At 34.8% G+C, this 72,089-nt stretch overlaps 2 protein-coding genes across 2 annotated transcripts; one reads left to right on the top strand and one right to left on the bottom strand.

The window, feature by feature from the left end:
• Nucleotides 1-18,073: 18,073 nt before the first annotated feature.
• LOC145684855 (uncharacterized) lies at nt 18,074-34,313 on the bottom strand. The gene is made up of 7 exons (XM_081757218.1): nt 34,300-34,313; nt 29,146-29,348; nt 26,598-26,966; nt 25,018-25,241; nt 23,642-23,801; nt 20,394-20,580; nt 18,074-18,439 (listed from the first exon to the last, which is right to left on the bottom strand). The coding sequence occupies exons 2-6, from the start codon at nt 29,345-29,347 to the stop codon at nt 20,444-20,446; spliced, it is 1,092 nt and encodes a 363-aa protein (XP_081613344.1). The 5' UTR covers nt 29,348; nt 34,300-34,313; the 3' UTR covers nt 18,074-18,439; nt 20,394-20,443.
• Nucleotides 34,314-49,877: 15,564 nt separating this feature from the next.
• Nucleotides 49,878-51,548, top strand: LOC145685535 (glutamate receptor U1-like). The gene has a single exon (XM_081757934.1). It carries the CDS (start codon nt 49,878-49,880, stop codon nt 51,546-51,548), a length of 1,671 nt encoding a protein of 556 aa, XP_081614060.1.
• Nucleotides 51,549-72,089: the final 20,541 nt, after the last annotated feature.

Below are 72,089 nucleotides of genomic sequence, written 5' to 3'. Positions count from 1 at the left end.
AACCAATGGCTATTACTAGAAGACTTACATGATAACAATTTACTTACAAACCTTGGAGATATTATTTATGCTAGTGAAGAACGAAGACTCCAATCTTTAGAACCAATTACACCACCATTCTCCGGCAATGTACTTCTTTTTTAGGTAAGCTCATGGGAATTATATTGCGAGGGACAAAGAGTTAACAATAAATTTCTAATTAAAAAGGAAGCTTGTAGTTCTTGTAACACTTTTATACGATCTAATTTCTCAGAGTTTTCTTTACCTTAGCACGGTGTTAATTCTTAATTACCTTTCCTTCTATATTATTGTACTAAAAGAGCAAGAGGTGTACAGCAAATTGTGCAAAAATATTTGGAAGATATAACTAAGAAATACAAAAGAATCCGATCATTATACCATATAAGGTTGTATTAGCAGATGTGTCAATTGAAAAGTTACTAAAGCGTTTACCAGAAATGTTAGGCCATTTACAAACAGATTAATATTTTCTTCTATATTTCAATATTACACAAGATTTTGCAGGTATCTTTATTAAGAGAGAAATGGAAAAATGTCTTATTAGTAGAATTAATTTTAGAATGGAAGGTTCTTCTATAGCTACTTTCGAGAAGAACAAACCTATTAACACTATTTGTAATAACGATGATTCCATGTTTTTAGATTGTCTTTGATAGAATACAGGTAATTCTTCCATTAAAATTTACAACAAATTTATTTGCCAAATTACTTCTCCAGGTGTATCTAAAATTTTGGGTAACTATCTAATTGATTTTGTTCATTGTCCAGACAAGCATTCATAGGGTACTTTCCAGAGTAACTTGGCACAAGAAAATGGAATTACAAGATTAGAAGCGACTATGTTTACCTACTCTATTGACGAGTGGATAAATTCTAATAAGTGGAATCCAATACAAAACTGTTTAGATCTAATTTTACAAACCAAAGAATATTTTACAGATGCTCCTGTCTGTAAAGTTCCTATTTCTAAGATGTGGATAAAGCTAACAGATACTTTACAGAACAGCTGTTTAGTAGTTAATAAGACACAACAGCTTTAAAGTTATGCTTATTAGGGTAATTTACATACTGAAAAGTTAACAGGCTTCCAAACAAAGATGTCTAGTACTTTCTGCTTTTAGTTTAAATACATTGCCTATTAATTATATTGCTATACAAGAGTGTGAGGATGATCGAATTTCTATCCGGCAGAAGTGTTATTTAAAGGAGGGGATCACATATTTTACTAAGACAAATTCTCTCTTCTCTACTATTTCCAAAAATATTAATCTTTCCACTCTTGGTCTAGTGGACACGAGTAACGTTCTTCCAAATATGTTTCGCAAAAGGCTTAATATTACCAACTGTTTGTATCCATTTACTGTTCGGGAAGTATCCCCATCTAATAAGGTTTATTTGCAGTATATTAAGAATAGAATTAAATAATTCGAAGAGCTTAAAATACAACACATGTATGTAGAATATCGAGATTTAAATAAGAAGTCTGTAGAAGAAAGAAAGAGTAGATATCTATAATTATTAGCCGTTATTAAAGAGAAGAAACAGCAAGAAGAAGAGCTAAAGAGTTTGTTCTCAATTTATAGAACGAACTCGATATTGAGTCCACTTATTTTATGTTTGCTTTTACTGTTAGAGAGATTAAGTCTTTGAAATATATAGGTGCATTGGTAGCTAAGAAGGACCACACGGAAAATAACTTTGTTTATTGTAAAAAAGGTGGTTATAAGAGTACGTTTTTAAAGTTATACTCCGATATGGATTACCTAAAGAAAGAAGGATTTTATTTTCTAAAGCATAATGGACTTACAATTATTTATTTCCCAAACTATATTAGTTTTGCTATTTTGGTAGCAGTTGAGTTGAGTTGATTTTGAGTTTATCGTCCCGTTCAGCAGCGAGGCCATATGAGACGTCTACCTACTGATTTACGTGGAATCCGAACCACATGAGCTCCTGCCGGGAATGGAACCCGGGTCTTCCACGCCAAAGGTGCGTATGCTAACCGCTTAACCACGAGGGACCTCTATCCTTAATGTTATATAATAGGTGAAAAAACCCTACCGGCAGTGCCATGGTCGTTCTGCTATGTTCATAGTGTTGCTGTTGTGTGTAATGTTTCTGCGCATGCGTGGTCCGGTGGTGTTCATAGGCATAAAAGGCTACTCGTTACGCGTACTCTGCTCAAGTTAGTCTTATATTTTTACATAAAAAGTCCTCGTAAAAAAGAAGGACTACATCCCTGATGTTATATAATGGTTGAAAAATACTAGCGGCAGTGTCATGGTCGTTCACAGTCTTCCTATTGTGTGTAGTGTTTCTGTGCATGCGTGTTCCTGTGTGCTTTTGATAGTCGTAACAGGCTACTCGTTGGGCGTAGTCTGCTCCGGGGGAACCGGAACAAGTACTGGAACTCGACTCAGAACAGGGGTCGGAGCAGGAACCGGAGCAGAAATCGCAACTGGAACAGAAACAGGAACAGTTTGCGCATGTGCAGTAGTTCAAAAAAACACCCCTAAGTGTCACCACTCAACTCATCAATAACTCAGTACATTTGAATTTTTTTTTAAAATGCCTTTAGGCATTTGTGATGTGTATGAGCGACTGACTTAAAGCTGGAAACGGAAATTTTAGGAAATTATTGCTATTTTCACTACCAATTTCTCACTTTGAAGAGTGTATATTCAGAACGGAAGGGGGTGCACGTGCTAAGGTTCATTCCCCAAATCCGGCCTAGCCGTATGTGCCAGGGAAAAGACAAAGGAGTACGATCAAATCTAGTATGTATGACAAATTTATCTGTAAAAGACATTCCACACAGATTTGTGAGTCACGTGAAAAGCAGTAAAATGGATGTTCACATGTTTGAAGTAACGCAAAAAACGATTTTGTAGTTATCATTTACGTGGATTTTGTTCTCAGAGGTTTTCAATAGATCTTAAAAGAAATGTATAATCTAACCTAACATAAATAAAACCTACTTGCATATATATGATGTTATGATGTGTGTGTGTGTGTTGTGTGTGAAGTTTTAGTGTTCTAGATGCATGGGCACCTCTGCCATGTTAAATTTGTAGAAATAAAAGTTGTACAAATATTTTTAAACATTTGAGGACGACAGGGGGAATATATCATGCATTTCAAAAATATTGGGAGCTCAAAACATCCCTCCCAACCAGTACCGCTTGTGTCTAGGTTTGACCTATCTTTTGTTATATTCGACACAAACCAGTCGCAACACTATTGCAAATACAAATGTGATGTAAACTACAAATTGAAACATAAAGAAACGAATGGGTCCATTTTGACCCAGAGGAACTTTTGTGTATGCAAAAATCGAGGGAAGTACAAGGGTTAAATAAGGTTTCGTATTGAAAGCTTGATATTTTACTTGAAATTTGTGTGCTGTCAACTGTAACTATTTCCATCCGCCAACAACATTCTTTGTTGTCTCTAGGACTGGTGTCTTCTGGAGTTTAATTTACTTTCGTCAATCCATACAAACAATGGTCAATGCCATCTCAGGTGCACCGCATCTTTTAACATGATTTTGCTTGCATTGTTCTCTTCAGCTCTTTAGAAATTAGAAAAATGGCTAGATAAAAGGGTTTAAATTGGTAGAAAATTGCAAATACTTTAAAATAACATTAGAAGGTGCTCTATTGATATTATTTTTGTCAATCGAGATCAATATAATCTAAATATATTGTAACGCGCGTAGTCCATAAATTAGTGCTATTTATGTCAAGAAAAGAAAATTAACAGTTTTGCATTACTTACTATCGTCAATCCATACAGTATACGATGGACAATATTATCAGTAGTGAATCACTGGCTCTTTTAACACGTATTTCGCTTAACTGGCTCTCTTCATCACATTAGAAATTAGAAAAATCGCTAGATTAAAGTATAATTTTGGAGAAAGCTATAAATAATATAAAATAACATTGGAGAGTGATCTGTTGAAATTATAATTACCGACCGAGACCAAACAAACTTAAATGTATTGTAATGTACCTGGTTAATAAATAGGTGCCATTGATTTTAAGATAATTTACGTTATTGCATACTTCGTCATTAATTTTTAAGAGCATAATGTTACTAATATTTTCATAAGTCTTACTAGAATAGTAAAAGTTCGTTTATCTTCTGAGAATATGTTGATTGCATATGGAGATAATGTTAAATTTTCTATGCACTGTACGAAACGAGGGTAATATGAAGGTAGTGCACTTTATTTGTTGAACTGGAATTAAGCAAATGTATATTATGTTAAATTGTTTTTTACCGTACCGAACGAATAGATTTTGATAGATGTCTTACATTTGCTCTTAAAACGGCATTCTAAATTATGAAGTGGAATTAAACTAGAAATACTAAGTATTTGAAACGATATATTTCAAATGCTCTGTATAGCTATGAAGTGTATCGAATTCGTACTTTGTCCATTATCGAGTCCATTATTGATATATTGCTCTGTTTAAATTTCAATAAGTTTTGTTTCTTTCCAGAATAGAATTCAAACAGGAAAAATATAGAATTCTTCCAAAACAGGAGGAGTGAACACTAAATGATTAATAAAAATCATTTCACACAAAAGAATGAAAGTAATTTCGAAGTTACGGATGACAATGCTAGGGGCAATTCAAATGATTTCCGCTAAAGTCAATAACGTAAGATATTAATAGAAATTGTTCTTAGTAGATAATCTTTTTTCTTTCTCACAATCCATGGTTATATATTCAATGTTTTTCTCTACATCATAGGATAATATAAACTAGTGAGAATGTTCAAATTTAGTGACATATACATTCTAACATGGCCTGATCTCACGCACACTCATGGTAATAAGCAAAAATATCTGACGTATCAATTATATCCGCAGCGTTAGGAAGGAAAGAGGTAAAGTTGTTATGAAAAAGGGAGGACGATAAACATTGCGTAAATGATCGGTGAGAATCAATATATTGAGTTAGAATCTAACACTTTCCATCAATATCGTTAATATTGAATTATACCACCTCACGATTATGCCCTTGATGTTTATTTTCCCCAGATACTCAGGACTTTAAAAAACTAAAAATACTCTTTTCAGGTAGTGTTTGAGTTCTGACCTATCATAAAATAATCTAATAAAAGTAATGTGCATGGGGCTCAGTGGCTCAGTGGTAGAGTATTCATCTCCGGTACTTGGGGTCCCTGGTTTGATCCCAGCTCGCGCAGTGTGGACTTTGTGGTGGACAAGCACCGTGCTCATGGCTTTTCTCTAGGTTGTCCCATTTCCTCCCACTTTCTTCATTTCACTCAACTCTCATTACCGTCTCCTTTTGCTTAACCGGCATAAGCGTGGGACGTAAAATTTAAAGATTTCATTTATTTTTTTACAAGTAGTGTCTTAGTAGTATTACATTAGTGTGTTCATAATAGTTTTTTCTTATTAGTATACACATTTCATAGACGTGTTTCACATTCTGGTACTCAAATTTATTACGTTGAGTTTTTGATAGTTACAGTCGTCAAAATACACCATTCCTGAATACTATACTGAGGAAAACCGGGCAGTAAGACATAGAAAGTTAGAAAAAAGCACCAAATGCTACAAATGTAACGACGAGACGTCTAACAACATCGAAACTAACATACTGTGTAACGGCGAGTCATAGCAGATCTGTACGCCAGGTGAGGTGTAATATGTGCCATACTTTTCCCTATGCAATTTCTGGCATGCCTATAATGAAGCAAGAAACATCATCCCACATTCACGGATTAATGGCATCAGTACTCTTTTCCGATGAGCCACAATTCAGTTTACACAAAAGCATGCTGATATCGAGAAAATAGGGGATCTGCTTCAGTTCGCACTACCTTATGGAAAGGGTCCAGTATCTTCACGATGTTGTACGTGTTTGCAATATTCATCTTCAAAAGATGCAGATCCAGGCCTACATATCTTGAAGGGCGATACAGTCACTAGATGGCCCAGCGGTCACATGAGCCCTCAAGTGTGGTTGGTTTGAGCGCAGTTGATTTATCGTCCATTTTCGAGATGAAATACATTTGCCAACCAGGAAACGTGGTGAAGGATTATATTATGGGGAATGCGTGAAGAAGGTGGTTTGGACTCTGGACTTGAACCCTGTCGAACATGCATGAAATGCATTGAGAATGTGAAATACAATCAAAAAGCTGCTTTCAAGAACGCATTCAGACCTCCGTACTTATTTTTGGAGACATTGTAACATTTCCCAACTGTCCTAAACAGCACCCTTATTGTCAGTGCAATTAACGGGTAAGATGTGTGCAAACCGTGGTCCAGGGGTCGATCTTCTATTAAGGACTTAAAATCTGAAACGAGAATGAATCATTCGGATTCCTTATTGTACATGGAAATTAATACTTAGGGAATAGATAAAGAACGAATTTACAACTTTGATATTGAGAACATAATCTGTCATGCATAATCATACATAATCTCTCAGAAATGGAGATTAGGTATTGTAACATCCATGCAAGAGAGACGATATCATGAATGGGAACATCTGTAATTAAACGAATAACAAAAGTATACGTCTAGTGAAGTACTTATTGTTATTCCTCAGGTTGAATGATTTTACATGTCGATGTTCTGCCATTTTTAATGGTTATTTCTTTTCAAAGCTAATTAATGGTAGCACACTTGTACATATTGATTCACAGCGCGTTACGCTGAGGAATTAGGAAAAGTAAAGAAAAAATACTCATTAACGAAAAAATCTTTATGATGCAGGTAACAAAATCCAGGAGAAACCATTAACAAAAATGTCAAGATTGATATCTCGCAAATATATGGCTTCAGTAACATATTATCTCCTCAGTACTCACCTTACTGGCGGACAAATCTAATACAAACTTTTTTTATGATAAACTTTAGAATACAGTAATAATATATTCTTGTGTACTGAAATCGCAAATAAGTTAAAGATCTCTTATAACACAAAAACAAAAATTCGACGATGAGTGTAATATGGACGTGAGACACTCGCACCAAGAAATCAATATATTACTTTCTCAAAGCTTGAATTTCGGATTGTTTCAAACACTGAGAATGTTTCAAGATAGTCAACAGTTTCCCTCAAGTACCTATATTAAGCAAAATAACGTCTGTCTACTTTGTAAGTGACCAATAAACTTGTCGTATTGTAGATAATCATTGTAATCTCGATTTGAGTAATAACTATTCAGTTAACACGTGTGGACTATCTCAGACCTGTACCCTGAATTGAATAAAACATCTTATTCATAATAATCTCAAAAATAGGTTTCTCTTGTTAGGTTTCCTGGCAAAGAAATTCCAACTTTAATATCTGTCATCTATAAGTCTTAAACACACTTGCGATCTTTGTAGAATAAAGAGTTCATTATTTAACACAATGAGCTCCTTCGTGGCTAAGCGGTTAGCGTACGCGCCTTTTGCTTTGGAAATCCGGGTTCGTTTTCCTTCAGAACTTATGTGGTTCGTATTTCACGTTAATCAGTAGGTCCCGTCTCATATAGCCTTGCTGTTGAAAGGGACGTTAAAACTCAAAATCAACTCAACTCTTATTTAAACAGGTTGACTGCCAAGATGATTTGAGGGTACTGCTCCCAGGAATCCATAAATTTATTCTTATCTTTGGCTCAATTATGGATAGTCATGTCACATTTTTGTCACGAAATTTTGCTTCTCCTGAAAATGTACCAATGGGAGACGAGCACCATATGTCATGCTCATGGTCTCAAAGTAATTTGTGACAATAAGCATCATATATGATGCCCAAGAACCTAAATAGGTTAGTAATTTGTAATATCGAGTATGAGCATCATGTATGGTGCTCATGGCCCCACAGAAAAATAAGGTGAGCACCAGATATGATGCTCTTGGCAGTCAACCTATTAACACATACAAATGTTTTCCTTTTCAAATTTTCCATTACAAATGTTTTCGTTTTCAACATTCTCACATGAAATGAAGAAATATTTTACATAGAAAAGCACTTAAAATTTCTTACTTGGAGTTATATATTCCATCTCGACCTCCATTAAGATTCACAACATTCTTGTTCCTTATTGAAAATACATTTACAACAGTATCTTCTTATCCTCTAAATTCTTACTTCAACGATGGATGATCTCCGACGATAATGGGAGTCCTTGATCTCCTCCTGAAATGAGGATAATGAACTTAAGAATAATATTTTACTTCACTGAAAGCAACTTTGTTTTATTTATCCTGAAAATCACTATTCAATTCCTCTTATTTATTAGTATTGCTAATATAGTATGTGCTGGTTTCTCATTCTTTTCAAAAATGTTTTGAAAAAGTTAACGTTTATTTTATTGTTTCAGAAACATCATAAATTTCGTTTGCAAGCGCTTAAACACAACTAGTGTGATGCAAAATTTTATAAATCGAAAGCTATGAAACATTTAAAAGTACTTTCAAATCAATTTTGGGACAGACTGTACCCATCTACGCCTCCATTTCCAAATTGTTACTACTTTATACAAGCTTATAGTCTTATATTCTTATTATTTACACGATTATTATTAAAGAAGTTTGGCGAGTTTATTGGCGCTCAACAAAGCACTTATTCAAAAATATTGAGAACCACATACTTAAAATATATTTTTACTTTTAGTAATAATAAAAAACTATTGAATATTAAAGTTTTCTTTTCAAAAGTTTATTAGCATTCATAGTTCAGTCCGTTATCATTTTCTCCTGATTTAATTTCAAAACACTTCATTTTGAATAAGATTCAATAGAAAAACGTTAAAAATTATAAACAATGAATTAAAAATTCTTAATTTCCATAAAATATATTGAGTACATATTTAAATTAAACAAGAAATACATGAATGCATGAAGTGTGTTCGAATCTAGAATGAACATGCATGAAGATACTAAATAAACTAGGGAATTCCTCTGATACTTAGTCACATTACGCTCTTGTGTATATGTTGTAAGGAGTTGATTATTAAACATTCCCTATTTAGCAGAATATATCACCACTGAAAATATAATAGATGATATCATCAACTTAACATTTGCCTCAGTATACAAATGTACACATCATATTTTTCCATCGTCGTATAGAAGTAATTACCTCATTTTCAACTTGACTTTACTACATATATCACATATAGACCTAATGTATTTTATGAAGACAAAGATTCTTTGCTGAAACTGTAACGATATTATTTCTTAAATACTATATGCCTTGGCCATAATTTGCTTTTTTTTTAATATAAGAAATTCCAAAGCTAAAATAAGTGGTATTCACTTTAGTATTCGTGTAGATCCTTACTTAATATTTTTGAACTTTCGGGAAATACGCAGTCTAGACTACAGCTTTTTTTCATTTTTTTTAAAGTAATACAAATTGTTATATTATTAGACTTCCAAACTATGCTTTGCATAAATGTCGGAAGTCTTCCTGAACGTTATTGTCCGTCCGTTCAAACAAACGGAAACACATTTCGAGAAATGTTTTTTTTTTTTACAATTGTTTCAGTTTCTCCTATAATAACTCTATTTTCAAAGCTTAAGTGCTTAAAACACAGCAATTTCCGGTTTCAACATTTATTATCATAGAACTAAATTGATAATAGCGACAAACAGTTTTCTGCAAAATAATCAGTGTCTGAAATGAACATATGACCACAGTTTTCGAATCCTCTACCAAATTCGAAAGTAGTTGAAATTTACTACTACGTCCGGTTTCAATAGTAATTTCCATAGATCTATAAAGGTAAAAGATATCGAAATTCGTTTTTTGTAGTCGGATCAACTTCCCTAGAATAGGCTCAATCTTTTCCGATAAACCTCTACTCAAACCGGAAGTGATTCAAATTCGTAATTTGCGATTTCAACATGTCGCCATACAACGAAAACGGCAAGAGATAGCGAGAAGCAGCATTATTCAAACTGTTCTGCTTCCCAAGATAAATTAATGATCAGCAAGAGTTTACCAAAACAACATTCGGAAACTTGCGGTTTTACTATCGGTTTCAATACCGATTTCCAAAGAGATATCGAAGTAAGGTTTTCGAAATTGATTCAGCTTGCCAAGGATAGATTTCATCCCCTCCATCTTCTGTTCACACAAGAAGTGTTCAAATTATCATTTTGTTTTGAATATTTATTGCCATAGGCGCAAAATGGTAACATAGAACGACTAACAGTTTTTTGCAAACGATTCCGGATCTTACAAATAGGCTTTCTCTCTTCCATTAATCTTATATCCAAACCAACAGTGGTTGAATTTAATGATTTTAGGGTTTTAACCATTGTTATCTTACAGCAAAACACTAAGCGATGGCGAGGAGAAAAGTGTGATAAAATTGAATATTAACTGAGTGCAAAAGTGTACAAGAGTTTAACATATGTTACCTATGCTATGTGTATCAAACATCCGGGGCCATAGCCAAGCTCGTTACGAATAAAGATAAGAAAAATTGAAACTACAGGCATTGGCGTATCTAGCCTGGGGCGGAAAGGCCTAGGCCTCACAGTGTTTAAGTAACAAAAATAATTGATGCTATTATTTATATATTTTTGAAAGTTTATGGTAACTCATGATATACCTACCATAGTCTGGGTTCTAGCAGACCACCTCAGTTTTTACCTTCTAGATCCGCTACTGAATACAAGGAAGCTTGTATTCGTGCAATCCGTTTAGGTTTCACACTAGTAAGACGTGCTATATTAAATTTAAAAAAATCCACGTTTCCATTGCAGTACAATGTTCAAAAACAAGGTAAGGGTATACGAAAGTGACATTATTGTGTGAGATAACCTAGAACAGCTCGAACCTGATTTCCAACAATTCTGTTGTATTGATTTAGTAAAGGTCTAAGGTAACTGACAATGTAGGATTTTATTCAAATTGTCTTACGATTGTGGAGAGCAAACAACCGGTGTGATTAAAAAACACAATTTTGAAATAAAACCACTTATAAATTGCATATATTTCCATTTTTCCGTATATAAACTAGATTCGAACCAACAACCTTAAACGTCTGATTCATCTCTAAATACAGCCAACTAAACAATAAGATTATGTGTATACGTTTAAATGCCAATGCTTAGCATTGAGTCAGCAAGGTTTTCTTCAAGGTCAAAGTCGCACACGAAGTAAAAAGATGACAACACAGATCTTCTATCTTTCTATATGAAACCTAAACCTAGTGTAAACTGCTCGCACTGAAATGTGTAATGCAACATAATCTGTTTAAATCTGCTCGTCTTCTTTTCATACGCAAAACTGTTCGCACCAATGGGCATGGTGGCTCAGTGCTTATTTCTGATGTGTGAGGTCTCGGCTTCAATCCGCAAGCAAGTAAGTTTATGATGTTTTCTCATTTCATCATTTCTCATCATCGTCGTTTCGCTTAGCTTCGAGGGGAATTAAAATTTCCTAACACTAGCATCAAGAATCGAACTCGGACCATTACATTGTCTATAACATAGTAATCAATAAATTAAAATTTCTCAATGGGGCACGGTAGCTCAGCGCGTGTCTCTAATGTGTAAAGTCCCTGCTTCAATCCTCAGTCAAGTATGTTCATGTTTTACCCTATTTCGTCCTATCATTTCTCATCACCATCGTTTTCGCTGGGGACGTTAAATTCAACATTTCCTAAACCAGCACCAAGAATCGAACTCGGGACGATTTCAAGATATCCATGTTCACCCCTGAAGCGGAACAAAATGGATCACAAAGTACATATCAAATTTAAGGGAATAATTTTAAATACGCCTCCATATAACGTAATAAGGCTCCAAAGGGAACGATAATTCCCAAATTTAAAAGTAAACCATTGTACTCTATTATATAGCGAAAATGTCGCATCAAAATAATATGATACGTTTAAAAAAATACTTCCAAAGATGATATTTTTATACTCATCAAAAGGAACGAGGTCCTTCTCGTCACGTGGATCAAGGTGATCATATGTGTCCTAAAAAAATGATCCTATGCATTCCATGGCCCCTGAGTAAATCTAACAAAAATTTCAATAGGTAATGTAATCCCGAACCAAAGCATCTCTAACTCATTCGCTATGGTCCATGTGGGGGTCCCAAAAGTGAAAACAGAGTCACCCCGACGTCAACAATCACATTAGCTCGAACCAAATACCTCTACTTCATTCGCACCAATAAGGGACGCGGTGGCTCAGTGGTGAAGCGTTCACCTCTGCTGTATGGGGTTCCTGGTTTAAACCCCAGCGAAAAGTAATTTTGTGGTGGGCAACGTTATGCTCCAGTTTCCTCCCACACTTCCATTCCTTTCTCATAATCACCGTCTCCTTTAGCCTAATCGTGGGACGTAAAACTAAAGATTTCATTTGCACCAGTGTTAGTCCATCTCATCAAAGGGATAACAATCCGAACCGCATGAGCTTCTTCCGGGAATCGAACTCTGGTCTCCCACGTTAAAGGCACATACGCTAACCGGTTAGCCACAAAGCAACTCCAAAGTTTTCGAGTTTCATATTAATACTAATACTAATTTATACTATTACTGGGGTCTACTAATTCATAATGTAATAGGTCATCAAGAAAGAGATCAAACCTTGTTTTGGTAATTTTATATCCATAAAAGGGACCGAAACAAGCCATCATAAGTTCCAAGCTAAAAATTCCAGTTCAGTGGCGTCAACGAACATATTAGCTCCAACCAACTACCTCTAATTCATTCATACCAGTAGAGATGCGGTGGCTCAGTGGTAGAGCGTTCACCTCTTCTGTGTGTGGTCCCTGGCTCAAACACCACGAAAATAGTTTTGTGGTGGGCAACATTATGCTACATTTTTCCCACACTTTCATTCATTTCTTATCGTCACCGTCTCCTTTAGCCTAAACGCCATAAGCGTGGGATGTAAAACTAAAGATTTCATTTGCACCCGTGTTAATCCATAGGATAACAATCTCCAAATTTTATACCATAAAAGGGAACGAAAAAAAAGCATTCATAAACCTGTACTATTTCATAACCTAATGAATCATCAAGACCATATTTTTAGTAATTTTAAAGAATCATCATGACCTCTGATCCAATACTCCCAATTCAATGACGTCATAGCAGGGCCAAGGTACCTCTGACTCATTTACACCAACGTGCATGGCCCCCGAATAAGCATAAGCAAAATTTCAATAGGTGACGCAATACCGGGCCAAAGCATACCCGATTCATTCACTATGGTTCATGGGGACCCAAAATTGGATTATTAAGAGTTAGGTAGAATATCCCCCGTACTACTATTATTTTGTAAACTGTCAATTCTCTTTCAGAGAGGAAAAAATATTCAGATATAACCTCATTATTTTTCAAAGAAAGTAATCAAACCTGTGTTTGTTGTTCCAATGGCACCTAAATAAAATGCAGAAAGTTCTAGATTAGAATGAAAAAAGTAGAAAATTGAATTTATCTAATTGGATAACATTGTTGAAGATCTTTTCTTTTATCATGGTTTGTTATCTCTATTATCGGCCTTTCTAAATTACTTGCATCCTTTGAACAATGCGCCCTGGATAAGGAATGTCCTCCATAAGTCCTTTGTAACTTTTTGTACGTCATAGTAGTGAATTCATCAAGCTTTCGTAAAAGTTGTTGATACAACTTTACTCAACCCTTACTCATCTATTTTCGCAACACATCTCACAAACACAACTTCACCTTAGGCGCTCTCAATAATTATTTAGCCACTCGAGCAGGTTCAAACTTGTACTGACTAAACTTAGTTCTAGTTTAACAGGATTAACAAGATAAATTTAACTGTCATGTGAAAGTGGAACAGCAGCGTTATCAGTTCATGTACAGCGTTGGCAGTTTCGTTACTAATCTAATAAACCTCGTAGTTCGATGTTAGACAAGAGCTTCTTTTAAATCACATTTGACATTTATTGACATCCATCGAATGTAGGGCGTCAGCGCCCATCTTCACCAGCACGAAACAATGAAAACACACTGTTACTATACTAACCTGATTGGCCGAACGAAAATAGCATAGTGAAAATAGAATAAAACATACTATTTCTTGATTTAAACTTTCGCTAGTTTCTTGGTTGGATTAAAAAGATTTTAATCCGAATCGGCGGAATCCGAATTTACGTTTCCACCTTTTTAAGTAAAGCAATAGAACAAGTCTGAATTTTTAAAAATTATGATAATTGAAAGGATACAATACAACGAGGTTCGGTGTCGCAGTAGTAGAGATTTCACTTATGTTATGAAATTATTATAAACAAAAGCAGTTTATTCATTTCAGGGTACAAGTAGACGATAAACCTGGCTGAATCACAATTACGAAATGTTACTCAATCTCTTTTTAAAACTTTGCATGTAATCAATTTTTTAAAAAGTTCAATTTGCCACACTACTTCCATTTTCAGGGAAAGTTCACGCGTGTTACCTGAAGAGTTATTATTCGAAACGAGATTGCGATGATTATTAACAATATTACATGTTCAGTCGTTATTAACACAATAGATGGACATTATTTTGTTTACTGGAACTGTATCACTGTTTGGAACAAACCATATTGAAAAACTAAGAAATTCATTTCTTTGTGCGAGCGTCTCGTGTCCATTTCGCGCTTATCGTCAATATATATAATAACAGATCTTTCAACTTGTCTCTATTTCGATCTGGATAATAACAATAAGTACCCCTAGTAGCAAAATCGATTGGCCCAACGTTGGGAAAATGGTGGTAATGCGACATACAAACGGTGGCCCAACGTCATGTTTGGCCGCTTTGGCAACCAATTCCCACCCAAACCATTACCCACTTATTCCTCAACCAAAAGAAGGGTGGGCCTTCGTTTGCCCAACCAATTCCCAACCATCTCCCAACGTTGGGCCAACTAAACCCCAACAACCTTGAGAATGTTGGGCCTTCATTCACCCAACCAAATCCCACCAGTTTCCCTACGTTACCCCAACTAAACCTCGACGTTGAATGGTGGTTCACCATCCAAACGCTGACGTTTACCCAACCAAATCTAGCATTATTCCCTGACGCTCCCCGACGTGTCCTTGCGACGGATGGGGTAGGGTGGTGATGCATTCGGTTTGGCACCTTTTATATGGTATTCCTGAGATATTCGGATGTTATTTATTTACACAGTTATTATTCATATATAATGACGCAGATATTATCAAGTGTATTTGCGTTATTACTATATAAATAATAACTCATGCCTAAATAAATAACAGATCTGAGTATCAGGAATACCATGTAAAAAGTAAAATGTGTCGAACCGAATGCATCTCCACCCTACCTCATCCGCAGCGAAGACACTTTAGGGAACGTCAGGGAATTATGCTACATTTGGTTGCGCACACGACAGCAATTGATGATGAACTACCATTCAACGTAGAGGTTTGGCTGGGCTAACTTCGGAAGACTGAAAATATGGATTATTGAATGTGTGAAGCAGTCTGAGATTCGACTCGCTCAGCATTTGTATTGTGTGTTGGTCTCACGACAACTTTCGAACATCTGAACCGACTCAAATGAAACTTTCAATGATTATTTATTCGTTCAAAGTACATACCAAGTTCATTGGAGAGGAAAATTGGGCAAGAGGGAGGGGGTAAAGCCCCCTACATGTGCAAAAATGTAGGAAAACACTAAAGAGGAATACTTACATGTTGGATCAGGATGCGACGTCTTCCGATTGTACATTTATACTAGTACTAAACAATAAACTCCATGGTTCTGGATAATATATAACAATTAAAACGCTCTGGAAAACCATTAACCATTAAATAACCATCAGTTGATAAGATCTGCTGTCAACAGTCTTTTCTCAATGTTTGCGTCTGATAAAGAGGACGTTAGGTCCTTGAAACTGTAACGTATAGTTATTAATATAATTTATTTTGTTCTGTTCAGAACTGCGTTTTAATGGATACTAGTACTAACCAAGCATATTATTGAAAAATAAAAATCAATAGACAAACAGCCAAATAACAAACACGCATTATACCCATTAGAGATTGAGGAACTTTTCCTTGCTATCTTATATACCAATCCACAATACTACTGCAATAACAAAGTAATTGAAAAGAGATCAGTATTAATTAATGAAATAAATTAAACACTGTTCTTAAGTTTCCACTACATAATTTTTATTATAATTGCAAGTTGCAAAATCATTTGTTTTACAACATTACAATCTTCTTAAATGTAAAAAACTACAATAACAGAAACAAAATAGTGGTAACTGTTCATTGTAAACAACAATGAGATATGCATATTAAATCTGGATCCATGTTGAAATACCAGCATTATATACAACACGTCTGAGTGTCTACTTCCTACCCATACATATGTTGTAACATTACAAGAAAAACGTTGAGATGTGTAACCGGCTAGTAAACCTATATATTTCATAATTTCTTAACATACACAACTTAATATTCTGATCAGATAAAACAAGTAAATGCCTTTTTATCTTATAAATCCAAGAAAGCAAATAAATTAAAAAAAAAAACGCTACATCATAGGAAAAGACAAGTAGACCTAACAGTGCGAATGGAAATTCAAAGAGTCATTAAAGGTTCGATTCGATTTTATAAGGCACAAGATGATGATTTGGATAAAACATACCTACTGTTTCCCTTCCCCCCGGCCTGTGTACGTACAGCTTAAAGTTCAATAAACGTTGCTTTCTTTCTAAAATTAAGAGGCCCCGTCATGGCGAAATCAAAATATCGCTGATTTTACAGTAATTATGATATCTTCAAACAGATAAAAGTAATCGAAAAGTGGAACAAGAGCTCGCTACACAATATTATTTTACATGAGATACCGTTATCACGACTCACTTATCTGCTTTCGATTTCTAGCCATTTAAAGAATCGGCACTTATTTTTGCGTTTACAAATGGCTGCAAACGCAAAGCTACTAGGTGATTCGTGATAACGGTATCTAATGCAAAATAATATTGTCTAGGGCGCTCTTGTTCCACATTTCGATTCTTTTATCTATTTGAAGATATCACATAATTACTGTAAAATTAGCAGTATTTTAATTTCGCTGTGACGGGGCCTCTTAAAAGTATACTTCATCACAAAGTCAACACTCGAAAAGTAGGGACTATAGAAAATAAAAATATCTCAATAAAGAAATTAGGGCGACTTCCGATTTTTACACCAAGCCTCCGCAAGTGCAGACATAATTTTGAAGTAGAAAATGTGTGATTGGACCAATAATCGAACCTGAGACCTTAGGCTCATCATGCTTATGTGCTAACTCACTGCGTCACCCAGTCGATCTAACTCCCAACCACACAATTTCAACTATTGAGGACGGTGTTGTAATTCTTTCAGACCACATGGAGTGTACTACAACTTCGTTGAGTTTGGACTACCCCAGTGTCTGCTGGGAAGTCCAATCACAACAGAAAGTTGTGGTATCCTGACTCTGCATATAGTCTGAAAAAAAAAAGAACACCGTACTCAAAAGTGTAAATTGTGTGACTGGAAAATGGATCGACTGGGTGGCGAAGTTGGTTAGCACACAGGCGCGATAAACCTAAGGACCTGGGTTGATCTCGAGTCCTGTCACACATTTTTCACTTTTAAAATTAATAATAATGTCCACTTGAAAAACTGGTGTTTTATCACTGCCTGATCCACAATTCCCATTAAAGGCCAAAAACATTTGGTTGAATTCGAATGTAAAGGTAAACCATTTACATTAATTGTAATAGTTACCAAACATGTTCCCTCATTTTCTACCAACAACTTGGAATTTACAAATGGATAAATACATGGAATCAAACCTGATGACTTTTTCTTCACAATATTATGTTCTATGCCAAAGTATTTAAATAGACCCCCTGCACGTGTATCTACATTGGAGCAAGACGGTGTATGTAATAGAGTTCGTGCGTCTAAAGGAAGTTGAGGGAAATATTGGTTTAAAATTTGTAACAGATTGGTATAGTGGCTGTATTAGTTATGTTATATTCCTTTGCCCACTGCACTAACTTCACTTCCAAAGAATCAGGAACTTCACCATGTGAACTATCACTCCACATTCCAAAATCACTAGAATTATCATATTCACTGGATACCTCTGAAATGTCGAGGTCACTGACACGTAGAACTTGATTATCATTTCTGCACGAAGTTTCATTCGCATTGTTATCTGAATCTAGTTTATTAGTTTTCTTTATTTCTTGTCCTATTACTTCTGCAGAGAGAAATTTGTATTCATTAACAATTTCTTCATACTCCTTTTGAATCTTGCGGCGCTTAGATCTCGCAGAATCTCCAAAGTTTTCTTTTTCCACTGTTTCCTCCATTTTTCAACTATTTAGCTGTCCTTTTAAAATCGAAGAATTGGATGTAGGTTCAGTAGCTGGCCTCTCATCTCAACCAGAACTGCAAATAAAAGTTAAGTAGCTTATTAGCACAAACAATCCCCTCCAATGCAACGTAATATATATTTCATATGTACAAAGTGAAAACAGCCGAACTTAATTTATAAAATATAATTTAAATACATTTGTAGTTCGCGATTTTCTAAAGTAAACAAATAAAGGTCCATTCTACCACTGGTTTAGCATTTGCAAATTCTGTGCTTCGCGAATGTCAATACTGGGTAGAAATTTTCATGTACACCTCAGATGAATACTGGAATAAAACTTTCAAAACAGACGCTACCAGAGCCCTTTGTCCTTCCGACTTGTGCCATATACACTTAACACCTTAAAACCTATCGAAATAAATAATGAAGTGGAAAAAATATTTTTAAAACTTCATTTGGCAGTTCTTTTATTTCAATCTTTTTTAAATAACATTTTTCTCTTGTAATAAGTGTTGCGAACCAGTTTTGGCAAAAAACGTTTTCTTACAAAAAATAAAAAGTCAACCTGTTTCTGTGATTGATTTAAAAAAACAATACGTATGGACAGAAATAAATTAACTTGGCCTTCACGTATTTCCAGCAATGGGGTTATAAAGGACAAGATCTACAACTCCTATACGAAGTATATTTGGGAATCGAAATAGTACTTTGCGTATAGAGTTGTGCGGTTCTATTAGTGTATTTTTTAGACCAGGAAATTCCCGTCATAATCATGCCTGCGTTATTATTTATCAACAATATTAACAAGTATGTAACGTCATTTTAGTGACATTGTATTATAATCAATACGCTAGAAATGACGTTTATAAAAGTAATGAATGGCTGAATTTTAAAATAAGAATTTAACCCAACACAGGGTTCTTACAAATTACTTTTATCATTTTCCCTGATTTCCAGGTGCAAGATCACCTATTTTCCCTGACCCGCGACATTTAATAACATAATGGTGTACTGATGATGAATGCCCGTAAAAACTAAATAAAGACTTGGGGCAGTGATTCTCAACCTGTGTGCTGCCAAAGATCAAGAACTTTCCGTTTGTAACACTATACAGTAGACACAGAGCCATACAAAAGGCTAATAATAGTAGACTAGTGTAAGTTATCCAAGGAATTGCCTTTTGAGCTAGTGAAGAGACTTTATAATACATCTTCAAATAATATTATACACTAACGTTAAATTTCTTTATATAAAACACTACAAGATTAGCCATCCTTCTGCACAACGAGCAGCTGTAACTTAAGAATTCTTAAAAAAAATGGCAATAAATTGATTCTATAAATTTCGAAAAAAAAAATAAGCGCTCCTAAAAGTTTAGTAAACAAACAAACAAAAAAAACGATACTTTAATGGAATTTCTCAATATTTCTTTGAATTCAATAAAATGAAAAATAAAACAATGAGAAACTTTTCAAAATAATGTGTAAATGTATATGCAACTGTGAGAATGCAAATTGTGAATTTTACACCCTCAAACGCAAAAATATTTGAAAGTTTAACATAATGAAAGTTATGACGAGCGAACATTACAGCTGCCCATACCAATTCCTACCGATTTTTTTCAGTTATTGCAATAGATCCTACTTGGTATCACAACAAAACAAATTTATTGTTATACATATTATACAACATATTAAAAGATAAAGAGAATTTTAGGAATGAACCCCCCTCAAAAAAAAAAAAAAAAAAAAAGCAGCAAAAGATAGCGATCTTGGCCGATAATTAGTTTTCGGATCAGGAGCTACAAAATTTTTGAACGGCACCTCATTTTTTTTTTTTTTTTAACGGAATAAGCTCATACAGAGTTAAGTGATAATTTTCGATTCATTTATCTATTGTGAAGACATTACAGTAAAACGGTGAAATTAGCGGCAGGTTAATGTTAAACGCACTAAAATTATGACTTAAAGAATATTAACTTAAATCTATCCATCTTAAATACAATTACTTTACATCGAAATAACTTACCGAAAAAATGCTTCTTTTTCTGTCTTTTTTAAAAATGTATTAGTTGTTTCTTAAGATTCCCCACTCGCAGAGGATGGTCGTCTTCGTTCCCGCCCACCGTCTCTGTCGATGGAGTATTTAAACCAATTCCTTACGTGCATTTCTATTTGATCATCGGTTGCTGATGGTATTACCCGCCGAACGCCATCTGGAATGATTACAAAGTTTCAATGTAATTAACATGTATAACGCAATGTATAGAACACTTATGAATTAAAAAGTACAATCGTTCACTGTTAAATTAATCGGAATATTCTGAAGAGAATTTAATTTTAATATTTTGTAGCCAAGTGAACATTACGGTCGAAGGTCGTCACACCTGAGATCTGACGTCCCTTGCCATTCAGATGCAATATCACTTGCCTCTTTGGGACTGAGAAAACCCGCCGAAAAACTCAGTCAGGATGATTACCGACATTGGTATCCTGACCTTCGACGTAGGAAGTAAAAGTTTTACTGCCATTCTCCTATAAACAGTACTAAATGGTCGCAAACACAAATGACGTGTTAATGTTCCGATCCTTGTTACCAGATCCGATTTCGGTCCATACGCTTGCAATCACTCGGATATTTCCTATACCAACTAGCCTGTATTCATTGTACCATCTCGACGTTTGCTCCATGGTTGTGGAGGATATTAATGATGTAAGATTTTTCCAGTCCCTACAAACATCAATCAACACTACAGTCACTGACATAAACACATTCTCTCTTGCTATTTATGGATGGAAGATTTCATCCATGAATAACGTAAGACATAATGTTTTTGTCTGTTTGGTGGGAATTTCGCGTCCCTTTTCAGCAGCGAGGCTATATAGAGACAGAACCTAAACTTTAAGGTGGGATCTGAACCACTACTCGAGTTGCTATCCGAGGCATTAGGTTCCCAGGTGAATTTGAACCTGCGACCACGCGCACTGAAGGCGAGCGCTGTAACCGTAACGACGGCTACGGGGAAACCCGAGAGAGAGAGTTTTATATCACTGAGTTAGTGTTAGTTGGTTTTTAGAAGGACTGCTAAAAGATCTTACTTCAATAAATTCCTCCTCAATATTTTAATTTTGTAAGGTTCTCTTCAATCAATAAACAAATAAATGTGATTTAATGGTTAGTCTGCAGTTTCATTCGAATCCAAAAAAAGTAAAAAATTCTTCATCTATGCATAACAAAATGATACAGTGTTCTATGTCAGTGAGTGCAGTATTAGTTGTTTACAGAGTTTGGAAAAAATCTTACTTCAATAATGATCTTCCCAACCATGGACTAAATGTCGAGATGGTACCGTGAATCCAAGTTAACTGTTGCTATACGGAACATCCGAGTAATTTAAAATTAATGGACCAAAATTGGATCTGAGAAACCTGTAATTTATTTTCGAGAGAAAATTGGCTATTCCCTGTAACGTATAGCGAATTAAATGAAAATGAGATCTTTCAGTTTTACGTCCCACGGATATGATGGTTAGGCAAAAATGATGATGATGAGAAATGAATAAAATGGTGGAATGAAAAAGTGGGAGAAAACGGGATAATCCCGAGAAAACCCACGAGTTCGGTGTTTGTCCACCACAAAGTTCACACAGCACGAGCTGGGATCGAACCAGTATAGCGAATTAAAATACTGTGTAGTCGAATGATGGGGACTAATGTTGAACTTCGCTCTATGCTTAAAAGTTCCCTTTGAAGCATTTTGGCTGAAAAAAATTGATATAGAAGTGTAATAAATGTGATGGGTTTTCACACTAACGAGCGTTATTCAGAATTCTTTTTCTGACATGCAACGAATAACTTGAATACAGAACATTTATCTTTAGAACAGACTTGAAAAGAAAGAAAGTGAAGAGAGAAGACATAGTCGAAGTAGTAATGCAACTTACTGTCAATAATCTATTGCAGCATGGAGAACAAGGATGATGCCGATAAGGTAATGAGTCTGTTAAACAAATCTACTATACTTATTAAAACATTCACATTTGGTAATCTCACTTCTATTTGGAAGCAACAGTTCACGATATGTAAATTTTGGACATCGTTTAAAACTTATTTCAAATTTTTTGACATTTAAATAAAATTAAATAAATAAATAAATAAAAATAAAAAAATAAAAATAAAATTCAAAATTCACTGTATTGGGGGAAAGAAAAATTCTTATAAAGCTAAATATTAATAGTAATAACAGTAAAATTAACTATTTTTTTTTCAAATTGTTAATTGTAAAAATTCTACATGTATGCAGGCCGAGGCAAAAGTCTGGACATGTCATATTTTCAACATTGCTGGAGAAATCGGGCAATACCTTACGATGGAGTAATAATAACATGAGGACCGAACGCCTTATGACCATCATGTTGAAGGTAGTCACCGTGCGTTTTGTCGACACTTGTAATAAACGGTTATATAATAATTAACTTGGGACCAGTTGGTCCTAATATGGCGTAGAAGACAAATTTTATGTCACCTGGCAGCAAATTTGATTCATTAAGTTTTACTATAAAAGCTAGAAAGCAGCTGTGTAAGGTTACGTTATTTTGCATGTAATCTAGCTAGGCACTCTCATTGCATGACCGCACAGAAACTGTCTTGGTAAGTACTAGTAGCAACAACTGAGTGATAAGCCAAATAAATGAAAGAGCATTCATGTGGTCCTTGTCCAAGATACCGACAGGTCAAATATTAGAAAATCTAAGCAGTGACAAAAGCCAACGAGGAAACTATAACGAAATTTAGGCCGTCATTTCGAAGTGGGGTATCTGGATTTTTCCCAAGTTTACAGCAGAGCGATTTAAAGTTCTACGGGAAATTTGATTTTTAAATCTTTATATCGCCGGAACTATAATGAAGTGAGATACTGCATTTTAACAGTTGATAGAACACGTGGAAGTCATAATAGAAAAACGCACTTTTTTTTTCAAGTTACGCCCCTTTGCGTTTTCACCCCTGAATTTGTAAAGCGTGCAAGTTGTGTTTCGCGCATATTATCGGAGGAAACGAGCATCAATGAATAGTAAGTAAATCCTACAGGTCTGTTATCCACGAATGGAACCTACACAAGATTCAGTCACAACAATAACGCACATATGAACCTCAGATTGCGGGAGGAAGGAGGGGAAGGTGGCATTTTGCTCAATGTACTTGATAGGAGTGGTGACTGTCCAAAATTTGTCCTCAAACAAAGTGCATATTAGACAGGAGTTTCCAATCAAAGCATACCTTTCAGTATTTGCATTATTCTCAGGGTTCTTAGTGCTTCTTTACCCTTTCTACCGGTCCAGTTGAATTTCTTTGCTGCGTCGTTACTGAATACTTTTTCTAACATTCGTCTCACTAACTTCTCAACACTTTTACCACCCAAGGTACTCAAAGCTATTTGCTGTAAGCAAATATAATAAAAGCAGTTATAATTATACATATTACCAATACAATAGTTGTTACTAACGAATAGCAGGACACAATGAACTAAAAATATCATTTTTTTCCTTGCCTAACATAGAAACGAAGAAAACTAGAAGTAATAGATGAAAGGGTTCCTGCTCGTTTGGCAAAATCAAATTTCCTGACTTTTCCAGGTTCTTAAATACCACTACTTAGAGATGTTTAGATAGCATATATTTGCACCAGTGCACAGAGCAGTACAATTTGCACACGAAAGAACGGAAACAGAACATTTTTAATATGAAACATCCCGTAACAACTAGCCGGATAAGGCAAACAGTAAAATATGCTATTATTTCCAAACATGAAAATAATGACGAACAGAATTTTAAAAGCATAATGAAGCATAAAGAACCTTAAAATGTGTAGCAAATATACAATGAAAAACTTATTTCTCTTTAATCATTTCGCCAACACTGAATAAATAATTATTTTCTTATGATACAAAAACAAAGGAAGCAGGGATGCTACTTCAGGGATATTTCCATTGCATTGTGTATAACATTTTGTTTATAATCTAGATACAACACACACGTTACATAACAGCTTAAGATGCGGGAAAATGTTTAAGTCATGACCATTTTCTATAGGCATAGTCTTAAAATTCTCCTGGTGGGAAAATCCTGAAAGTCCCTGTTAGGATGGCGGAGCCGAACTTGTGCCCAAAATACAACGAACGCAAATCCAAGTCTCTATAAAATAAGATATGCCCTATAGGCTTCATTAGGTTATGTATACTGGAACGAAGTTATTCATAATTGCTTCCGCGGTTGTGAATATTCATATTACAACAACTGAGACATTCATAGAAACAGATGCCGAATGTTTCTACCACACACGCCCCAACATGACACGTTAAGGTCGTTGACTGCTCTGTAGCGGCTTAATATATGAACAATTTATGAGGCATGTTATATATAATTCATACTAGAAGAGATGCCAATTGCTGGTATGAAAAAGTTTATTTCTATCATAGTTGCTGCATTATCAATGTTCGAAATTACAAAGGAAATTATGACCCACTTTGTTTATTCAGTTTCAAGTTGCCACGTGTCAATGAACAAATGTAAGATACCTAATGGGAAGTATCACCCCGTATAATATAAAAATACGGAAATTACTGTCTAAAATACTACAGTGAGCTCAAAACCTACCAAACTTGTAGCATTATTTTCATTGTGTGCCCATTCTTCCAGTGATTTAACCAATGATACAGTTTCACAGGGTAGAGTCAGACCGTCGGGTAATACCAGTGGTTGCGAAATTCCCGGTGAACGTAAATTTCCGTGGATGTATTCCAGTATGCGTGACTGGGTTTCTTCTATACGTTCCAGACGTCCCTTAATGTTCGCCAAATGCTTAGCAATAACCGTGAAACCTGCGGGAAAAATGAAGTATAACCTGTATTGCATATATAATAACTTTTAAGAAATAGAAAGAAAAAAAAAAAGAAATATAGAAGGAAAATAACTTTAAACATTTTTTTTTCTTTTTTTGCAACATTACGATTTCGAATGCTCATAATTTTGGCATTTTTTGTTTAAGAATGTTAACCCTTGTGTACTATCAAGAACACTTTTACACAGGAATTACATGGGGTCTTCTAGAATCCCACCTAAATTATGTTCTTTACGCAGAACCATCAAAGAGACAACTTAAATATTTAGTATGCATCTTTAGCATACACTCGAGATAGTCTGCAAGAAAAGATGAATTGTAACCTCACTTGTTTAACAGCTGTAACATGAGAAACAAATCTGGGGTTCCAAAAGACCCCATGGTAGTACACAAGAGTTAAAAATAGTACTATTAATAATTTCTGAACTTTGTTTTCAGAATTTTATTCATTTATTAATAAATATTTGCACCAGTTCAGTTTCATAGAAAGTATAAAACCAACCAACCATTTCTGATTTCAAAGATATAGTAGCTAATGGGTGAAGGAGTTTACTTCTGCCAGCCTCAAATGCATTCATTGCAACATATTTTTGAATGTACAATTCTAGGATATACTCATTTATATGCCTGCTTTCTAAACCCGATATTATGATACTGATCTTACAGTTTGGGTATTCTAATTTCTCCTCTCAGCCGTTCAGTCCAGCTTATCTACTGACCGCAAACATGCTCTGCACCACGCGGGAGTCTGGTGCAGGGTGGAAAATACTAACTTTTTCTTTTAAACAGTGTTATCTTTAATTTAATAATTTCTTTCGCTTTGGATAATACATCTTGAGACCTGAGAAAAACATTGGGAATTAGAGTTAAATGTTAATTAGCTATGAATTTTCATAGCAAATTTCCTAATTGGGATTAAATTTCGAATTGATTCCCAATCTTTAACTGATTGCAATCCCAAACACTTTTTCATACTTTTCATGCTTTGAGGAAAAAGTACATCAACATTCAACAAAATGATACACTGTATTCACGAAAGTTATTGAAATCTGGCAGGAACGTATATATATATATATATATATATATATATATATATATATATATATATATATATATGTGTGTGTGTGTGTGTGTGTGTGTGTGTGTGTGTGTGTGTGTAAAATCGGCCGGTTCAGAACTAGTTTACGGAATGAGATGCATAAATTTCGACTCAAGTTATGTAAAATGCACAGGGTTTTCAACCTTGGGTGCAGATGGGGGGGGGGAGGAACACCCGAAATACGTCCCTGAAGTCTGAACGCCAAAAATTTACATTTTAAAAGAAGGAAGTACATACCGACCGTGTTGATTTTCGATTGTTCTGGGCTTAATGAAGATGTTTCTTCAGCGCTGAAGGTCGCCCCATCCTCGCCTCCAATGGCACTTGAAGACTTTCCTGCATTTCTCCCAATTGCATTTTGGTTACTTTCTGAAGGTGACGAAACTGAATGGGCCTCTGATTCCCTGAACAATTCTCTAGAGTTCATACGTGGATAAATTATTTTCTGGGTTCGTTGACTATCATCTTCTTCACTTGTGTCATCACTTTCCACATATTGTGCATTACGACTAGTTTTCCTCTTTCTTTTAACTTCCTCTGCATCACTTAACAAATCCGAAGTATACTGAGCATCCCTTTCTTTTCTTCGTGCAATCAATAGGTCACCTGAAGAGATACATTACATGGATAAAGGACGTGGAAATTTCGTTAATAAGATCTTCCACTAAGTCTATTACAATAGATAGAACTTCTGATGCAAAGCTAACGTGAATGAAGTGCAGCTTCCGACATAAAATAAAATTGAAAATTAGTAAAAAAAAAAAAAAAAAAATATTTTCCTAATTAGTTAATTTGGAAGTGTTTACTTAGGAGCGTAATATAATGTAATAGTAGCTGTCAGGCTGGAACGATATGTTTAATTTCTAATGAGAAAGAAAACCAAGTATATTTAATGTAAGTGAATAAAGCTAATAATTTTCAAGAGATTCATTGCGTTGATTTTGAGTTTAACGTCCCGTTCAGCAGCGAGGCTATGAGACGTGGACCAACTTGTTAACGTGGAATCCGAAACGCATGAGCTCCAGCCGGGGAAACGAACCCATTGCGTGATTATTTCAAACGGGACATTTCCTTTTCGCAATATAGGATATGAATTGTAGGGTCATTAATTCGACCGTTTTAAAACGGCACAGACAGCTAATGTTTCTTAAAGAAAAAAAGTCAGTATCCTAACATGTCCGGACGGAGGGGAATATCTTTGTATTTACTGCACTGCATACCAAATAATAATAGCAGTAGCTAAAATAATAATGCCATTTTTCAAGGTGGTATTTATATTCCGCTATCCGGCACGTGACGTTTGGGTTCCGCCGTTTGGGCACCGGAGGTTTGGACGCGAAGCCATTTGGGCGACAGACGTTTGGACGCGAGTTAAATTAAAAAGTCATTATGTTAGGCGCTGAATACTAAGTTCGAATCAAGATATCACAAGATGTTTACTGTCGTGGAAGTCCTTGAATTATACTTGATTTTGTTTTACATACTAGAATTACTGAACTTTCAAAATTCTAAAAACTTAATTAACAATTAAATTTCGTAAATTTAAGTTTCAACCAAGTTAAGTGTACTTTTTATTTGATAAATTTTCAAGCCAAAGATAAGTAGACCAGACTAGATATGATTGACTGCATTACATACGTAGTGAGACTATTTCATTATTAAAAAAAAAAAAAAAAAAACTTTAAACCTACTTCTGCAGTTATGCAATAAGTGAATGTCAAAAACACATCTTTAGTGGCTAAATGATCAATATATGTACACTTAACTATTATTTTTCACTTTGAAATCGTTCTTTTTTTTCCTTTCCCCACTTTCGCCAGTTTAAATGCTTACAATGAGACGAAAAAAGTATGTTAAGTTTTGACTTTTATATTGGAATGTTAATATATATATATATATATAAAGTGATACCAGTAATACAGCACACTGCAGTTCCTAAACTCAATGTCTTAGACACTCTGTATTAACATCTCTCCCTCAACTCTATTAGGATTTAGAAGTTTTAGATATCTGGGCTCTCGGCATCTAAGGCCATTTAGCCCGTGACGTTTTTTGGGAAGACGTCCCTCGGCGAGCACACTATCAGGGGAAAGGGAAGGAAAGAAGCGGCCTGGAACCTACAAATTAGGGTAGTACCCCGGCATTTGCTGGTGTGAATGAGGAAAACCCAGGAAAACTTCATTCAGACTGGCTGGCCTGAAAGAGCGTGTTACACTTTCTCGATCGAGTGCCCCCACCGGAAATCGAACCCGAGACCACTCGCACCGAAGGTGAGCGCGTTAGTGACTACGCTACGCGGGGCCACTTTCCTCAACTCGAGTGCGCGGAAATCTTTTATTGGTAGTTCTTTATTGGACTTGGAGAGAAGAGAAGAGTTTGGCAACGTAATACGAAAGAAAACAAATTTTAAGAATCGTGAACAAGCGAAAAATCAAGCCATGACGATGTTAGGCAACAAATGTCACAATCGCATTAAACTGTTTAATTTAGATTAATAAATAAAGTAGAGATAGAAAATAGATAGATAAATGAGGTGAGATAAAGACAGAAGTGCAGGAAATGTATATATATATATATCTTGATTCGCGCTTAGTTTTCAGTGCCTAGCTTACTTTATATATCGTAAATTGTAATTTTTACTATGTATTTCGCGCCCAAACGTCCGCGGTGAAATGGTAGCGCCCAAACGTCCTGTCCAGCCGCTATCCTGGAAAGCGTGGAGGGGAATATACTTTTGTAAATGCAGGGTCGCTACCATAGCTCAAAGGAAAGATAATTAACTAACCTGTTACGTAATGAACTTTTCTGATTTTATACAGCTTCCAAGAGTCCTCAGGAATTACGCCATCTTCCAAAAGTTTATTGAATCTTTTTGATTCTTTACAAGGTGGCCAGAAACTCTCCGTCTTTCGAGGAGTTAGCCATTCCGAATGAACAATCCCCAAGCCACCCCCAGATTCTTCGTCAAATTCCACCACATGAAACATCCTGAAATCAACGTGTATACTTATAATATGCTATTGGATAAAGAAAGAAGAGAAACAAATACAACAATACAATACATTACAATATAAAACACCTTAAATATAAAAATATAAATATAATATTTCGAGACAGGCCCACAAATACATATTTGAACGCATGGTTTACACGTATAAGTGAGTTACAATACACATTGATGCGCCACGTTTGCTTTCTCGAAGCAGGTTAACAGAGGAGATGAAACTTGGAAATGAAGTGTGTATATATAAAGGCTGATCAGATAAACTCTTTTATAAAGAACATTTTGAGAACAAACTACATTCACAATTTTTGTCATGAGTTCTCGTCAAATTATTAAAAAAAAAAAATGCTTAGGTGAGTCCTAAATCGTTCGTTTTCAGAGGAATTTTTCTGTATATTTGATCTAAATACCTCCCCCCCCCCCTCCGCCTTGACAACCTAAACTACAAAATTACCTTAACCGTTTCCTGTATTTTCACTTTCCGCGCCCCGAAACCTTTTTCTAATACATATTTTACAAATTAATGAAGTAGCTAATTATTATCATCCTATTTAATTACCCAATAAAACAGGGTTGGTTAAAACCCTGTTTCTTGAAAGTTTTTATGGTTTAATACGCTGGTTTTCTTGGTTTAAATAGTAACATGTGGATACAAATAAGTATGTCTAGCCTTAACTTCCTTATGTGACAGCAGAGGTACGAAGGACACGTGTCTTACAGCTCATAGTTCCTTCCACGTACAGATACAGTGCTACTTAAAAACACAATAAATAGCCAACAACCAGGCCTAGCACATATTTCGCGGTTCCACTCGAGCAGAATGTTTTACCAAAAAGAAAATTTATAGCTAAATACGATGTGAAACATCTTTTATGAAAGAATGGAAGTGTGAATGTAAGAAATTACTGTCAGTGCACAGCATATTTAAATGAATTTTGAGTGAGAGAAAGTGTGCGTCTCCACTACCCTCGTTTATGCGTACACCCTCCGTCGCTGACGCGCCTGCCCCGTACGGACGCACCCCTCGCTTTCGCTCGCGCCTCCCTGCTCTGACTCAGACAGCATTCGTGTTTCTTAGTGGCCACCTAGTACAAGTTAGTTCGTGTTTTGTGCATTGTAGTTTGTGTGCCATACGTCCACACTGTATTTATACTGAACCCCAGGGTTGGCAAAAACCATGGTTTTTATTGAAAAACCAAAAAAACAGGTTTTTTTTGCTTTAAACCCGGTGTTTTTGGTTTATACCAGTTTTTTTTTTTTTTGTTTAAATAATTTGCTCTATGTATTTGTATCACATATGGACAGAAATAAGCTTTTTTCGCCTTGGTGTTAGTATGCAACAACCGGGTTATGCTGGAAGGGGTCACATAAGGTTAAAGCGGAATCCAAACTTCTTCTCGGCTTACATCCAAGAGAAATTGTCCTCTATTTGAACTCGAAACCGGGACTAATTGGCCACAAATGCGATACGTCTGCCGACTCACTCACGAAGGACTCCTGGTAAAAATACGTTGACTAATCTTTACATATTTGCCAATATAATCATCAAGAGTCATTAGGACAGGACAAAAAGATAAACAATTGCACAAATGGAACCATTATACAGAATTACATATGGACAATTTCAAAGTACTACAGATTACAGAAGGACTAATTTGGTCAAAGTCAGTTCACTACGACTTTTATTAGTCCAAGTTAAAGAAATATAACTACTTACTTTGCATATCAGTAAGAAAAGTGAATAAAGATACGAATTGAGTCCACTTAAGCTCTGACCAATTTATACAAAAATAGTTACCAAAGATTCTTGTTATTTCAATAATTGCCTCCAGTGGGGTTTGTATGACCCCATTCCCCGAAAAAGTACGGTACTTCGATGTATTTTATCAATAGTAAACATTATTAAAACGAAACAATGTTTAGAATTTTCCTTTGGTTGCATAACAATAATAACAAACTATAAAAAAATCACAAAAGAAACATCCATAAAGTCACATAAAAAAAGTTGCTTTTGTAATATAATCTCTTTGAGTAAAGAATGGGGAATTTAGGTCTGAATATAGTACGAATAATATATGGGAGTGAAACGTGATAGCCCACAAATATGTGTTCATCAAAATTTTACGAATAGTTACACTTTTACGAACATTTTGGTTTAAACCAGTTTTTTTTGTTGTTGTTGTTGAAAAAACCAGCTGGTTTAAACCAAGGTTTCAATCATGGTTTAAACCAGCCAACCCTGCTGAGCCCTCCTGAAGTCAATCTGCAAGTAGTAATGGAGCTCCTCCAGGGTTTGAAAGAAACCGGGTCTTTTTGAAAAAGCACAACCCACCTGGGCCCATATGGGTATTTTCCGGTTTAATTGTTTTTTTTTTTTTTGAAATATTTCAATGTCTCTTGATTTGTAGTGTGGACACCCGCTATTTTGAACAAAATGGCCGCCATTTTGAAATTTTACATTGGTATGCAGCCAAAGTCTGTACAGGAAATTTACAGAAAATCTCCTGATTGTGCCCTGAAAATTTAAGCTTAAAACACTGAAAGTAGTACCGTGTAGTATGTGTGATACAGGCAGACGAACGAATAAATGTAGATAGAATCATCCCGGGAGCCTCAATGACGTTCGCCAAAAATATTAATTTAAAACAAATACACAACTCATGTTTTATAAAATAAATAGTTTTATCGGTGAAGTTCACTTCCGATACTTTGTGTTCAATTATGGGAATTTCCCGAGCATTTCTTTCGCGATGTTTTCTTTCTTTTTTTTTCTTTCTAAAATCCAAGCTTTTTTTTCTGTACATCGAAACTTCTAGTAGTATGGAAGTTTGAATTCAGCACTTGAAATAATAAGCGTCACACGGTTTTCGGAACTCTGAGCATTACGCTTCTTAAATTTGACAAGAATTTTTACGCTATTGCTGCTGTTGATTCTACAGAATGCTTATTTGAGGAGGAGCAACAAATAACTGGACTAAACAGCTGTTGTTGGAAAACCAAATTTTACTTAAGAATACTTGTGCTACCATCAAAGGTAACCAAAAATAAATAAAATAATAATAATAATAATAATAAATAAGGGTTAAGTTCCGTAGCACCGGACCAATTTTAGGAAATTTACCCGGTCAATTGAAGAATTTATTTAAGTTTGCGAGTAAGAATGAGTGAAAGTGGGGTAAGTAAAACTAGTAAAAGTGAAGAAAGTTGTTTTTCTTCGTTGTTTTTGATTTTGTAAGCGGCACAGTATGTTGAGGCGGAAGGACTATTTCGCGGAGAGATACATTTGTTATGATATTGTAGCGCGAAAGGCAAGGTGTTGGGGAAGAAGGAAGAGCATTTCGAGGGCTATTTAGCGGACTATTTATTTAAGGAAACGAAACCCCAGGAAACTGTTGTGCACGATTTTCTTCTTGAAATCGGAAAAGTTTACAAGCCTCAGTTTTGATAAGTGACTTCCAAGTGAACGGGAACGTTGTCACTACCCTCGCTTACGCGTATACCCACCTGCTCCCTTCGGACGCAACCCCTTGCTCCGCTCGGGTCTCCCTGCCCTGACTCGGTTCGACAGCATTCGTGCTTTTTAATGGCCACCTAGCACAGGTTGGTTTGTGTTTCTGTGCTGTAGTTTTTATGCCCCTACCGTAAAGTAACATAATTTGATGTAATCCAACAAAATATAACCGAATGCAGTGCATTTTGGTGCTTTTTCCAGTTTTCAAATTGGCCCGGCGTTACGGCACTAATGCCAAAAATAATACTAGTATTTTCACTAATGCAGTACATATTTACTGGTAGTACCGGCACTCTGTGAGGGATAACGTCTCTCGGTGTCGCATTTGGCGAGCACACTATTCACGGAAAGTATCTTCTAAAATATAAAATTGCATATTTTATTTCAAACAGGCTATAAGCATAATCTGCACTTTAATTTGTTCTATAATTATCTCAAGCTAAGAGAAGTTTTTTTCTTTTTATCCATTCAGTGCATTCTAAAGTTTATAAATGTCTTATGTTGAATGCTGTTGAGTACCTTAACATGAAAGCATCTGATTCGCCCAATGCAAGTTCAAAATCTGATAAAAATCACTTTCAATATGATCGCCTTAGTTGTACCAATAAAAATACTAACAAAAAGCTTAAAAACCCAGATGGTTTTTTACAAGTGGGTCCAACCCGAAAAAACCCGGTGGGTTTTATCGGGCAGGGCCCACTTGGGCAAACCCTGATCTCCTCACTTAATGCATGCTCTGCTAAAAGGAATGCAAAGCCCTAACATAACTTGAAAATATAGGAAACGTGTCAAAATTTGGTAGAATTGTGTGCTCGAGTAATGCCCATTCCAGTACATAAAAAACAAAAATCTCCTAACTGATACACACTGTTCCTCTGAAAACAAAAACTAGGCCTAATTGTTCAATATATTCGGCAAAGTTTCTGAAATTGGTTGGGACTTTGGCAATTCACTCAAAATCTAAGTACAAGGGGCATATGTCTTAAAGTTTATTGCATGCTGTTTTGAGTACATTTTGGCACTATTTCCCTTTTTCCAAGTGACTGGAGAATCGTTACTAATGCATAAACTTATACAAAGTCAAAGCATTATGTCACACTTGGGTGGAAGAGCAGAATTAACCTAACCTAATGTGCATGCGCAGGAACAATGCATTGTAGCCAAAGATAATCGGCCAAACTGAACCCAGAAATATTTATTAACTCTAATTTCCATGCAGACATCTGCTGTACTGTAACCCAGTGAAGAGTGTAACTAGCTCACGTAAACTAATTTTGCCTTCTTAAAATGGATATTAATCATTTCAATGTTATTCTACATTAGCACTCCATGCACAATCATAACCTGTTCACCCACATGTTTCCATAACAAAAAAAAAAGTATGGAAATTATTTTATATAGAACGATTATATAAACCTACTTACCTTTCTTGTCTTGTCTTGTCTTCTTCACTTATGAATAGTGCTGGTTTTTTGCATCAGGTCTAAATCTTTTTACAAAAGCACACTCTTTCTTCTGTAACTAGAGAGACAACCCAATGACCACAACACTTCTAATATGGCGGTGAAGGACTGCGCATGAACAGTAACGCACTCTACCAACATCAAGTATGTTGGAGTTAGCGACCTTTACCCAACGATAAAAATCAGTGGTCGTGTGGTGGGAAAAAATGCTTTTCGTAGAGCGATTCCCCGTTATTTAGCCAACGCTAAAGTAACGTATTTCTTGGTTGGGAAAACAGTCAACTCGAGTATAGTTGCGTTAAGGTCGGGAGAATAGTTGGTTGGCCAACCATACATTTAACCAACGGTGGGCCAACGTACGTTTCTCCACTATAGGCTTGTACCGACCATCACCCACTGTTTTGACCAAATCCCACTCAATCCCCAACGGTGGGCCAACCAACCTTCCTACTAGGGGCTTTGCTGAAGGTAATATTTTGCTTTTCCTTTATTCCAAAGGGGGGCATGGTGGCTCAGTGGTAGAGCGTTCACCTCTGGTGCTTGGAGTTCCGGGTTCGATCCCAGCCCCCGCCAAGTGAACTTTGTGGTGGACAAACACCGTGCTCGTGGGTTTTCTCGGGGTTCTCCCGTTTCCTCCCACTTTCTTCATTCCACCATTTCACTCATCTCTCATCATCACCGTCTCCTTTAGCCTAACCGGCATAACCGTGGGACGTAAAACTTAAAGATTTCATTTCCTTTATTCCAAAATATTACCACTAAAGACTTCGTCTGCCTTATGTATTTATAATTCCTAAAACACCTCATTTATGAATTTGATATCTTCCTCTAAATACGACCTGACAAAATGGTGTTAAAAGATTTGAGTAATGATCAGCAATACCCTTTGGACATTTTTCGAGCCGTTTCAGAAGGTGTGTGTCCGCTAGACCTTCTGGAGGAAAAGCCTGGACCAATTGTCATGTCGCGATGGTTGATGACAGCTTCTCGCATCTCCGATTATATATTTGCACCGAAAATCCGAAGATGTATTTCGTTGTCTTGCACAGTGTGTCAGCAAAGTGTTTACATAAGTTTGGTTTGAAATAAAACGAAATGCTTCTCTCTCTCACCAACTGACGCGGCACTAGTGGCTACTCCCTCGATTTGCATCATTTCTTCCAGAGGAATTAAGAAGAATCCGGTACATTGTGATTCGCTGCAGCGCTTACTTTGCCCATCCGGAAAACTTGTTGTTGGCAACGATCACCGACAGGAAACAGAACCTCCAAGTTTTAGGAGGGAGAAGAATAAAAAACAAGCATCGACAAAGAAAGAGATCAAGTCTACGTGAATTTGTTCCGAAAGTAAACTAACACAAGTAAATATCATGAAATGATCGATTGTTTCTCAGCGGATATCACCAAGTACCATTAACAAAAGAATTTTCTTCGAGTCAGATAGAAGACAATATTATAACGAATGCTACAGCTTCTGAGGAAATTAGATGTTTTCTCGTGCCATACGCAAGCGGTAGAAAGATGAAAAAACTAGTTACAGAAGCGTCAGCATTAGTGTGTGGAACGGATCGAAGAGAGGGCTTTATTATGGCAAACGTAAGAGTCTCGAAGAAAAAATGCAAAAAATTGAACTCCCCGCAGAACTATCAAATGTAAATGAGCCAAAAGCGGAAGTAAGTGGCTGGACGGGTGGAACTGAATTTGAAGCCACCTCCTATTGGTGGGTTCTGAAGAATTTCGGAGTGTACGTGCCAAGACGAGCTAAGTGATACAAGGGAAGGTTTATCAACAATTCTTCATGACCTATATTCATAATGTGTTTTGAAAACATCAATACAATTTCTTAGTCTAATTGATTATATTTTTTAACCGTATAGGAACAATAGTGCATCTCACTTTTATCTTGCGTTTTATATTCAGCCTCAGAATGCTTCAGTGTGAAAAAGAACCAAAGGTTATAGCTGTGCAGCAAAATTTTCTTCGCAGTGTCGTGCGGGTTGCATATTTGCAGCTATAACATATTCAAATTCCATGAGGCAAAAGAAGGTGGAGACCCAAAAAAAATCCAAATTTTGTGTGTTGATTACCACTAACACGAGGCGACTTTTTCGCAACCCGGGCAATCGAAATTCCGAAAAAAGTTTTTTTTTTTTTTCGGCATACCCTAGGTGATTCCAGCCTTCTTCTCAATGATTTGATTTTCTGTTCAACTCGCCTACATTTAAACTTTGGTTCCTTTTGCTTTCTTCCTACCTCCAACATTAATATAGAAGCTTCATTTTTACTTCGTTCTTGTTATAAAAGTTATATGAATGTAAAAATATTTGGATGTTTTTTGCCAGTTTTCAGTTAATCTAGGGTGCCACCCTCGACAACACTAGTTTTTCTTCCCCCAAAGTTGTCATAATAGTTCCACACATCTCTGGAAAAGAGCAAAACATTAATTATATAAAACAGATCAAAGCTTGATAAAAGGCATTCTGCAACGCTTGGGGTATTCATTGAACATAGTATCAATGGTTCAATGTTAGTATTAAATTATATAAATAAAAAAGGGATGTATAAGTTAAATTATACAACGTATTAAATTTATAAGTATTCAGTTTTGTAATCATTAGTCACTAGTATGGCGTTAATTTCTGATCTTTGATATGAGCTGGTTAAAATTTCCTATTGGCATGCTGATCTCTAAAATAAATGATTATGGAATGAGAATAATGATTACGCTTATCGTATTCCATTAAAAACACTATCTATCATTCCTATCCAGAAACTTGCGATCTCTCAATTGTAGAACATATTAAGCAATAAGGTGATGGCGAAAAAGGAGTTGTTATGTAGAAGACTAAGACTCTTTCTTAGCTGAACGAAGATATTTTAGTAGAACTCTTGCTCCTGCTCTTCGAATAGCATTTTAAAGTTCTGAATTGAAACTAAGCTAGAAATACTCCATATGTTAAATGATACAATTTAAACTTTACCTTTATGTATGTAGTGCATCAAATCCACACCTCGTCCGTTATTGAGTCGATTATGGACATATTAATCTTGAAATTTAACTTCACTTTTTTTTTCTTCCCAGAGTACAATTTAAGCAAAAATTGAAATATTTAAATCAGAAGTGACAACTAAATTCTTAATGTAAATCATTTGAGACAAGGACAACATTTCAATAATTTCCCTTCCGTAGGCAACATTACAATGTAACTTACACCAAACCATACTCACATCTCTCTTTAAAACAAGGCTTTATCCATACCAATAGTTTTTGACCAATGAGTCATTAATTGAAAATGTAGGAAAAAGTCAAAAGTAACCTCGGTCCGAATAGGTTAAAGGCCAATACAAAGAATTTCCACCTAAAATTAAGAACTTAAAATATTGATAGAAGTTGATTTAAGTGGATTATCTATTGTATTTTCCATTAGCCTGGGTTATATTTTCATACCTGTTTCCTCACTTTGTGGGTTAATATAGTGACAGTGTTCAAATTCAATGAACTATACAATTTGACATAAACCGATATCACGCACACTCATACTAACAAACATAAACATCTGACGTAAAAAAATAAGTCGTGGCATTAGAATGACAAGAGGTGAGGTTATGAGAAAGCTAGGACAATAAACGTTGCATAAATGATCGGTGAACATCATTATATTTATTTAGAAACTACCAGTTTTCATCAATACTATTAAAATTGTATTATACCACTCCCTCTTTTCTCGGCTATGGCCTTGGTGTTTATAGGGTCGGATCCAGGGAGGTGATCGGGGCGATCGTTCCACCCAAAAAAGGATATTTATTAATTAAAAAAAACTATTCTAAAACTTTTCACCTTTGTGTTATAAATGTAATATAAAACCTATTGACTTCGAATGACCGCCTCCCGAAAACATTCATCCTGGATCCGCCCCTGGCTGTTTATTTCCCTAAGCTACTCAGGAAAAAAAACTTGTAAGACATTCTACCCAGCTACTACTTGAGTTGGGGTCTATCGCCAAATAATCAAATACGAGTAGTGCCTGATCACATTAGTAGGTACACAATAGTTTTTCATAACAGTATACACATTTCATGGACGAGTTCCACATTCTGGTTCTCAGATTTATTTTCAGCTGAGTCATGATAATTACAGTTGTTGTTAAGAACTTAGCAATATTATGGTGAGGAAAATTGAACAATGAATGCATAGAACGTTCAAGAATAGCGGTAATTGCTATCAATGTAACAATGTGACATCGAATAACGCCGAGACAAAAATAACATTTGCTTTCAACAGGTTATAGGAGAAAACGTTGTACCCTTCCTTGACAGTAGCACATCAAATCTCATCCACAGTGTTTCGTTGAAACTCAAAAAAGCTATCTGTGGTGTCAGTGAATGTTGTTCATCGAAACATGCCATGCGCAATTGACGTGGGATCAACATGAGATCTGTTCAGTTCGCTAAACATCATGGAAACATCAGAGTATCTTTACGATATTTTACTAGTGTGAACGATAGACATCTCCAATGGATGCAGGTATAGACCAACATCTTCGAGGGTGACATTGTTAGGTGCTGCAGCGATGAAGTTCTGTGTCCTTAAGTGCTGCTGTTTTGGATATAGTGGATTAATCATTAAAATGAAAACGCACTTGTCATCGTAGAGGCTTGGTGAAGAAACGTATTTAGAGGAAGATATCCAATTCATAAAGGACGTGTTTTAGGAATTATAAGTACATGAAAGGCAGACGAAGTCGTTGGTGGTAATATTTTGGAATAAAGAAAAAGCAAAATATTACTTTCAGCAAAGTACTTATTGTTATTATCCAGGTCGAAATACAGACAAGTTGAAAGATCTGTTATTATATATATTGACGATGAGCGCGAAATGGACACGAGACGCTCGCACAAAGAAATGAATTTCTTAGTTTTTCAATATGGTTTGTTCCAAACAGTGATACAGTTTCAGTAAACAAAATAATGTCCATCTATTGTGTGAATAACGACTGAACATGTAATATTGTTAATAATCATCGCAATCTCGTTTCGAATAATAACTCTTTAGTTAACCCGTGTGAACTTTTTCTGAAAATGGAAGTAGTGTGGCAAATTGAACTTTGTAAAAAATTGATTACATGTAAAGTTTTTGAAAGAGATTGAGTAACATTTCGTAATTGTGATTCAGCCAGGTTTCTCGTCTACTTGTACCCTGTAGTGAATAAAATACTCTTGTTCATAATAATTTCATAACATAAGTGAAATCTCTACTACTGCGACACCGAACCTCGTTGTATTGTATCCTTTCAATTATCATAGTTTTTAAAAATTAAGACTTCTTCTATTGCTTTACTTAAAAAGGTGGAAACGTAAATGTGATCCGATTCGGATTAAAATCTTGTTAATCCAACCAAGAATCTAACGAAAATTTAAATCAAGAAATAATATGTTTTATTCTATTTTCACTCTGCTATTTTCGTTCGACCAATCAGGTTCGTATAGTAACAGTGTGTTTTCATTGTTTCGTGCTGGTGAAGATGAGTGCTGACGCACTGCAATCGATGGATTTCAATAAATGTCAAATGTGATTTAAAAGAAGCTCTTGTCTAACATCGAACTACGAGGTTTATTAGATTAGTAACGAAACTGCCAACGCTGTACATGAACTGATAACGCTGCTGTTCCACTTTCACATGATAGTTAAATTTATCTTGTTAATCTTGTTAAACTAGAACTAAGTTTAGTCAGTACAAGTTTGAACCTGCTCGAGTGGCTAAATAATTATTGAGAGCGCCTAAGGTGAAGTTGTGTTTGTGAGATGTGTTGCGAAAATAGATTAGTAAGGGTTGAGTAAAGTTGTATCAACAACTTTTAGGAAAGCTTGATGAATTCGCTACTATGACGTACAAAAAGTTACAAAGGACTTATGGAGAACATTCCTTATCCAGGGCGCATTGTTCAAAGGATGCAAGTCCTTTAAAAGGCCGATAATATAGAGAACAAGCCATGGTAAAAGAGAAGATCTTCAACGATGTTATCGAATTAGATAAATTCAATTTTCTACATTTTTCATTCTAATCTAGCACATTATGTATTTTTATTTATGTGTTATTGGAGCAAAAAACAGGTTTGACTCACTTTCTTCGAAACGTAATGAGGTTATATCTGAATATTTTTTTCTCGCTGAAGGAGAATTGACAGTTTACAAAATAATGACATAAGGAAATGAACATTAACCCACAAGTAGACACGTAGAGGTAAATTATATTTTCAGCTAGTTTATTTTTTTATTTTCAAATCTATTCGGTTAGTAACACTGTTATCACGCTCTTTAACTCCCGAAAAAGAAATTAAATTATTTTGTACCCCCATTCGAATGTTTACTTGTCAGTTGTAGAACACTCTACTTTGGTTCATAAGCGTCTCTGGTTGAAGTGGACCTTGATTTAGACAAACACCGTGTAAGAGAGATTTCTCGTGACTGTCAAGTGTCCTTCTACTTTCTTCATTCCACCATTATCATCCCTTAATTGCGGCCACATATTAATCATTTATTGTAGATAAAGTCAGTAGCATGGCTATTTCAAGGTTCAAGTTTCAGTTGGATACAATTTATGCAAAATATTGGTCAACTAATTCTGTGGTGAATAATCTTATATGCGTATATCGCATCATTAGAATCTTTACTCACAACTAAATAAAAATGATTAATAGAAGATAAAATGTAAAGTATAAAAGTAATAGTCTATGAATATAGATCTACAAGGAAAGCAAATCAAAAATACCTGTTATGTACATTTTCATCAAGGATTGTTTTCGTATTGCACTATAATAATTCAACACGGAAATCTACGGTGGCATACGGAAATCTTAAACAAATTTATATGCTTTTCTAGTCTTGATATTCACACCCTTTTTTCATGTTTCTGTATTTCTTCTTAAAAATATTCACATTTCGTCGTTTATGTATTGCATCTTTGAAATTCACATGATGTACCAAAATTCCGAGGCAGAAGAACAACTCCATGATTAGTTTATATACGGAAAAATGGAAATATATGCAATTTGTAAGTGGTTTTATTTCAAAATTGTGTTTTTTAATCACACCGGTTGTTTGCTCTCCACAATGTAAGACAACTTGAATAAAACCCTACATTGTCAGTTATCATAGACCTTTACTAAATCAGTACTACAGAATTGTAGAAAATCGGTTTCGAGCTGCTCTAGGTTACCTCACATAACAATGTCACTTTCGTACAATCTTTTCTTACATTCTTTTTGAACATCGTACTCCACAGGAAACGTTGATTTTTTAAATTTAATATAGCATGTCTTACTAGTGTGAAACCCAAATGGGTTGCACGAATACAAACTTCCTTGTATTCAGTAGCGGATCTAGAAGGTAAAAACTGAGGTGGTCTGCTAGAATCTAGACTGTGGTAGGTATATCATGAGTTTACCATAAACTTTCAAAAATATATATAAATAATAGCTCAATTATTTTTGTTACTGAAAGACTCGGGGGCTAGGCCCTTCGACCCCAGACTGCATATGCCAATGCCTGTAGTTTCAAATTTTCTCATGTTTATTCATAACGAGCTTGACTATGTCACCGAAAGTTTGAATCACATAGTACAGGTAACATATATTAAATACTTGTACACTGTTGCACTCAGTTAATATTCAATTTTATCACACTTTTTCTCCTCGCCATCCGTTACTGTTTTACTCCATGGTAACAATTGCTAAAACCCCAAAATCATTAAATTCAACCACTCCTGGTTTGGATATAAGATTAATGGACTAAAGAAAACCTATTTGTGAGATCCGGAATCGTTTGCAAAAAACTGTTAGTCGTTCTATGTTACCATTTTTCGTCTATGGCAATAAATAATCAAAAGAAAATGATAATTTGAACACTTCTTCTATGAACAGAAGATGGAAGGGATTAAATCTATCCTTGGCAAGCTGAATCAATTTCGAAAACCTTATTTCGATATCTCTTTGGAAATCGATATTGATACCGGTAATAAAACCGGAAGTTCCCGATTATTGTTTTGCTAAACTCTTGCTGAAATTAATTTATCTTGGGACAGCTGCTTCTCGCTATCTCTTGCCACATTCATTGTATGTCGACAAATGTTGAAATCGCAAATTACTAATTTGAATCACTTCCGGTTTGAGTAGAGGTTTATCGGAAAAGATTGAGCCTATTCTAGGGAAGTTGATCCGACTACAAAAAACGAATTTCGATATCCTTTATCTTTATAGATCTATGGAAATAAGTATTGAGACCGGACGCAGTAGTAAATTTAAACTACTTTCGAATTTGGTAGAGGATTCGAAAACTGTCGTCATATGTTCATTTCAGACACTGATTATATTGCAAAAAAGTATTTGTCACTATTATCAATTTAGTTCTATGATAATAAATGTTGAAACCATAAATTGTTGTGTTTTAGGCACTTAAGTTTTAAAAATAGAGTTATAATAGGAGAAACTGAAACAAATGTAAAACAAAACATTTCTCCAAATGTGTTTCCGTTTCTGCGAACGGACGGGCAACAATGTTCTGGAAGACTTCCGACATTTATGCAAAGCATAGTTTGGAAGTCTAATAATATAACAATTTGTATTACTTTAAAAAAACTAAAAAAAACTGTAGTCTAGACTGCGTATTTCCCGAAAGTTCAAAAATATCAAGTAAGGATCTACACAAATACTAAAGTGAGTACCACTTATTTTAGCTTTGGAATTTATTATATTAAAAAAAAAGACAAATTATGGCCAAGACATATAGCATTTAACAAATAATATCGTTAGAGTATCAGCAAAGAATCTTTGTCTTCATCAGATACATTAGGCCTATATGTGATATATGTAGTAAAGTCAATTTGAGAATGAGGTAATTACTTCTATACGACGATGGAAAAATATGATGTGTACATTTGTATTCTGAGGCAAATGTTAAGTTGATGATATCATCTAAATGTACTTTCAGTGGTGATATATTCTGCTAAATAGGGAATGTTTAATAATCAACTCCTCATAGCATATACACTAGGGTGTTATGTGACTAACTATCAGAGCAAAAGATCAGAAAATGACAAAAACGTAATATTTATTACTTTTTTCTCGTATTGATTTGATTCACAAAGTTGATTTCTTTTGTTTCCTTGTGCTAAGGCCCAAATCATGTTTTACCATTTCCATATAAATTTTTGTCATTTTTCTACGTATTCATTTTCAGAGTAATGTAATACACATTTATATACAGGGTATTTAAACGATAGCATATCACATTAGAAACAAAAACATAACAATTACAGAATAAGAGAACCCATAAAGCTCTGACGCTCATATCATTACACATTTGGAAGACTACTAACAGTAAAGCATTTGTAAGATGGTAACATTTTACTGCATTCATTTCCATTAGAAGAACAGGCAATAAAATCAATTATGGTCTTAAAGTAAAAAAGTAAATAGTTACTTTTTTCTACGGTTCAAAGAACAACTTGATTTTATTTCTCATTCGGAAGTAAGACATAAGAAACGGAATATACAGGTAGATAATTCTTTTCTTAACCATATTGTTTTTCCAAAAACGATGAAACATACTGGAATATCTTGTACTATGCTCATTGTAACTTTAGATGAAGTTTATATATTTTCATAAAAATCACACTAACCAAAGCACTAAGTACATAGAAGGTTCTCTTATGGAAGAGCTCAGCAATGTATCATTGTCTTCATCATACCAGTGATAGAATGAATCATGGGTTACCAGGTACCTTGAGAAACGATTTTAGTCAGGATAACGCAGGACTGGATCTCACTTCTCAGAACAGGTCTGACCCGGTGACCCGGACACCCAGACAAAACTAGTAACCTAGACAAATGCGGAGACCAAAACAGACCCGGTGACCCACAAGCAGCCGAAACATCATATCGGTATCATTACTCAAGGCTTTTATGATTGGTTAATGATATTTACCACTCCAACTTTATTACTTCATTTTTTATTATCAATGTGACATTTCCTAATCACGATACGTCACAATGTATTAGAATATTTTATGTTTCCACAAATGTAATTTCACGTTTATTCGACTTCTCACCTTTGTTTTTCACACAATCTATACAAAAAATAACAAAACATCCTTTTAACACACCGATATCTTTTATGTGACAATTTTTGCAGGTCAATTAAACTTTGACGATTCCTCAAAAAAGAAACATATAGTTTATCTTTTCTCTCACTATGACGCGTTTGTGCAACAAATTTTGTAGTTATTTTTCAGTGCAATACTTGAGATACATAGAGGCAGATTACAAGTGAGGAAGAAAATTATATTTAGTGAAAAGACAATGACAATTGAGATAATCGCGTTTGATAGAATATCTTTACTAGCATAACACATATTCCCCATGTGGAAGACGATGTTTCGTCTCCTCGTCCTGCAAGGTCAGATGCGGGTCAGTCCGGCTTCTGGGTATATTAGAGTCACCAGATTACTCCGGGTCAGACGGGGGTTACTCAGCGGACTCATGTGTCTGACTGCATCTTTGCTTCAGGATTACGGCTCAGGAAGTTCATTTCCCATTTCATTACTGCATCATACACTTTGTGAAAGTAGAGTCTATAAGCTCTTTTCCAAATGTGGTGATTTTCCATTTTCCATATATATATATATATATATATATATATATATATATATATATATATATATATATATATATATATATATATATATATATATATATATATCTATCTTACACAGGGATATGTATAAACTAGGAAGAATGTTTTCTTTAGAGACGAAATCGATAGGGACTGTATACCGCCTCAGTCTCGCCTAAATCAATTAATAGCTGTGTTAGTTTTGATCTCGTCTCGATCTTCAAACGGCCGTCTCGTTCTCGTGACCGATATCGTGGGCCAAGTCTCAATGTCGTCTCGATAAACCTGGAATAAATTATGTGAAATTAAAAATGTATAAAGACTGTAATCTTACAGCCTATAATTTCTTCTTTACTTACACATTCCAGTCTTTGCTGCAGAATTATCGTAGGACGCGTACTGCTTCAAAGTTAATGTTATGATCGTGCCTTCTGCATTGTATTACAATGCATCCTTATTGACTCTAGTTTATCAAATTTATCCTAGCTTATCAAGCCTTCATTAAAACCAAATAATAACTCAGGCCCTACTTAATGACTTGTGTCATGCAGTCTCAGTAGTCAAAAGGAACAGTAAACTCTAAAAAAAATCAATTAACTTTAATTACGTATAGTGAAATTCCTGTCTGTTGTGTCAATGTTATTACACAGGGTTGCCCCAAAATAGATATACACCCATGCATTGATAATGTGTAACATTCTAGTTTATGGGTTTATTTGCTTCGGCTCTTCGAAGCTTAAGATGTAAGTAAAAACCCATTAAGAACTAATAATAAAGAAACTAAATCTACCTGATGAATAAAAATAAGAAATGATATAAAATGCAATGAGCTGATCAGTAAGGTACTGTATACCTACTTTTAGGCTACCTTGTATACCCCGTCCTAGACAACATATTAATGGCACCAAACCTATATTTAATAGAATTATAATGCAAATTTTACGAATTTTCATTTATTCTTCATTGCATTGTTTGACTGGTTAGATCACGAAGAGAAACCAAAAATATTAGAATTAGAATAATAAATTACTTTTACGATATGTCGGATAAAATGTCGTATAGCCTTTTTTCTTTCTTGACATTAATTGACACCTTTTAACACAAACTTTCTGCTACTTATTGGTCAGCCTATCTCTTCATAGTCTCGTAGTTGCAGCACTCAACCTTGGTGTATATGCTACAGGGTTGGATCCTTGATCGAGTTAGATTCAAACTCTGATATCTCGCGTAATTTGGATCCCACATTGAATATACGATATAACAGTTTACAAGCTTGTTTACTATATTTTCAGAACTTCTTATTTAACTTTACGATATTATTAGTTATGAATAGTTGTCTGCTTTCATGTTTGCAGTGATTTTACAGAATAATAAGAAGAGGTGTGAAGCTTAAGATACAATAACTGCCGTCATTAAACATTTACACTTTAATTTGCTATACTTTGGCATAATTTGTTAGCATTGCTATATACATGAACTCGATATGTCTTTTTCTCTAAATTGTGAAGAGCATAGATAAAAAGTTACGTGTCATTCCAATTCATTTTAAAAGGCATCGGAAGAAATTTCTTTTGACTCTGAATTCATTTAATACAGCAAATGTGTCTTCTCAAGTCCTAATTAGAATTAAAACGTGCTGTTGTTGTTGTTTTATTTACTTTAGTACTAATATTACATATCCAATAATAAAATAAACATTTTAGTTTCATTTAGTAAAAGTTTAATGTTCATTTTGAGCAATCCAAGCTATATGACACGTGGAAGGAGAAAGAATCAAGAGACATGGGATCCCAACTACAGAGGCTCGAACTAGGAATCAAGCTGGGTACCTCGCTCTGGAAGCATTTACGCTAATCCGCCGGCTAGAGAGGAGGCTCCACAGGGAAACTTCTACTAATATTCTACTTGAGTAGAATTTGGTGCTCAATTGAATTGTAAAGACCCCTTTCATTATTATTAATAAAGGGAATTACGTGGAATGATTTTTCTCAAGCGTCGATTTCTGATGTTTTACTGTTTTCTGCTATTGTTATGCCTGCAGTTACAAGACTAATTTTCTCTATTATTACTGTTACTTTATATATTGTTATTGTTGTATATGTTTCTATTGTTACTAATATTACTGACCTCTTTGTGTCTAAGCGGTTAGCATACGCGCCTTTCGCGTGGGAGACCCGGGTTCGATTCTTGGGGGGAGCTCATATAGTTCGGATTCCACGTTAATCAGTGGGTTCTGTCTTACATAGTCTTGCTGCTGAAAGGGACGTTAAAATCAAAATCAACTAAACTCAATTGATATTACTATTTATTGTTATTGATGGTATGTTTATTTTTAATTTTATATATTTGTTATTCTCGTGTTTTTATTATCTTATCTCTTCTTTTAGATTTTTATTTCTCTTTCGTAGCAGAAATTTTGTTTAGTTTGATATGTTAGTTTTTAAGTTTTATTTATGGCAGCTGTGTTTATCGTGAAGGAGTAAACAATCTCAATGCTGACATCTCAATTGAACATTTATCAATCATATTCTACTACGGTGAGGTCTTGATCTTGTGTTTGGTTAAATATCGTGAAAACTCTTAAAATATCTAAAACGAATTTCAACGTTCTCGGTAGTACGGGTTGTAATTTACAAACTTCGCGATAATGGAAGAAAATAAGAGCTGACAAAGCGTTTAAGTGATGTTATATTTACATATGTTTAAGATAGTGACAAGGAGTGTCATAAAGTAAATACAAACTCTTCGTGTAAATTAAGAGTACAAGGCATGATGTATTGTTATGAAACATTATTATTATTATTATTATTATTATTATTATTATTATTATTATTATTATTATTATTATTATTATTATTATTATTGCATTTAACCTATTTATGTAGGCAAAGGATATAAAAGTCATCTCTGAAGCTAGAAATAGTAAAAAGGTATGGTTCTTTTGTTATTTCGAAACGAAGTTATCTTTTTCACACTACTGTTTTTAGCGCATAGAGACATCGTTGCTAACGTGCTTGCTAACAGCGAGGAACCCAGGCGAATTCGGAGAGACGTAAGATCTAGCCTGCCATGAACCACAATAAATGCAACAATAGTTCATAATGATTGCATAAGGCTGATTTCTACATGAATTACCCCCACGTCTGTTTTATTCTCGTCATAAAGTGAGGTATTTTCATATCGCTCACTAAAAAATACGACCTATTTACCAGAACTGCAAGGAGATAAAGTACAAAAACATTTTTATTTTTGAACAATTGTATCAGGTTGCAATCTTAAATTTTACCTCAAGAGTGTGAGTTTCTTCCACGTAACACAGTGCAGATATTTTACAAACTAATAAGGAAGAAATTACTGGCATAATTTTAATGTTTGAAAAATGTTTATGGTGGCCTCACTCAACTATATCTGTGTCAAGTGGGAAATTGCTATGTCAAGCACTGCCACTTTTGAGCAAAATCAGAAGATAATTTCGTGATAGAATTGACATTTTTAGCTATTAACTCTAATGGTATTCTTAAACTTAGAATGAACGAATATAAGTTTAAGCAACATATAGTGCGGTAAATAATGCCAATTAAAAAACTTAAAAATTACGTAAAGTTATACAGGGTATCCCAAAAGTAATGATGAAAAATAAAACCACAGATTCCTGGCACCGAAAAAGAAAAAAATGTTTATATGACATAAAATTCGGAAATGTATAGAGGGAGAGCTAGACAGCTTAGAATGTGGGGGGAAAGGAACTTCACACCTGCCAGCGGAATAATGATAGGAGCTAGAAAGGCGGTTCAGAAAGGCATAAAAATTATACCGTCTTGACATGTTAAACGTATGTTCCATAAATGCGCCAGTGATTCTCCATACGTAATTTAACGATTCGCCAAATATATGTACAAGAGGTTAATGAAATGGTACAGTAAAGATGGAAACCATAGAGAAAAGGTTGTTATCCATTGCACTATTGCACTCACGTGTGCAATGGGAGTCAAAGCCAATATCACTTATCCTTTTTGCATAATCTCAGGAGGCAATAATAAATGGTATATCAAATAAAAACTTGCAGACAGGGGTTAGTCGTGTCATATAGGTCCTTATGAAATAACAGGCAAAATCTCCAACTACATACTGTATTTGTAACGTGGTATCTTACACAAAATAGCACTACAAACTACTAGGTCATACGTGGTAACAATAAACGTAAATAGGGAAGATGAAAGTGCTGTCTTCCCACATTTATGCAAACGTGCAGGTCGTGAGTTTGGAATGCATTCCATCACTCCTGGTGTGTTGCGTAACTGTTCACACGAATCTTCAATGTGGTTTTCTAAATCGGCAAGTTACTTTCCCAAAGTGTAAAGTTCCTTTCTCCCCACATTCGAAGCTGTCTAGCTCCGCCCCTCTACTTCCGGATTATATATCATACAGACTTTTTTCATGTAATAGTGCAAGGAATATGTAGTTTCAATTCTCACCATTACTTTTGAGACTCCTATATAAAATGAATAATTAGAAAATAATTGTTTTCTACCTATTAATGTTTTTTTCCTTTTGTATAATTTTGCATTATGTTTCGTTATTTTACAGATATGTGTAGCTGGAACATAACTCTATTCTTGTGTGTGGTAGAAATTATATTTAGAGCGGGAGGTACATTCAACAAGGAATTTGACTCAATCGAATCAGGACATAATACCAATGAACTTCTCATTCAGCAAGTAGATAGAATTTGTTCAAATTATTTCCGAAACTACAGATTTATTGTGGTTGTAATGAGCAACCTATTAAGAATTACTGAAGATGATATTACGATTAATATTCAAACAAAACTTCAAATCCCAGTTATCCTGCTACGTAACAATATAAAGAAAATGCCTGTAAGTCCAATGAGGGAATTCGACACAAGGTTTGCTGTTGGAAAGGCAAAAGCATTTATTTTCATTGTGAAGAGTAAAGTGTCTTTCCTCCGTACTGTAGATCATCTTATAAGCTATTCTATATGGAATTCAAAGGCAACATTTTTAGTGGTTCTAGAAGATTCTGTCTTTAATAACACAGATATTATAGAGTTATTTCGGATTATTTGGTTCAAATGGAAAATGTTCAACGTATACGTATTAGCAATAAATGGAACATGTCAAAACACCAGTCGTAATTGTACCATAATAATTGATCATAATCCATTTTGTCAGGATCAATCAGGATTTAATTTTAACGTGTATCCTATATTTGAAATCCATTCCTTGGAAGCATTGCAGCTGTTTGAAGACAAGACAAAAGATTTGTGTAAGTATCCAGTGAAGGTATCGTGGGGTGATGTTGAACCCTACTTTAAGAAGAGCGATTCAAACTCAAAAATGTTTGGAGGGAATTTTGGTGAAACTTTGGAAATACAAGCCGCAATTATGAACTTCACTCTAGTGTCTGAAATATATAGGACGACCAGTATTTGGGGCATTTACAGTGCAGAAAACAAGACGTGGAATGGTGGCATTGGAGATGTACTATATAAACATATAGACGTTGCTCCAGCTTGTTTCTGTCAAACTTACGAACGGAACTTGTTTGTAGATTTCTCTATTCCTTTGATGATAGATACTATTGCATTTGTTGTTCCTAAGGCAGAATTAGCTCCATTATGGCAGCATATATTACGACCTTTTTCTGAAGTATTATGGGGTTTGATAGTTGCATCATTTACATGTGTTTACATTTACTCAGTAATGGCAAAGTGTTTCTCTGTAAAGAGTAATGAGATAGAAGTTGACAAACTTAATATTATGATGATTTTTTCAATATTTCTTTCAATGTCTCTTCCGAAACTACCCAAATCAAGTAGAGAAAGAATTATCATTATTTTCTGGTCTTACTTCATTCTTGTAATTGATTCTTTGTATAGAGGGTCATTACTAAGTTTCATGACACGTCCCAGTTATCAACCTGAGATTGATACTTTCGAACAGATTGCTGACTCTAACCTCGAAATACTAACTTTTCCATTATATGTTGTCCTACTTCAAAAATCTGGAAATCCTATTTTGCAATTCTTGGCAACTAAAACTGAAATAGAAGATGATGATGCAGCTTTGTTACGGGTTTTATATGATCGTAATGTTGCTGCGTTGACTGAAAGAAGTTATATAGAGTCATTTTATAGTAATAAAGAACACAATGATGAAAGTGGTAATTCATTGACTCATATCTCAAAGGAAACTCTCCTCCTAATATTAGAGTGTTTTGTTGTTCCAAAGGATTCTCCATACATTACAAAATGGAATTCTATTATTAGGCACGCTACTGAAGCTGGTCTTCTTGGTAAATGGTTTCATGACGAAACTTTCACTTCAGCATTAGTCTCGAATCTCCAGGAAGGTACCCCAACAATTCTTACTCTGAAACATTTACAATCCGCATATTATATTTTGGGAATTGGTTTCGGACTTTCTCTTGTGTCATTTAGTTGTGAGGTAATGCGAAAAAAGGGGGAAAATGTTCTTCTAATAAATAAAATTATGGCAAAGATAGACGCAGTATATGTATAAACTAATTTATGCTTGTTGCCTTGAGATGTTTACAACGATACTCGTATTCAACATCTTTAGTATATCTTAATTTGTATTTGTGGGCAAAATATACTTTTAAATTATGCACAAGGTGTTCAAGAAAGGAAGAAGTAGAATATGAAAAGAGATGTAGATGTAATTTATTTCCTGGTTGTTATACGATTATATTTTGTTATTAAAGTGATTCGACGATGTGAATTAGTTGTCATAGCAACGGAATATATATAATACATAACTGAAGATCCATCTCGTGAAATCTATATGGACAACTTTTAAGGAGTGTAAATGATTAACTTGTTTCGTACTATAATAAAAAAAGAAATATCTTGATGCAGTGTGTAAAATGGATTTTGATGCAACAGTAGCCTTAGTTATATAAATATATGTGTTATATGTTGTTGGGATCGCATTGATCTGCTATAAGTTCTATTTCATTCCTCTTCTTTCTAAGTTTGTTATCTTCTTCCACCATTTCTTAGTTTTATAAAGAGACTTGCAACAATGGAAAGTTTAATTTAGAGTATCTATATTTTAGCAATCCCATGTATTGAAATGATTAACATATGTTACTTAGGCAACTGTAGTATCCGGATTTTGTTTTCTATTGGAGCGCACTCAACGTTATTACAGTTTTGTCTTGTTAATCAACTTAAATGAGTTTTCGTATTGAATATATATATATATATATATATATATATATATATATATAGATAGATAGATAGATAGATAGATAGAAAAATAGATAGATAGATAGATAGATAGATAGATAGATAGATAGATAGATAGATAGATAGATAGATAGATAGATAGATAGATAGATAGAAATTTGTATGCTGTCAACTATAACTACTTCCATCCGCCAGCAAAACTTTTTGTTGTCTTTAGGACCGTAGCGTTCAGGAGTTAAATCTTCACTTTCGTCAATCCATACAAACGATAGTCAATGTCATATCAGGAGCACCGCATTTTTTAACATGCAGTTCGCTTGTATTGTTCTCTTCTCATATTTAAAAACTAGGAAAACGGCTAGATAAAAGGAAAACAGCTAGATACTTTAAAATGACAATAGAAGTTGCTGTATTGATATCATATTTGTCAATCGAGATCAATATAATCTAAATATATTGTAACGCGCGTAGTTCATAAATTAGTGCTATTTATGTGAAGAAAAGAAAAGTTACAGTTTTGCATTATTTATTATCGTTAATCCATATAATACACGATGGAGAATGCTATCAGTAGTGCATCACTGTCGCTAGATTAAAGGTATAATTTTGGAGAAAGTTACAAATAATATAAAATAACACTGGAAAGAGATCTGTTGAAATTATAATTTCCGACCAAGACCAAACAAACTTAATTTTATTGTAATGTAACTGGTTAGTAAGTGGTTGTCATTGATTTTAAGATAATTTACCTTTTTGCATACTTCGTCATTAATTTTTAAGAGCATAAAGCTAATAATAGTTTGATAAGTGTTGCTAGAATAGTACAAGTTCATTTATCTCCTAAGATTGTGTTGATTGCATATGAAAATAATGTTAAATTTTTCCATGCACTGAACGAAACGAGTGCTTTTTATTTGTCGAACTGGACTTAAGCAAATGTATATTATGTTAAATTCTTCTATACCTTGCCGAACGAATGAATTGCGATAGAAGTCTTACCCTTGCACTTAAAATGATATTCTAAATTATGAAGTGGAATTAAACTAGAAATACTAAATGTTTGAAATGATATATTTCAAATGTTCTATCTAGCTGTGAAGTGTATCGAATTCGTACTTCGTACATTATCGAGTCCATTGTTGTTATATTACTTTGTTTTAATTTCACTAAGTTTTGTTTCTTTTCAGAATAGAATTCAAGCAGGAAAAAATAGGATTCTTCCAAAACAGGAGAAGTGATCACTAAATGATTAATATTAGTCGTTTCACAGGAAAGAACGAATGTTATCTCGAAGTTACGGATAGCAATGCTGAATTATATTAAAGGGCAATTTAAACGATTTTCGCCTAAAATCAATAACGTAAGTTATTAATAGAAGTTGTTCTTAGTGGGTCATCTCTTTTCTTTGTCATAATCCAGGGTTATATTTTCATATCTTTTCCCTCACTAGGCTAATATAAACTAGTGACAATGTTCAAATTCAATGACATATACATTCTGACATCGCTGATCTTATGGTAATAAGCATAAATATCTGACGTAACAATTATAGCCGCAGCGTTAGGAAGGAAAGAGATAAAACTGTTATGAAAAATCGAGGACAATAAACATTGCGTAAATGATCGGTGAAGATAGATGTATTGAGTTAGAATCTAGCACTTTCCACGAATACCGTTAAAATTGAATTATACCATTTCCTCGTCACGACTATGCCCTCGATCTTAATTTCCCCAAGATACTAAGGAATCTAAAAAAAAAAAAAACTAAAAATACTTTTTTCAGTTCGACCTATCATCAAATAATCTAATACGAGTAGTGTTTGATAGCGTTAGTGTGTTCATAATAGTCTTTTTTCGTATTATTATACACATTTCATAGACATGTTTCACATTCTGGTACTCACGTTTTTTTACGTTGAGTTACAGTCGTCAAAATACACTGTCACTGAATATTATACTGAGGAAAACCGGGCAGTAAAGACATATCAAGGTAGAAAAAAGCGCCAAATGCTATAAATGTAACGACATAACGTGTACCAACATCGAAACAAACATACTGTGTAGCGGCGAATCATATAGCTGGTCTGTACGTCAAGTGAGGTGTAATATGTGCCATACTTTTCCCTATGCAATTTCTGGCATGCCTATAATGAAGCAAGAAACATCGCCCCTTATTCATGGATTAATTGCATCAGTTCTCTTTTCCGATGAGCCACAATTCAGTTTACACAAACGCATGTTGTTCTCGAGAAAATGGGATATTCGCTTCAGTTCGCACTTCATTATGGAAAGGGTCCAGTATCTTCACGATGTTGTACTAGAGTTTGTAATATGCATCTTCAATAAATGCAGATACAGGTTTGCATATCTTGAAAGGCGATGCAGTCACTGCTGATAGTAGGGCGATCACATGAACCCTCAAGTGTGGTTGGTTTCAGCGCAGTTGATTTATCGCCCATTTTCAAAGATGAAGAGACATTTGTCACCGAGGAAACGTGGTGAAGGATTATATTACGGGGAGATGTCTAATGCGTGAAGAAGGTGGTTTCGATTGTGGACTTGAACCCCATCGAACTTGCATGAGATGCATTGAGAAGGCGAAATACAATCAGAAAGCTGCTTCCAAGAACGATTTGAGACCTTCGTACATTTTTGGCGGCATTGTAATGTTTCCCAGCTGTCCTCAACAGTACCCTTAATGTCAGTGCAATTAACGGGTAAGATATTTGCAATCCGTGGCCTAGGGATCGATTCTCTATTAATGACCTAATAATCTGAAACGAGAATGAGTCATTCGGATTCCTTATTGGACATGGAAATTAATACTTAAAGAATAGATAAAGAACGAATTTACAACTTTGATATTGAGAGGCTAATCATACATAATCTCTCAGAAATGAAGATTAGGAATGGTAACGTACATGCAAGAGAGACGATATCATGAATGGGAACATTTGTAAATAAACGAATAGCAAAAGTATACGTCTAGTGAAGTACTTATTGTTATTCCTCAGATTGAATGATTTGGCATGTCACTGTTATGCCATTTTTAACGGTTATTTCTTTTCAAAGGTAATTAATGATGGCACAATTGTACGTATTGATCCACTGCGCGTTACACTGAGGAATTAAGAAGAAGTGAAGAAACAATATCCATTAACGAAAAAATCTTTATGATGCACGTAAAGAAATCCAGGAGAAAAGATTAACGAAAATGTCAACATTGATACCTCGTAAATATAAGGCTTAAGTAACATATTATCTCCTCAATACTCACTTTACTGGCGGAAAACTCTAATACAAATTTTCCTGTGATAAACTACAGAACAATAATATATTCTTGTGTACTCAAATTGCAAATAAGTTAAAGATCTCTTATAACACAAAAGCAAAAAATCGACGATGGGTGTAATGCGGACGTGAGACACTCGCACTAAGAAATCAATATATTAGTTTCTCAAAGCTTAAATTTCGGTTTGTTTCAAACAATGAGAATGTTTCAAGATGGTCAACAGTTTTCCTCAAAAACCCATATTAAACAAAATAACGTCTCTCTACTTTGTAAGTAACCAATAAACTTGTAGTATTATAGGTAATCGTTGTAATATCGTTTTGAGTAATAACTATTCAATTAGCACGTGTGGACTATCTCAGACTTGTACGCTGAATTGAATAAAACATCTTCATCATAGTAATCTCATAACAAATTACCTTCTGTTTCGTTTCATGGCAAAGAAATTTCAACTTTGATATCTGGTTATCAATAAGTCTTAAACACACTTGTGATCTTTGTAGAATAGAGTTCATTATTTAACATAATGAGCTCCTTCGTGACTAAGCGGTTAGCGTACGCGCCTTTGGCTTGGGAAACCAGGGTTCGTTTTCCTTCATAGGTTATGTGGTTCGTATTCCAGGTTATAGCCTCGCTGTTGAAAGGGACGTTAAACTCAAAATCAACTCAACTCTTATTTAACACATAAAAAAGTTTTAATTTTCCTTCTCTCTTAAATTGTCCGCGTTCTTACATGAAGTGGAGAATTTTTTTACTTTTAAAAGCACTTAAAATTTCGTACTTGGAATTATAATATTTCATTAAGATTCCCAACGTTCTTGTTCCTTATCGTAAATACATTTACCACAGAGTCTTCGTATCCTCTAAATTTTCACTTCAACTGTGGATTATCTCCGACGATAATGGGGATCCTTGAGTTCCTTCTGAAATGAGGATAATGGACATAAGAATAATATTTTACTTCACCGAAAGCAACTTTATATTATTTATCCGGAAAATCACTATTCAATTTCTCTTACTTATTTGTAATGCTAATATTAGTATGTGCTGGTTTCTCATTCTTTCCAAAAATGTTTTGAAAAAACGTTAACGTTTATTTTGTTTTTTCAAAAACATCATAAATTTCGTTTGCAAGCGCTTAAACCCAACTAGCGTGATGCAAAATTTTATAAATTGAAAGCTACGAAACACTTAAAAGTACGTTCAAATCAATTCTGAGACAGACTGTACCCCTCTACGCCTCAATTTTCAAATTGTCACTATTTTATACAAACTTATAGCCTTATATTCTTATTATTTACCTGATTATTGTTACAAAAAAGTTTGGCAAGTTTATGGGCGCTCAACAAAGCAGTATTTCAAAAATATTGAGAACCACAGACTTAAAATATATTTTCACTTTTAGTAATAATAAAAACTATTGAATATTAAAGTTATGTTTTCAAAAGTTTATTAGCATTCATACTTCAGTTCGTTATCATTTTCTCTTGGATTAATTTCAAAACACTTCATTTTGAATAAACTTTAGTAGAAAAACATATTAAATTTTATAAACATTGAATTAAGAATTCTTAATTTTCATAAAAAAATATTTAGTACACATTTAAATTCAAACAAGAAAAATGAACATGCATAAAGATACGAAATAAACTAGGGAATATACTTCTGTTAAATATAACCTTTATTACGTATGTTGGTACGTATTAATTCCTTACAAACAGAACACGGAAAAAGTAGTTAGTTAATTTGAAAGAATTGTAATTTTAGATTAATTATTGATGTATGTGGATATTTGGATTGAAACAATGCATGATTCCAAATAAAAAATTGATTCAAAACTTGAATGTGCGAAGAAATGTTTCATAACCAAATATTTAAAATTATTTGTGTTGTTATTGATGCAGAAATGTAGAACATTGAAACTGACAGTCTTTTTGTACACTTATTTTGTGTTTATTATCATTATATTTTCCTTTTCTCAAGTGATCAAAGTAACAATATTGATGTAAAAAACAATTGAAATGGATATGTATCAATAGCAAACTCACAATTTAATAACATAAGTTTTGCGCTGTTGGAATTTCCAGATCATTCTTGGTTATTAAAGATTAATGGAAAGAATATTCATTAGAATTTGAAATACTGTAACAGTTTTAAGTATTCAATAAATTTACTTAAAATATAATTGCAGTTGGTTTCATTTTATATTTACATTACACAGATCTTTTGAAAATAATCTTCCAGTGAATCTGGGTATGTAATTATAGACGTCTGAAATGTGTTGTTTATATGCACACACACACACACATATATATATATATGTGTGTGTGTGTGTGTGTGTGTGTGTTAAAATATGCGTCGAATCCGTATAAACTGATCACACTGAAAATTCATCCTTTATCAGTAACATTAATCAATATTGATTATACGTGATAATACACACGAGCAACTGCCTCTCCGTTGCAATATGATATTAACTATAATATTCAGAATATACGCTTGGCCATTTCGTTTAAAAATACTTCAACAGATAGCAATAGAATATTCTTCAATAGTTATATATTCTGTGAAATATATAACACGTCGACAGTCAAAGGTATGCCTCTGACAATATATATATATATATATATATATATGTGTGTGTGTGTGTGTGTGTGTGTGTGTGTGTGTGCGTGTGTGTGTGTGTGTTCATAAAATTAGTCCCATGTTGTCTTAAGCAGATATTCTTGGAGGAAACAAACTTAAACATTCATTATTATATTCAACTTTTCGCTTCGAAAATATGTCAGAAGCTGAAAATAGCAGATAAAAATATATAATTGAATGATTAATTGCATGTATGTTTGTTCGGTATTCAAATCTACCGTTAACTTAGCATACTTCAGATGAATTTTATTTAGTAGACCATAATCTGAAGAGAAGGTAGGTTATACGAAAGTTTTTTGTTCGTATCCTAAGGGATGAGAGGGCTTCAAAAAGGAAAGTCTGGTTTAAAGTTTATGTAACAATGGAGTATCTCACGAATTCCTGTTGTTAGGAAGTTCAATCATTTCTAAAACCAATTTGATATTATTAGTTACAATTTAGGAAAGATACTCTGAGGTAAGACACCCCTAGTGACATAGCAAATGTCTTGCATGAACAAAATGATCGAGAATGACCAATGGTTTTGTTTTTGGGGTCGCTGAGGTAAATAGTGACACCCTGAGAACTTTAAGTTAAAATTCACTTCCATAGGTGTTGACGGAGTGTAAGGTGGTATGAAGAATAAAATATTCAATCTTATCGAGAATACTGTCGAACACATAGTTTTCGAAGTATCTAAGCTGATTGGTGATAGTTGTAATGAAGTTGAAGCTCACGTTTATTAAGAATTTGCATGTTAGCTGACCTGATCATGATTTATCTTGTTTTGCTGGAGACAAATCTAAAGACGGTACTATTAGTGCTTATTTTACTGGGTTCATTATTTTCTCAAGAGAGCAATATTGAACATGTTTCGCAGATTAGTTAGATCACAAATGAGAAACATGCGTTGTTTTTATTATTCAACTAAGATTTTTCTTTTCAAATTTTGTCCCTAGACATTGTTCGCTCCCTGCTAAGCGAAGAACTTCTGCTGTAGATACACAAAAGATACATGAAGGTTAATTTGTGTTTGTTTATCCGATATTCAAATATGCGTGTTAAATCTGGAATTTTTCAAAGTGATTTTATCGAAAAGACAGTAGGCTATAGCCTGGAAGAGACAGTACGCTATATATATGGAACGTTTTGGTTCCTATTCTGGAAAGGACGGTGAACTAGTATTATAGTTTGCAAACCTGCACAATGTTTTTTTTTCTGTTTCGTAGAGATGAGAGTGAAAGCTCACTTTCTGCTTTAGATGAATGTCAATAGATGTTATAGTGTATTTAAAACACACTCTTCTAACATCCAATGACGAAGATTTCTAGGAGAGTAATGAAACTTGAACACTGTGAATGTACTGGCAGCGCTGCTGCGTCCACATTCAAATGAAAGTTAAATTTTTTCCTGTTGAACCTGTTAACCCAGAACTAAGTGCCGGAATAAAGAAAGTAGGCACAAACGGGAGTACATGAGAAACTATTCCAACCAGGTGATAAAAGCAATGTTAGTTGGAATAGGAACAAAGACCCACGCACTAGAAGTAAACGGTGTAGTACTGCAACATCGAGGATAGTTGTATTACACTGTTTCAATTATCATTAATTTTAAAATGCCAGATTTGTTCTATTGTTTCAATTAAAAAGGTGGAAACGTGATTATGATTTGATTCGGATTAAAATCTTGTTAATTGAAAGAAGGAACTAACCCAGAAATGCTCCGTTCTGGTCCAATTTCATTCTATTTTTTTCTTTGGTCGAATTAGATTCGTAAATTTCCGCATCGTTGTTGCCTTGATTCGTGAATACGAGGGTGTGTGCTCACTCTCTATATTCGATGACATAGTTTGATTTAAGACGAATATTACTCTAACAACAAACTATGAGGTGTATTACAAACGTAATAAAACTGGCAAAGCTGCGTATAAAGTGATAAAGATGTTGCCTCTATCTCCGCACGGCACGTTGAAACTGTTAACCAGAACTACATTTTATAAACAAAAAACACCCATTTTCAGTCACCTTCTCTGTCCTCTCTACATAGTTTTTTTTTATATATATATACGAATAGGTAATGCGCAGCTAACATTCCAAATGTTTTTCTCAGGTTTAGTGCCGACCATTAATTAAAGCTTAAATGATATCTTTCGATATATTAGAGTATGCCACTACCGTTTTTACATGTCCCAGAGATAGAGGTATCAAACATGTGAGTACATTATAAACGTGAGGAGCTTTCAGAAAATTTTCAAAGTATTACTCCACATTAACGTGTATTAGAAGAAAATTTATTTAGCTTCAATTCATGTAAGGAGAAGTTTGTAACAGCCTGATAGAACGTTATCTTCCACTTAGTAATTTTAATAGGTTCTATTGGAACAACACAAACAACGTTGACTCAATTTCTTTGAAATTTAATGAGCTTATGGCTCAACTGTTTTCTTCTTTATGAAAGAGAAGTTTTACTGATAGTTTATAAAGCAAAAAATAAGGAAATAAACATTAATGTTCGGAATTTTCAATTTTTTTCTGTGTTGTTTGAAATGTATTTAAAGAAATGTTAGATGCAATCAATAAAATGAGTTATAAATCGACTTTCTTTAATTTGAAGCTTAGTTAAATGAGTCTTCGTAATATTCTATTATTTTGTCAGTTGATGAAAGTCTGATAAAGGACTAAGTTTTAAATGCATTTTTCTCCAAAATCAAAGTGACAGACGAGTTGAGAAAAAATGTAGACACAACACTAACTTTGACATACAGAGTACAGCCTAACAGAAAAAAAAACAAATTATTCTCCACCCTCATCCGAATGTTTGCTTCTCAGTTCTAGAGCACGCAATTCTGGTAACTTTGTATCAGACAAACACTGTGTGTGTGTGTGATTTCTCGTGGTTCTTAGGTTTCCTCCCACTTTATTCATTGCACAACTTCATTCATTATCATCACCAACGTAACTCTTTCACTCAGAGCATAATTTTGAGACGTCAAACTAGAAGTTTCATTTTGATTTCAAATATTAAAGTCTACATTGTTAAGAGACATTCAAACCCATAAGTAAAATTTTTAGAAGTAATTTTATTTCATTGAAAGTGAAAAGTAGAAACTACACGTTCAAAACAATAAATGGAAGTGTGTCCAAAAGACTACTTTATTGACTCGTTTAATATGAACTACTTTGATTTTACAAAACAAAACTCTCGTATAAGCTTACGTAATTTCTTTCTTCGGTCGCCCCGAACACATTACCATACAGCTATTTATTACAGCTATATATAGAAACTTTAAGAACGTAATGACTTACGACTAACGTGACGATTTTAAGGTGGATCACTAGGTGTTCTCGGTGCTGTGCTGAATGCTGCAAGAAAAGTGCGGCGGTTCCAGGTAGTGTTGAGTGTTTACTGATGAGAGATAATAAAGGATGTAATCATGGAATTTTGCTTGGAAAGTTACTGGAAAAATTAGTTTTCCACCCTTATCGCAATTCACAGCTAAGTTCTGCTTATCGAACTGCAACGCTAGAATTCAGAAATTGTCTTACTGTGACTACCACAGTAAATGTACAAATTTTGCAACAACGCATTATGGCGTTCTGCGCGAGTTTCTTCTCAAAAACTATTTCCTTAAATTGAAATTAATATTTAAATAAAATGTGAAATATAACACGAAAAACTGTCGAATAAATTATCTATTTCGTAATAAGGTTGTTACTTTAAAGTACTTTATACATTCAAATAAACATATAAAACTGAGCATTTCTAGTAAGATCTAACAGCAGGTGCCATCTTGTGTGCTCATTGTAAAACGAATCAAATATTTTCTTTTACTTGTTACACTTTTCGATATCAGACGACACAACCAAATAAGTCAGTGTCTTGTGTTGTAGCTGAAACATAACTCTGTCTGACAGTACAATATTTATAACATGTAATGTTTCATTGTGTAGTAGTTACGGGAATGAGCTAAAATATGTACTGTCTTTCGGTTGGTAATCCACTTTAATCTCGTATTCCAACTTCCTTATTTTTGATCGTGTTGGATTTCACCAGTTACACATAATGTACGCTGAACTCACCATCAGTATATTAACAAAAAGAGTGGCAAAATATTATCTGCCATGCATGTGTTCTTAAAGCCTCATGACTAATTGTCTACTATCACTATAATTTTTTGCAATATCTATTTAGAATTCACTACGTAACAACCAATGACTACGTCTAATAATCTTCTTATTCATGTCTCTTAAGTCCGTTTATTTATTCACTAATTATTGTAAATACTGTTAATAGCTTGGTTATTTTACGGTTCTCGTTCCAGTTTGAAAGAATTTATAGTAAATAATATGCAGTATATTGGTCAGTTAATTCCGTGGTGAATAGCCTCATATGCATATATCGGATCTTCAGATACTCTACTCACAATTAAATTAGACTGGTCAACAAAAGTTAAATGTAAAATCTAAAACGGATAGTCTATAAATACAGATCTACAAGAAAGGCAAACGAAAAATACATTTATGTGCATTTTCATCAATGATTATATTCATATCGCAGTATCCTGTTTCGTCTATAGCATACCGAAATCTTAAACAAGTTTATACGTCTTTCTACTTCCTCGTTTGATATTCTCAATTTCTGTATTACTTATGTTCCCTGTATTTCTCTCTTACAACTATTCACAGTTGGTCATGTCTTTATTGCATTCTTAAATTTTGCAGGGTCTACCGTATCGTACGTTCAGGGAACAGGTCAACTTCAGCATGAGTGCAGATCCGGAAGGTTGAAACATGCCATTAGTAGGTTATTTGGAATCCAAAATGGATTTTTTCAGTGATACCAGTTGTTTGCTCTCCACATTCTAAAGATAGCTTAAACTTTAAATAAAATTCGAAACACAAGGTAAAGAAGTATCGCGATCACTTCTGAGTCAAAGAGAATGACCTTTGCATACAGTTACTATTGGAGCATAAAAAATGAAAATAAATGCAAGAAGTTCATCCGTTGTTTTGGAACAGTTATAAGATAATAATTAAGCGTTATTAGGTTATTTTCTATTTGTGTCATTAGATTTTTATCGATCCATTGTGGTGTATTCAAAATAAGAAATCAATTACTGGCAGGACAGTCCTTCCACAACATTCCTCTTCACTTAATTTGCTGGCCCAGGTATTTCTCTGAGTATTTTTTGAGTTGATTTTCTTCCAGGATTATTGGATTCTATTTTCATCGCTTACTGCTGGGTACTATCACGACAAATTAGCTAATCTTGTAAACAAACCTTACGAGAACGTTTCGGTGTCATCTGATTCATTGAACAGTCCCATTCCTTTTACTACTACCCACGCTGGTACTTGGAACAGTATCTGGCTACTTCGTTTATATCACTATCATCGCATTCAGTTGAGTGAGAACTATCATCACTCGCAATGATATTATACCGGCATCAATTTGAGAATTTCAAGTCACAATTGTGTGAATCGTCCTTTTCTTCAGATAATTTAAAACCATCCGATTCTTGTGAGGAAACATCTTTTATAATCGCAAATATTTTGTCTCTTTCATTGATGTATTGTCCTGGACAAAAAAATCAATTTAAATCACCCTAATAATGTCAAAAAATTCTTGACTTATACACGCAACAGTAAAACTGAAGCATTATAGAGCTCGTAAGGGAATAATAGTATACAATAACTAACATAAGCAAACCTTCTACAATTTTCGCAGTAAAAATGACCTCACATCATTAAACTTAATCTAACAACATACAACGTTTAAATAAAAATTTAACCCTTAACTGGAAGTATATGTCTGACAGACACGCACGATTTTTTCTTTTGCTGTGCTGGCAACCCTGTAATGAAGCGAGCTCTTCAGTACCTTCATAAAATAAATTTCTTAGTTTGGTCGTGTGATTAACTGTTTTCGGTCGCGCTTGTATGTTAGCTGATAACAGCTCTTTTTGTAACCTACCGTGTCTGACAGGCACACACTTCCAATAAAGTCACTTTTTTTGCGTGTCCCGTGGACACATACTTCCAGTAGTGTAGTTTTCTTGCACACAAGTGTTACTGTTGTTGGTGATTTGAATTTAGTATCAATGGTGGAAGGACCTTCTACATCTAGGAGAAGGAAACCAAGCGATGTAACGAATGTGGGTGAATTCATTATGCCGCCAAGATTTTTAAAGAATAGGAAGAAAAAACATGGAAGATTTTTTTTCTGATTATGATTCAGATGTGGATCCTTCGTTCATACAAGAGACATCTGGTTCTTCCACTGATGATGAAGATTGTCGTAATATCGAACAAGGTATTTCGCCTGTAAGTTGCACGACAAATAATGAAAAAAATATTCCGGCTTTCTTTCAAGGTACGAAAGGATATTCTTGGGAATCTAAAGAACCAATAAGGACTAGACGTGTTCCTCGTCGAAATATAATACGAGGAATTCCAGGCGTGCCAAATATTGTTAAAAATTTAGGTGAAAATCCTAAAATGGAAGATATTTGGTCTCTAATTTTTGATGACGACATTATATTCACGTTAGTAAATATAAGTACGGTAAATAGCTGCTTTCTGAACTTATATTTTAAAAACAGCCCAAGTATTTCCAGATACACATTTGTGAAAGAACTAGCCATGAACCTCATGAGACCTCATCTTCAAAGGAGGTTAAAGATTCATAATTTGAGGAGAGACCTGGCAACAACAATCGAGAATGTTCTCGGAAGAGAACACCGAACAAGGAAGACGAACAACAGTTGGCGAAAAGTGACAAAATGGAACGCAAAAGAAGATGTAGCCTTTGTCCTTATCAGAAGAATAGGAACACACTACATACAGGCACGTAGCCAAGAAGTGGGTCCGGGGGGTCCGCCCCCCCTTCAAAACCAGAAATTTTAAAAAAATAAGGAAGGATGAAACAAAAAGAAACGAGAAATAGGAAGAATCAGCGTTAAAAATAAAAGCGAAAAATAGAAATAATTTTTCATCATCGCTTCTTTGTAGGGTATCAAACATGTTATTTCAGAAACGGTTTTCAACTGCTCCTTTAACTTATCATTTGGAACAGACAGTAGTTGACGGAAACAGGACAGTAGAAACAGGACTGTTGTTTGGAACAGGACAGTAGAAACAAAAAGTTATGTGGAAAGCAAGTTCTGTTAACATTTGATTCAACAGAGAAAGGAACGCAGATATAAAATATTTTACATTATTGGATACGTACTTTTTTTTTAATAGTTGAGGTCATAATGAAAGGAAAATTGTTATAGTTGAATGAACAGAAGAAGAAATGTAGATATTGTAAACTCTTTTAAAATCTTTTTAATATTCTTTCATTTGAGATTTCTTCATAGTTTGTTACTAAAATACTTACTAACTTGTCCTCATTTTCTTGTTCTAACAAACCAATATGTGTTGCTAATAAAATAATTTAGATTGATCAAGCTCCTGGTGTGATAACCATAATATTTCATGTCACACGCCCCCCCCCCATTACGAAATCCAGACTAAACGAACCAATGTATGTTACCAATAAAATAGTTTAGAATAATCGAACTCTGGTGTGATAACCACAGTATTTCATGTTTCGGACCCCCCCTATTACGAAATCCTGGCTACGTGCCTGCTACATAGGTGCGTCAACTGTGAAAAGCCAGTGTGTCTTGAATGTTCCAGGAAAGAGTTGTGATGCGTTTGGGTGAGAGAAGCACCAAATTTTGAAACTTACTGCCCTTTAAAGAAAACTTTTGTTCACAGATAAAAGTGTATTACGAAATGTCATTTTAATGAAAACAGAAAAGTTTTTCTCAATAATAGTCCTTTTTTCTTACATAGCACTTGCATTATGTATGTATTTTGAAACAAATTTTATATTATTAGGCGATAAGAATAAATTTATGAAATATTTTGCCAAGGAAACCAAATTTTCGGCGTTCCGTGTCTATCACACACATACTTTCCAATTATGTAATAAAAATCATCCTTCCAGTTAAGGGGTAACTATTGTTTATCGAGTGAAGGTCCGTACTGGCCTTTATTTAAAACCGCGAGTCATTTTGATACATTTTTGCGTTTTTTCCAAACACATTATGCAGTTGAACATAAATAAATTAGCTAAATATTTGTTACTCACCGTGTTATTAATATTACTATGAAAAATGTCGAGAAATTTAAAATACTAGCTTAAGTATTAAATATGTTATCTTTAGTTATAAGACGTGAAGTGTGAAAATGACATATTGTAGGGAAGTCTAATGCTAAGAGTAAGCACCTATCTGTATATTGTTACGAATAGAATTTGAGATGTACTATGTTGAAAACCAACTCCATTGAAAAATAGTAGCTTAGGCAGAAAACAATACAGGAAGTAAATGTTTGTTGCAGAAAAAATATTGAAAATTTAACATACGCATTTGAAATCCGTTACCTACTTATTAGTTATTTATTTTCTACAATATAAAAGCATCACAAGACAAGCTATTCTTCTTAGTTTGTGATTTGCACCTTATGATTTAAATATTCAAACGTCGTTACAAACGCCACACATTCTTTACTCTCTCTCATATAATAAAATAGATATAGATAATATCTCATTTCTACGAAATACACCAATAATATATTTTGTTCCACTCTGAAGTAACTTAACTCTTTCGCAGCCACTTGACACCATATGGCATCATTCATACCTATCGCAGTAGGCGATTGGCGACATTTGGCTTCAAGTATTAGTTCTCATTGTAGACATTATCTGTAAAATGGCATGCAGGTATTAGAGGTTTGCACGGGCTCGGATCGCGCCCTCGAGCCTACAAAGCATACATCACTTCGGACCCAGGCCGGGCTCGGGCACTAAAATTTAAATATACAACCATATTTCTCGGGCAGTAAAATTTAAATATACAACCATATTTCTCGAGCAGTAAAATTTAAATATACAACCATGTTTCTCGGGCAGTAAAATTTAAATATAGAACCATATTTCTCGGGCTTAACTTTGTAAATATACTGTACAACGGTATTTATTGGACCGTCCTTTCTGGAGAACTTTTAAAGCAAAACAGCAAATTAAACTTGTAATTGCTGTAAATAAAAATATAACTTTGCCTTAATGATTAAGTTACTGTAGTTCAGGCTTACTTTGGGCTCACATGATTATCACACGAGCTCAGGCTGGGCACGGCTCTAAACGCTAAAACAAATTTCGGACTCGGGTCGGGCGTCACATTATAAATTCATGAGGCGGGCCGGGTAAGGGCGAAAAGCTCCGACGCGTGCAGACTTCTTGCTGGTATAGAGCTCTTATACTCTGGTGTCAATGTTGGCCCTCTTATTTTGTGTAGTGTGCTTGGTTTCTGTTACATGTGGCTAATTTGTTGCAAAAGGTTAACTGTTGAAAAGTTCTAGGTGGCACATTGGGTTGAGGTACTAGAATCATGGTGGCAGTGAAAGAGTTAAAAACAGAAGAAAGAAACAACCCTTTCTCACAGTTTGGAAATTTAAATCTGGATCAAACTTTACGCTAGAGAAAGTGAGTTTTGTGGGGGATGGTCAAAACTGATTAGCAATGTGAGCATTTTGCTACATGAATCAATCAACAGTCATTTGTCATAAACAGAGTTTATAAACATGTGACAAAAGTTAAAGGAATATAGCATTCCATAAATCTATCAACCAAATGTCTTGCAATCTAGAAAATGAATTCGAAATCTTGCATGGGAAAATCTTATATTGATAGCAGCATTGCCCAATCGACAATGCACCATCGATAGAGGAGTAAAGAAAAGCAAACCCGAAGTTTTACGGGCTGACACCCAAAAACACAAATCATGTAAAGATAGCAATCCAAAAGATACACTGACACAGAAAGAACTTCAACAAAATCATTAAAGTAATCAAAATGACGTTTACACAACAGTATAGTAAGCAAACATTGTACCCACAGACATGGTCAATAACATTGTATGTAATTCAGTGTTGCCAACGGAGCACAAAATGAAGTTTTGTTAAATGGCACGGAACAAAAATCGTAACATCTAGAAAATCGAATTAGTTGTGGAACCATAGTAGTTAAGTCTTCAAGTAGAGTGCTGCCAATGTTTGAGGATAGACCTATATGAATTCCTATTTGAATCTTGGATGTAGAAGAACACGTACAGTACACGATTCGAACTAGTTAAACCAAAATATGAGACCAGAAACAATAATATAATCACTGAAGTACGAAAATAAGGGACAAAGCACAGTGCTGAAGCAGTTATGCCCAAGTGGAAAATCAGAATAATATCAAACACAACACACAAAAATGAAATAATGCATGTTCTTAGATTGACAATTGATTAGCAGGTTTATGCTTGTGATGGACGTATTACTGTAGCAGCAACACACATTATTGGTAGTCAGTTTGTCAGTGTTGCTGTTGATAAAGCGCTCCACAGTATGTTGGTCCCTATGAGGAGAGGTTCACTTGAAAAGAGTGGTAAACGTACAGAAAGCACATTTATAAACCACGAGGGTCTCCCAGATATTGTGTAATTATTACAATAAAGACGTAAAATGTAGCTCACGTATTTTGATTTTAGAATATTGCCTTACTGGTAACAGTTCACATGTAGTTTTGTAATGAGGGTTTGCGATAAGCAGAGGTATTTCGTACAAAGTGCACACCTTAAAAAGCTCACGTTTGTTCATCTTTCTTCCTGGCATTCGCCTGACATTCTGAGATCGAAGCTGTATTCAATTGATGTTATAAAGCCGTCAGGCATTTCATAAGGATAACCGCAACTAAAGAAACCAAACTTGATCATGTCCCAAAACCTATCACAGGAAACAGGTAATGCGCAAAGGATTGCACATATAGAAAGCTATCTCTCCTCCAAATGTCAATCTCTCCAGTAGGTAAAACACTGTCCGTAATGAAACGGACGAAGTTTTTGTACAAGAGGAAGAATCAACATCAAGGGGCTGAATGAGTCTGGTACATTAAGCTGGAGTTAATCTCTGCTAATCTCCGATACCTTCAGGAACTGTTTCCTGAACCAGCGTGACATCCTTGTTTGTACTCCATGAGATCACAAGCAGAAGAAGACGACTGACACAGTTTGTTGGATTGAACGACAAAATATTTCTGCTATGAAAGTTTTCAGATCACTTTTAGTCATGTTTGCAGTAGTTCCGGAGTACGATCGAATATTTGAGGATATTCAGCTTTAGTTTTATGAAAGCGACCAGCAGGTTCCGCTACTAACACATGGAAAGTAGATAGAAGACTACCATTCATGAGTATCGCAAGCATGAATATATAACAATGTGTAATAACAGCGGAAAGAGACCTTACCTTAACATTTAACCCCATGCCGTAAACATCACCAAAACCTAGCGGCCCACTTGCCGGTAAATTTCGATCGTCGATGTAGCACACGTCGAAGGATTGCCGCTTGTGTCTCACTTTCGGCAGGGTTTCTTCGAATCGAAACAGGTATCTAGAGTCGGGGTGTTGAAGCTTGCACAGCGTAGCAGCGAGGACTTTATTTTGATTCGTCGTGGAGACTCGTGAATGGATCAACACGAACTATCCACAATCATGTGCATACTGTTATTATTATCTATAACTTTTCCTGACGAATTGTGAGCTCCGGGGATCAAGAGTAACCCCTTTACTTATGAGATGAAAAATCTTGAAAAGAGTGCGTATAATGGTATGAATTTGTTGCCGATCATTTGAAACTAAATAAGGAAGAACCATGATATAAAGTAATAGACGCGAGTCATTTTGTTATAAAATTACATTGCGAGAAGATTTTATTTGATTCCAAATTGTTATCGTCGAATATACACGATTACAGGAGCGCTCTCATTAGTCAAATAAAAGAGACCTCAAAGATTTATCCCTCTACAAGCGACGTTTTCTTTATTTCCTCCGTGGCCAAGTCGGAAAAGCAAGTGCCCAATAATCAAAAGGTTGTTGGTTCGCGCTCACTACGGTGTTACTTTTAACATTTTAACGGTTCTTTTAAACTCACCTTAATGTAAACAAATTACCCATATAAAAGATGTAACATATTTTGAGGTAGTAATTTTGTTGTTCATTGGCGTTTTGTCGCGTCTCTGTCGCTGGTGGCCGCTAGTAGTATAATGTTCAAAGCATAAGTGGGGCCACTACAGATCGTCGTTGCGGGGCCGCCAATTTTTGCTAGTTGCCCATCGGTGGTCCAACGACGCTTACGGCATGGGAATTCGATAAGCTCCTTTCAGAGCAAGAATCCGGTGTGAATGCAGCTCCTTCTCGACTCGACCTTGGAGAGTATTAATACCTGTTCAGAAGTGTATTTTGCTTCGATTAAGGTTCTTGTATCAGCAATAAAGTGATCTGCACTTTTCCTTTATCTTATTCTCATCCAGATGGTAATTTCTTCTAACGTGATGGGTAGCTTTTCGAATACCTAAATTATATGTTCGCTTGAAATTGCGTAGCCAAGTCAGTGAAACAGTGAAATTGCAGGAGTCAATATGACCAATAAACGTCGGTTCAGACATCAATTGGTGTTTTAGTTGCAATCCCCAAAAGGGGATAGTCCGGTCATAAACGATTGCTATCCTAGCTCGGGCTGCGTTGAACAATTTCCATATTTCCTCGTTGATACTCGTTGATACGTGTGATGGATGTTCCTTTGAGACTGTTAGCAAATCTACAGAGTTGGTGTTCGTAACCCAGGAGATTAAAATGTTTCTGAAATGTTTTGAATTTTAGTCGGAAGTCATGTCAATGGTCTTGTGACGGTGTGCTAATTGTAAGTTTTCTATTTTGGCTGTTTTGTCGAATATTTACACAAATTCTGTAGATATTTAGTTGGTAAATCTATATTTTGTCTCTTCGGGGGGTGATGTCATGTAATCAGAACTACTACTTGTCGGTGATTGTGCTGGTGTATAATGTTTCTTCTGTAATGCCCAAATTGTTCCTGCCCTCTTTATGTCACTATCGATAAGTTTCATTTCACTATTATCAGATACGAATCAAGGACATTGAGTGTGCTGATTTCTTTCACATCGATGTCATTCCTCGTGTAATACTGCCTAATTTGTCAAAACACAACCATATCAGCGGGACTCGGCGTGGTTTCGTTGATTCGAATTTTTTTTTCAAAAGAGCAACAAGATGACCTGGATCCATTGTATTTCTTTGCACCTGTTAAAACTACATATTTTGTTGTGAAACGAGGAAAATACAAATTGGCATTTTAATGATTCCAGAGATGCACAATGCACGCTCAATAACACACATATTTGAACACAAGTGCTGTCACTCAAACTACCTAATGTATTGCACTTTTATTTGTAATAACAGAACACCAATACAGCATGGAACAAAAATAGAAGTGCCAGTTTTGTTTTGGTAAAATATCCATTGGCACTTCCAGAGGGTATGTTTTAACACAAAGATCTTGGTTACAACAACCGTGCAAGTAACTTGCTCCTCAATGGACACTATACTTGTGTGCTCATGAGCACTACGTCTCTTTGTCACTTCATGGTATGTTATTTCCAATTTTTATCTTGCTTTTCTTTATTAGTGAATGAATCACCTAATGACTACTGTCAAACGATCTTACAACAACTACACGACTGCCTTCCCTTTGGCTTAACTGGTTACGCTCATTTTTACTTCGAAATGCTTCCTTTTGAATTCGATTGGCGGTGACAGCACGCTGGAGCGCATTTAGTTAAGTTGAACTTTCTTCACAGGAACACGCCAGGGCATTTCACTTGGCTGATAACCAGTTTACAATGAATGTGGGAGGCAGTGATATATATATAACTTGGATTATGGAACGTTTTCGATTCCTTTTCTATCCAGGACATATGTAATGTGTATTTATATTTCAGGCAGCAATGGTTGTGATTAGGGGAGATGGGAGGCAGTTGCTTTCACA

This window comes from Thermobia domestica, chromosome 5, assembly GCF_964235325.1.
Source record: "Thermobia domestica chromosome 5, izTheDome1.hap1.1, whole genome shotgun sequence".
Lineage (NCBI taxonomy): Eukaryota > Metazoa > Arthropoda > Insecta > Zygentoma > Lepismatidae > Thermobia > Thermobia domestica.
Note: the sequence above shows the minus strand (reverse complement) of the source record. Positions and strands in the feature narration are given on the sequence as shown.

Excerpts from the sequence above, each read along its gene's own strand:
- LOC145684855 (XM_081757218.1), bottom strand. The coding sequence starts at position 29,347 with ATGTTTCATGTGGTGGAATTTGACGAAGAATCTGGGGGTGGCTTGGGG. Across the intron at positions 25,242-26,597 it reads ATCGAAAATCAACACGGTCG|GTTTCACGGTTATTGCTAAG; the intron begins GTATGTACTTCC and ends TTTTTCCCGCAG. Across the intron at positions 23,802-25,017 it reads AAAATAATGCTACAAGTTTG|CAAATAGCTTTGAGTACCTT; the intron begins GTAGGTTTTGAG and ends ATTTGCTTACAG.
- LOC145685535 (XM_081757934.1), top strand. The coding sequence starts at position 49,878 with ATGCCTGTAAGTCCAATGAGGGAATTCGACACAAGGTTTGCTGTTGGA.